Consider the following 72,089-nt stretch of genomic DNA (forward strand, 5'->3'; position numbering starts at 1 on the left):
CAGAAAACAAGTCAGCATCTGGTGTGACCACAAACAGCCTCATGCAGTGCAACACGTCTCCTTGTGGCCTGTGGAATGTTGTCCCACTCATCTTCAATGGCTGTGCGAAGTTGCTGGATATTGGCGGGGAACTTGAACACGCTGTCGTACACGTTGTTCCAGAGAGCACCCATTGAGCATCCCAAACATGCTCAATGGGTGACTTGTCTGGTGAGTATGCAGGCCATTGAAGAATTGGGAAATGTTCAGTTTCCAGGAATTGTGTACAGATCCTTGCGACATGGGGCTGTGCATTATTATGCTGAAACATGAGGTGATGGCGGCAGATGAATGACACAACAATGGGCCTCAGGATCTCATCATAGTATCTCTGTGTATTCAAATTGCTATTTCTAAAATGCATTTGTGTTTGTTGTCTGTAGCTTATGCCTACCCATACCAAAGCCCCACCACCATCATGGGGCACTGTTCACAACAATGACATCAGCAAACTGCTTGCCTACACGACGCCATACATGTGGTCTGCGGTTGTGAGGCAAAATTCTCTAAAACAAAGTTGGACACGCCTTATGGTAGAGAAATTAACATTTAACTATCTGGCAACAGCTCTCGTGGACATTCCTGCTGTCATTATGCCATTTGCACTCTCGCTCAAAACTTGAGACATCAGTGGCATTGTTGTGTGATAAAACTGAACATTTTAGAGTGGCCTTTTATTGTCCCCAGCACAAGGTGCACCTGTGTAATGATTATGCTGTTTAATCAGCTTCTTGATATGCCACACCTATCAGGTGATGGATTATCTTGGCAAAGGATAAATGCATACTAAAAAGGATTTAAACAAATGTGTGCACAAAAGTAGAAAGAAATAAGCTTTTTGTGCATATGGAAAATTTCTGGGTTCTTTTATTTCAGCTCATGAAACATGGGACCAGAACTTGACATGTTGCATTTATATTTTCGTTCAGTGTACATTTCATAAAATATGTAGGCCTACAGATGTAGGATCTTAATTTTAGCCAGTTCGCAGCAGCAGGAAAATAATTCTGCAGCAACAGGAAATTATTATGTGGATTATAATTAATGGACATTTTTTGTAGGGGTTGATACATTTCCTTTCAGGGAATATCAAGTCTGAAATTTCAAAGTGGAAATTATAAACTTCAGAATACTTTTTAAACATCAAATACGCTACTAGTTTTACATTTCCTGCACTGCAGGAAACATCTCCTGCAACAGGGTGATTAAATTACCATTAGATTCTATACACCATTCTTAAAATGCTTCAATGAAGGTCAGAACTACTGAAACCTCAACATTTTTAATTTGGTTTTCTACTGGTAATGTTTTGATTGCTGGCTTCTCCTGGACCTGTGGTGGTTAAAGCTCTTTCCACCACCTCCATGTTTCTGATGACTCTGATTGAACTCTCCACCATATTGTTGCCTATCCATGGTGAAGATCTTCCAAGGCTTGAGTTTCCCAATACTCTCTTCCATCCATGGTGAATGTATTGATGCAGATGTTCTTTCAGCAGATACTCTTTCTGGTTGAATCAAGTTTCTCAAAGTCATCTAGACTGTAACTTTAAATACAGCAAGTGAGGCTCCAGACAGATCAGCATCATGCAAGCGGCTCAGATAGCAGCAGAGGGAGCCCTGTCAGCCCCTCTCTCTGCTTTCGGAGATGCCAGCCGGATGGTCTTTAATATCAAGTGCCTTTGACACTTAAGACAAATGATGCTCTCAGCCCGATGGGGAGAATATGAGAACGATACAGAGGATGGATGAATGGATATCAGACAGAGCAGAGCAGAGCTGAAATCTGAGTAGAGCTGTTATCAACATCATCATCACCATTATTATCGTTGTCATCAAGGGCCCAATGCCATTTGAAAACTTACAAGCATTAATTATAAATCCATTAAAAGAACAGATTAATTAGAAATGTAGTCATTACCCATTATCCATTATTTTACCCTCGTAGTGCTCTGTATGCGAGGGTGGTAGCTGGCGTTTCTTTGGGCCTTATGTAAAGACAGCACGAACAGCCATCTGCTTGTGGCAGTTTATGTTTAATTTTTATCAGGCCTATCAGTGTCCTATGTAATGCCAGGGTGTCAACTCACTGCTCATAGCAATGGGTTCTGCCAGTTGGGTGCCATGTTCCGCACACAATGTCAGTCTTACACAAACAGCCAGACAACAGAGTTGTCTGCAGGCTGGTAAAATCATGAATACTGACATAATCAAATGTGTTTGCTCTTTGTATTACGCCTTAAGGATAGAATTAATATTATATAGCGGAAATGGGGTGTGTTTTATGGATCGTGTCTCATCCATGGTGATGCATGGTATGAAAAGATTAAAGTGTGGATGTAATGTTTAATGATATTGAAGTGAAATACTTGACATTCTCACCAAGGCTGACAAGGGATTATGCTATCCTCACAATACACTGAGTGCATTGATTTTCAGATATCTGTGTGGGCATAAAACTCACATTTGGGCATCGGTCAATGAAAGTTACATATCGAAAAGTGAACCCCTGACTACAGGTAGCCATTCATAGACCAATTATTTTGGATTTCAATAGGGCATATTTTTGGCTCCCCTCCAATAATGCCTCTCTGTATTATAAAGTCTGCCCTGAGCAATAGCAAGGTTGTTTTGAATGTGAAAGATAAGAGATTGGCTGCATATTGTGAACTTGTTCAGGTTTTTCTTTTGACCTAATGATTTTCTCTCAAGGTGATTGCTGGTCTGTCTATTCAATATATGAGTCTCTCCGTCTGGTAGGATCATCTTGAATGGAGGACCATTGGGACATTTACAGAAGCCATCAAGGTCTTACTGCCACTGTCCTGTTGAAGAACAAGTTAATTTGGAGTCAATATGGATACATCACCTTTGAGTCCCGGCCGTCAAAAGGTCAGAGTAATAAATAAATCAGCTGATAGGTCAAATACTAGACAGTGGTCCACAGTGGATTGTAACACATTGTTTAAAGGTAATACCAGCTCTTCTGATCCCTCCCCAGCCGCTCATTAAGAAATCAAAGAGTGGGAGAAGAAAAGCAGAGCAACAAGATTCAGCTGAAATCGGTTAAACCAGGGATCAAAATTAACCAATCTCTCTGGAATGGACCTTCAGTGTAGCCACTCTTAACACAAAACAGCAACAAATAGTTATAGTTAGGTCCCAATTCAAACAACTGTCGATAAAGGAAAACCGTACTGCGGGTTCATTCAGAAAGTTTTCTCTGGTTTGGTTTCCCGTCAATATCCAACAACAATTCCATGGAGAGGAACATATTGTTAGATGTGTTGGTTTTAACATGGTTAACTCCAATACAGCATGAAGATTATGAGTAAACCCGCAATCCAGTTAACCTTCATGTGCAATGGATTAAATCGGGGCACTACACTCAAAACCTTGTTTAATTGTAACTTATCATGTTTTCAGTTTTCACAAAAGCAGGTAAGAGAGAGATTTAGGCTTAGCTTCAATCAGTTATACCCATTAACCCCTGATACCCGACAACTGATAGCAGTATTATTGTTTTTACTTAGACGATGTGAGAGGTGTAACTGCGTTGGAGCTGTCCAATCAATGAGTGGCTGTTCTAGTCTTCATTGTCACGATAACACACATGTCCTTTAATCCCACCCACGTTAGAAGTTCAGAATGTAACAAGGCTGCATATGATTTACAATGCATTTGGAAAGTATTCAGACCCCTTGATTTTTCCACATTTTGTTACTTTACAGCCATATTCTAAAATGTATTAAAAGTATTATGTTTTCTCATCAGTCTACACACAATACCCCATAATGATGATGCAAAAGCAGAATTTTAGAAATGTTTGCAAATGTATAAAATAAACTACAGAAATATCACATTTGCATAAATATTCAGACCCTTTACTCAGTACTTTGTTGAAGCACATTTGGCAGCAATTACAGCCACAAGTCTTCTTGGGTGTGAAGCTACAAGCTTGGCACACATGTATTTGGGGAGATTCTCTGATTCTTCTTTACAGATCCTCTTAGACTCTGTCAGGATGGATGGGGAGCGTCTCTGCACAGCCATGTTCAGGTCTCTCCAGAGATGTTCGATCGGGTTCAAGTCCGGGCTCTGGCTGGGCCACTCAAGGACATTCAGAGACTTGACCCGAAGCCACTCCTGCATTGTCTTGGCTGTTAGAAGGTAAACCTTCACCCCAGTCTGAGGTCCTGAACGCTCTGGAGCAGGTTTTCATCAAGGATCTTTCTGTACTGTACCTTGCTTTGTTCATCTTTCCCTCGATCCTGATGAGTATCCCAGTCCCTGCCACTGAAAAATATCACCATGCTTCACCGTAGGGATGGTGACAGGTTTTCTCCAGTTGTGACGTTTGGCATTCAGGCTAAAGAGTTCAATCTTGATTATCATGGTCTGAGAGTCTTTAGGCACCTTTTGGCAAACTCCAAGAGGGCTGTCATTTGCCTTTTACTGAGGAGGGGCTTCTGTCTGTCCACTCTATCATAAAGGCCTGATTGGTGGAGTGCTGCAGAGATGGTTGTCCTTTTGGAAGTTTCTCCCATCTCCACAGAGGAACTCTGGAGCTCTGTCAGAGTGACCATCGGGTCCTTAGTCACATCCTTGACCAAGGCCCTTCTCCCTCGATTGCTTAGTTTGGCTGGGTGGCCAGCTCCAGTAAAAGTCTTGGCGGTTCCAAACTTCTTCCATGTATGAATGATGGAAGCCACTGTTTTCTTGGGAACCTTCAATGCTACAAAACTTCTTTGGTATCCTTCCCCAGATCTGTGCCTCGACACAATCCTGTCTCAGAGCTCTACAGACTCTTCCTTTGACCTCATGGGTTGTTTTTTTATCTGACATGCATTGTCAACTGTGGGACCTTATATAAACAGGTGTGTGCCTTTCCAAATCATGTCCAATCAATTGAATTACCACAAGGTGGACTCCAATCAAGTTGTAGAAACATCTCAAGAATGATCAATGGAAACAGGATGCACCTGAGCTCAATTTCGGGTCTCATAGCAAAGGGTCTGAATACTTATGTAAATAAGGTTTTTCTGTTTATATTTTTAATACATTTGCAAACATTTCTAAAAACATTTTTCACTTTGTCATTATGGAGTATTGTGTGTTGATTGATGACAAGTTAAAAAAATATATATATTTTAGAATAAGGCTGTAACGTAACAAAATATGGAAAAAGTCAAAGGGTCTGAACACTTTCCGAATGCACTATATACAGTGGGAAGAACAAGTATTTGATACACTGCCGATTTTGCAGGTTTTCCTACTTACAAAGCATGTAGAGGAGACGGAATCTAAAACAAAAATCCAGAAAATCACATTGTATGATTTTTAAGTCATTAATTAGCATTTTATTGCATGACATAAGTATTTGATATATCAGAAAAGCAGAACTTAATATTTGGTACAGAAACCTTTGTTTGCAATTACAGAGATCATACGTTTCATGTAGTTCTTGACCAGGTTTGCACACACTGCAGCAGGGATTTTGGCCCACTCCTCCATACAGACCTTCTCCAGATCCTTCAGGTTTCGGGGCTGTCACTGGGCAATACGGACTTTCAAAGATTTTCTATTGGGTTCAGGTCTGGAGACTGGCTAGGCCACTCCAGGACCTTGAGATGCTTCTTACGGAGCCACTCCTTAGTTGCCCTGGCTGTGTGTTTCGGGTCATTGTCATGCTGGAAGACCCAGCCATGACCCATCTTCAAAGCTCTTACTGATGGAAGGAGGTTGTTGGCCAAGATCTCGCGATACATGGCCCCATCCATCCTCCCCTCAATACAGTGCAGTCGTCCTGTCCCCTTTGCAGAAAAGAATGATGTTTCCACCTCCATGCTTCACGGTTGGGATGGTGTTCTTGGGGTTGTACTCATCCTTCTTCCTCCAAACACGGCGAGTGGAGTTTTGACCAAAAAGCTCTATTTTTGTCTCATCAGACCACATGACCTTCTCCCATTCCGCCTCTGGATCATCCAGATGGTCATTGGCAAACTTCAGACGGGCTTAGACATGCGTTGGCTTGAGCAGGGGGACCTTGCGTGCGCTGCAGGATTTTAATCCATGACGGCGTTGTGTGTTACTAATGGTTTTCTTTGAGACTGTGGTCCCAGCTCTCTTCAGGTCATTGACCAGGTCCTGCCGTGTAGTTCTGGGCTGATCCCTCACCTTCCTCATGATCATTGATGCCCCATGAGGTGAGATCTTGCATGGAGCTCCAGAACGAGGGTGATTGACCGTCATCTTGAACTTCTTCCATTTTCTAATAATTGCGCCAACAGTTGTTGCCTTCTCACCAAGCTGCTTGCCTATTGTCCTGTAGCCCATCCCAGCCTTGTGCAGGTCTACAATTGTATCCCTGATGGCCTTACACAGCTCTCTGGTCTTGGCCATTGTGGAGAGGTTGGAGTCTGTTTGATTGAGTGTGTGGACAGGTGTCTTTTATACAGGTAATGAGTTCAAACAGGTGCAGTTAATACAGGTAATGAGTGGAGAAATGAAAAACTAACAGGTCTGGGAGAGCCGGAATTCTTACTGGTTGGTAGGTGATCAAATACGTATGTCATGCAATAAAATGCAAATGAATTACTTAAAAATCATACAATGTGATTTTCTGGATTTTTGTTTTAGATTCCGCCTCTCACAGTTGAAGTGTACCTATGATAAAAAATTACAGACCTCTACATGCTTTGTAACTAGGAAAACCTGCAAAATCAGCAGTGTATCAAATACTTGTTCTCCCCACTGTATATTTTTGTTATATTTTACTCAGACTGTTGGAAGCAAATGGGAGTATAGTAGAAAGGGTGGATATGGGGATTGAACCTTGGTCTCCGGTGGGAGTTGGGCTGGATGTGATTTGCCGGGAGTGTTACTACTAGACTGCGGCTCTGCATGGGTTAAGGCAGATCTGATTGAATCTAGCTCTTAAATGACATTGGGGCTATAATTGTGAACATTCTCAAAATGCGCATCAGCCAATTAAAATTGTTGATGTAGTTGCACGTGATAGAACTCTACATTGTAGCTGGTCCTATCATATAACCAGGCACACGTTAATCGTATGCTAACCTCACCAGCTGACGGTGATTATTTCCTGTAACAAATTCCGCATCAGACTATAAAAAATCTTAGACTTTATACCCAAAAACCAATGGCATTTCTTAAAATATGTCCACCAGAGGGATATTTTAAACCTTCAAATTCAAGGTTTACTTTTGTTCCACCAGGTCTGTAAAGTGTAGTGTCCCAATAATATTACATGATGTATCCTTGACTAGGCTAGTAGCTACTAAATTCAAAAGGCATGCTTTCGCATATATGACAAAATCCCACGTTTTTGCCTGTCCATTTCACACACATTAATTTGCTTTCACAGCAAGTATGTAGGAGGATTATACTCCATGTAAGTTTATATTCGTGCATTGTAAAATAAGTAGTTGTGGTAATGTCAAATAGCTCTAATTTACCCCTTACTGCTATCACTAATTGGTGGCGTGATCCACTAAAGGCATCCGCATGCTTCCTAGCCGAAACAATTCGGAAGAGTTTGTTCATATATTATCATGACATTTTGTGACATTTCTGTTTGGGTTTTTTCAGCTGTTCGGGCAGACAAGCATTTTTCTGGAGGGAACCTGAAGTCGGTAACAGAATACTGCATCAAACATTAGTTAGATGTAAAATTGCACGACTAAGATCTCTGCAAAACGTCTAAATTAATGACAGATTTATTGAGTTATCTTAGATGATTCTGACTATTTTGAGGAAGTGTATACTGGCTATGGCGTCTCAAAATGGACAAAAACTACTATTGACACTTTTTTCTCATTTTTCAAGCCAAGGTCTTATAAGGGAGCTGTGCATATCTGGGCTTACCTAAAGGTGGTAAGCCCAGATATGGTGAGATATGACGGCTGCGAGTTCAAATCCTCATCGGGCAGGGATTTTAAATGAGGAAATAACATGACAAAGTAAATTATAATAAAAATGCATATAAAACGTTGTAGGCCTACATTTAGGTGTACACATCCATGTAATATAGCCTATGAAATATGACTATTAGCCAATATACAATAGGTGGGTCTAATCCTGAATGCTGATTGGTTAAAACCACATTTTAGCCAGTGCCTATACCACTGGTGAAATCTATGATGTTAAAATGCCTATTTACTCTGTTCCATCTGACTGTGCCATTCACTGTTTCATCAGCCCAGCCAGGCAATTTATAAACTTGATATCCACTATAAAAAACATCTTGACATTATCTCACATTTCTTTTAGACTAATGTTTAGTTTTCAACGGAGGAGATTTGTATAAACCGTGCTGTCTGTCTCCCCGACATTTGCAACATTGTTTCATTCTTCAAATTTGATCTCCAGCTGTCACTTAGCAATGCACGTGTTGGGACGAGACAGACAGGCAGCTTTTCTCAACCAGTCAAAATCATGAATCAGCTGGCATCATTTTTATGGACATATACAAAGAAATGTCAATTGAAATGTCAAGTGAAAAAAGTTTGCAGTCTTTACAGCTTCAGTTGGAAGTGATTGTGTTTGCTGTGTTGTTGGCTAGATCCTCTGAACAATAGTGTCCTGATGTGAGAGCACATTTTCTATGCCAGGCGAAATCGTGCCTCATTAGATCATTGTTATGGAGGCATCCAAATACATGTCACTCGAAAACAGCTTAAACAAACGCAATTGCAGCTACTGTTGTTATTATGGCTGTACTGTTTGACGTGACTGTAAGTTAGCCGTAGTTGCCTAGCCCTTGTGTAGTCTTAACATTCTGTATAATCCCCTTGTCCTAAGGGTAAAAAATGACCCGCCTTCACTAAACCCCTAAAATAAAGCAGCTTAATTGAATTGTATTCTATTTTGCATGAAGAAACAACCTGTCATTCATCACAAACTTTGTGAATATCTGGGTTTTCCCTCTTCACAATGCAGAACGACTGCATTTAATCAGAGGACACCACCTGTTTTTATTACAACACACTTGTCATAATTGTTTATTTGACTAAAGTAGAGGTGTATTATTATTATTATTATTGCTAAAGGTACTGCATAGGTGTAAACATACATTTTTTAGCAAGAGATAGCACTTGTATAGCATAAGAAAGTAGCAGAAATGTGCAGAAAGTAGTTTTGAATGCATTTTATTGAAGGGAAACAATAATAGTCTTGAACTTTTTTGGCAACATAGCGATATATTCTTAGATACTGTACAATGAGGAATTCAACTACAAAATACTAGTCTTCTCCCATTTTTTTAACCATTGCCCCCACCCACAAGGTGTAAATACAACAACAATAAATAAGAATAAAATAATAGATACAAAACAAATACGTGAAGAACATAAACCAATCAACTCTAATTAGCACATGTAGGACAGTATGCAAGTGTGTGTGCACGGACTTTGCAGATGTATTTCTCACATATGCAGCACATAGTATTTGTTTTACAGTCCTTCTTTGGGGCAGAATTGGCATCTCCTCCTCTTGCCTGCCCCAGCTGCAGTCAGGACAAGATTCAGCCCCCTGAACAGCTTTCACAAGCACTACAGAGGCTGCTGTGCGGGGGAGGCACTCCCTTCTTTGAATGTGTGGGGTTACAAGTGCCTTTCCCTGCTGCTTCAGGAACACCTTCCTCTTGTTCCGCTTATCAGGCATCCAGGTAGGGTTGATCTTGTTCCATATCACAAAGGCATTGCATGAGGACACGCCAATGTTGTATTGGTTGATGACCAAGGGCCAGCGGGCAGTCATCCTCCTGCAGCTGTAAGTTCCAATCACCTTGTCCAGGTTTTCCAAGCCTCCTTATTTGTGGTTGTAGTCCAGGATGATGGCTGGTTTTCTGTCCTCACGATCACTGTCTCAGCTGTTTTGTGCAGTGTGCTCAGGAGGACCACATTTTTGTTCCTTTTTGAGAGGTAGGAAACTAGAGTGGTGGTGGGGGTGATGGCAAACTTTGATGAGAAGGCCTCTCTCCCCCTTGGTGCGAGGAGTGCAGGGGGGAGCTCAGGCTTGTTCTTTCTAACTGTGCCAACCATGGTGATCTTCCTCTTCTGGAGCTGCTGAGTTCAATCAGTAGCACACATAATCTCAATGTCTCATTGTGTGTGTGTGTGTGTGTGTGTGTGTGTGTGTGTGTGTGTGTGTGTGTGTGTGTGTGTGTGTGTGTGTGTGTGTGTGTGTGTGTGTGTGTGTGTGTGTGTGTGTTTGGGTGTGTGTCTTTGTGGTTTTTGTGGTGTGTAAATGATTTTATAACTGCCGGATCAAAAACGAGCCTAAGACGATCTTTGTACCCTGGTGGTGTACAGCATTCATGGAAATATGAACAAATGCGATGTTTCACTTTTTCTAATGTTGGGGTCACTCTAGGAAAAGTAATCAAATTTCAAGTTGAAAAAACATAATTGAGGGGGTTTTCTCTGCAGTTAAACATAGTGGCGGGTCAATTTTGACCCTTAAGACAAAACAAGGGCTAGCTAGCAAGCAAGGGATAAGAACATTGCCAGTCAGTATGCTAATGGGACATTTAGAATGAACGATTGGGTCGTATCCATAGATACAGATCAAAAAGGTTGAATGACTGGGTTGCGTCTCTGGCAAACGAACCGATAGAACGAACCAGTCGGCTTGGGTAGAAACCCTAGATTTGTGTCTGGACTATATTTTGTGGAAGGATGAAATATAATGAATAAATTCATCAAAGTAAAGTTTTTAATGAAAATGTCAATCATTATCTGAATATGTTGATAACCTGTTGTATAAGAGTGATAACGTCCACGAAGCTGGTGTTTGGAGGATAAAGTATATTGGCACTGTTTGCCAGCCCTTGACTTTGTCTCGGGCCTAACAACATCCGTGCCAATATATCCTCCAAACACGTAGCTCCTTATTGAATTCATTCTTAATATTCATTTTCAAGCTGTTGGCTGCTCTTCCCTTCTCAACACAATAACACAATAGAAGTAATTCTACATTTCAAAGAGAAAAAAACAGAATGTGTTAAGTATGCATTCATGAACAAGTGTTGGATCACATTCAGCTACGTCAATGATTTTAATTGGGATGGTACTGCGAAGTTCAGCATTACAGTGTGATTGATATTTAAAGGCAATGTACCCACGTTAAATGAGACTGCATTCAGGGTAAACGCTGCATATAATTGTCTCAATCGTAAATTACCCTTACATTGCTATCGCACGCTTCAGCAATCCAGATTGAATAGAGCACTAAATCTGCCAGGTTATCTGATGGGAACAGCTAACAAAGTGTTTGATCATGTGCAACTATGTCAACTATTGTAATAGACTGATGCGCATTTTGAGATGGAGGTCCAGGTTAAAATGGAACTTTTTCTAATGTTGGCAAGTATGGCCCCATTATGTTTACGTATGACTGTAATGGCCACCAAAACAAATATGAAGTTGTCAACCGGTGAAAACAAGCTGAGCGTAAAGTCTATCTTTAATGTCACAAATGCCTGGTGCATTGTGATTGCTTTCGGAGTTATTGACCCAGACGAAAGTTAATTACTCCCCGATGTGTTATGGCCAAGCATGACAGATTGCATGGCTATTTACATCCATATTTGCAGGCCATATCACTAAAGTGTGATTGAATGCCTGGGGGTCTAATGCCAAGAGGGCTATGGGGGGGGGGGGGGGGTATTATTATTATAATAAAAGCAACTAGCAATGTCCAACAAGAGACCCCAGAGTCCCCAAAAGATATGAGTAATATCAAATAGTTCTGGCCACAGAGCAAATAATGTTCAGATCAATATGTTTGCTTTGTGCAGCTCTATACAGTACAGTGTTCTTTTGGGAACAGTAGCCAATTGTGTTCTCTTAACTCTTTCAGACATTTCATGAACATTGTTTGCCCTTGCATGGCTTAGAAAATAATTCTGTCTGTAACAATAGCCAGAATGGACTGGCTTGCCAATAAAACATAATGCTGATGTCAGGAATGCATGGAACTCACTAGCAGCTTGGATATGGAGTTAGAAAAGCAAGCATACTTACAGAGAATGAAGGAGACTAGAACTTGAACAGTCTTTTTGCATATTACATTACTAGCCTTAAGAGTACTGCATGGATCCAGAAAACATACTGGCATTTTTCTGGAAACTCTTTCCTCTAAAGCAGCTTACAAAAATGAAATACTCTATCTTATACAGTAACTGTTGTGGAAAAAAAATAGAAAACATACAAAGAGCAAAGGGATAGATGTCCCTCCTATGGAACAAGAAACAATAATGGTTCTTAGCTGGTTCTAACAGATAGCACAGAACAATGCCTTTTTATAGTTTACAATTTACATGGTCAATTTACTAACTAAATTCCCTGTACTGACACATATGGAAACATTATAGAAGCAATATTTTCTCATTTTATAGTCACAAAACATTACAAGCTTTATCAACTCAGTTAATTCCTAGGCTTACAGCCTTACTGTACCATGAATTCCCAGTATCTATCTAATGTATCGTTACATTACAAAGGCGATACAAATACACATAGACAGATACACACCAGCATCCTTGCTCAAACATCCACACATATACACACACTTGGCCTGAAAGATTTTGATTGGCAAGTTCCTTTCAGCAAAAGTGGAAAAGGAATTTTGCAGTAGAAAGAGTCTTGGAGGAATATGAAAAACATTTTTATCCTCATACTATCTCAAAAGCCCTGCTTTTAACATCCCTCTTTACACCCTTGGTGGCCAAGGACTCAAGAGAGAAGTACTATGAAAAACCAATAATGGCAGTTTGGAAATAGACAGTTATTACTAAAGGCCTCCATGTACTATCATCTTTTCAGAACAGTTCTACATACTGCATTAATGGGAGCCACAGAGGGTGCTTGGACTACAGTCAAAGTACAGAAATTGGTGACTCCATTTTATCGATTGTGCTATCATAATGAGAGAGGCCGCTTTTAGACTGACATGTTCCCTCTCCTAGGAAGCATCGGGGTGTTATACACTCTCTCTCATTCCCTCTCTCTCCTCTGCTCTCCTTCTCTGAGGAGATGAAAGTGGCATTTCCCAGGCGTCCAGACTGAATGGAAATAACACCCCATTAAAAGTATGAATCACAACTCGGCCAGAAAATGAAATAAAAATACAAGGAAAAAAAAATTACCCTCCCTGCCTTTCCCCCATGTAATGAAATCACTGTCATTGAAGATTTCGGAGAATGTCATTTTCATTACGAATTCAGGAAATAGAGCATAAAAAAGCTGCCACGGTCTGCCACTCTTAAGGTTACCAGTCTCTGCAAGTATAATTTTTCAGAAAAAAAAAAAAATAAATCCACTGGGCTCTTATTGGAATAAATGCTTCCCATCAAGGTTACACATAACATACACTGTTAAAATGATGTGCTTTTTGTAACACCCAAAAGTAGTGGCAACTGAGCTGCCACCACCTTAAAGGCTGGGCTGCTAAAGAAAAAAATATGTGAAGCACCTGTGCTGCATGATGCAGCCTGAGTTTGCCTGTGACGTTCGTTCTGGTGAAAACGCCGGTTCTACAAACAAGTAGCTAATACTCCTCAGCCTGAAGTCCTAGAATACAAATAAAATGATCTGCTTTAGGGCAGTTTTCTCTTTTATACCTGTACATGATTTTTGTTGATTGATTGATTAAATGTATTAGACAATTTTTTTAAAATACATACAGCCGGTGACGCCACCACATACAATTTAAGAAAATCCTCAAAGATAACACAATTAAGCTTAAAAGCTTATTTCCATTGCGGTCCTTTTGAAGAGGGAAGGGGGAATGCAACAAGGTTAAGCGGCAATTGTAATGACAACAGACAATGACAGACAAAATTGCTGTTTGATTCATATAACATGAGATAATTAGTACAATTCCCTTTCCTAATAAACAACTATGGACAGGTACATCTCCCTTGTCTCACATGCCCTTAATATATAAAATAATAAATCCCTAAAATATACAAGACAATCACAATATGAAAAGCAACAGGCACCAAAAGGTAGACCATGTGCCATTTTGGGCATTTTCCTTCTCAGCCACGTACTATAATCTTACGACTCACTTTTGAGACATGGGCGGCAGGTAGCCTAGTGGTTAGAGCATTGGGGCAGTAACCAAGAGGTTGCTAGATCAAATCCCTGACCTGACATGGTAAAAATCTGTAGTTCTGCCCTTGAGCAAGGCAGTTAGCCCACTGGTTGCTGAAGATGTGGATTTTGATTAAGACAGCCCCCTATATTCAGAGGGGTCAGGTTAAATGCAGGAAACACATTTCAGTTGTACAACTGACTACGTATCCCATTCCTACTATTTAGCCATTTTTTCAGTGTGAACTTGAAACTATATTTGGAGGTTATAAGTTTCAAATTCTTAGGAAGACTATTCCAAAGAATGGTAGCTGGGCATAACAACTTTTCTTTCTCCATACCACTTTTAAATCTAAAAGGGACAACGTCAGTTTCACTCCTTCTAGTGGATAGTTATGGTTGTCCCGTACCCCATTAAAGTACTTACATAGGTTCCTGGGGACCATACTGTGGACAATCTTATGTACAATATACAATTTAATCTGAGAGAATCTCTCCTCCACTTTGAGCCATCTAAGGCTTTCAAAGTGGGAATTGTCAAGATGTGTAAGTGCTGGAAGTTTAAGAATAATCATGAAAAAACATTTCTGAGATGTCGGCAATTTTGTTTTTTATTATCTTGGGGGCACTATTGTACCAGTAAGAGCACGTATAGTCAAAGTGACACTGAAAAAGAGCCCCTGCCAAAGCCCCCATTGCAATGCTACTCAGATATTTTGGAAGTTCATGCCAGAAACCTAATTTTATGGTTCACTTTGGAGATAACATTTTGTGCCATGCTCTCCCTTGTCAGATAGTTATCTAGCACACATCCAAGATAATTAACAGTCTTTTGCTGTGACGACTATGTCACCAACTAGCACCTTAAAATCTGTGGAATTCCTGAGTTTCACTTTGGACCCGAACAAGATGGACTCTGTTTTTCCAAGGTAAAGAGACAGCTTATTATCATATAGACATTTACTGACATTCAGAAGTTGAGGACTGAGGACTGAGGACTTTCTCAACCACATTTTTTGTCTTTGTGAGAAACCAACAGTGCAGAATCATCTGCATAGAAGAAAAGGTCACATGTACAGCTGTAGACCACACTACCTATTGAGAGAGTTTTCATCTGTATTCTTCATAGCTGTTTACATACCACCACAGTAAGAGGCTGGCACTAAGACAGCATTGAATGAGCAAACAAGAAAATGCTCACCCAGACGCGGCACTCCCCTAGCCGGGGACTTTAATGCAGGGAAGCGGGAAATGTGCAACCAGAGGAAATGTGCAACCAGAGGAAAAAGAACTCTGGACCACCTATACTCCACACTCAGAGACGCATACAAAGCTCTCCCTCGCCCTCCATTTGGCAAATCTGACCATAATTCTATCCTCCTGATTCCTGCTTACAACCAAAAATTACAGCAGGAAGCACCAGTGACTAGATCAATAAAAAGTGGTCAGATGAAGCAGGTGCTACAGGACTGTTTTGCTAGTACAGACTGGAATATGTTCTGGGAAACCTCCGATGGCATACACAACACCAGTCATTGGTTTTGATCAATAAGTGCATTGATGATGTCATCCCTACAGTGACCGTACGTACATACCCCAAACAGAAGCCATAGATTACAGGCAGCATACGCACTGAAATAAAGGCTAGAGCTGCCGCTTTCAAGGAGCGGGACTCTAACACAGAAGCTTATAAGAAATCCCGCTATGCCCTCCGACAAACCATCACACAGGCAATGCATCAATACAGGACTAAGATCGAATCGTACTACACCAGCTCTGACGCTCGTCGGATGTGGCAGGCCTTGCAAACGATTAGACTACAAAGGGAAGCACAGCCAAAAGCTGCCCAGTGACACGAGCCTACCAGATGAGCTAAACTACTTCTATACTCGCTTCGAGGCAAACAATACTGAAACATGCATGAGAGCACCAGCTGTTCCGGAATACTGTGTGATCACGCTCTCAGCAGCCGATGTAAGTAAGACCTTTAACAACTATACCTACATGTACATACTACCCCAACTAACCGGTGCCCCCGCACATTGACTCTGTATCGGTACACCGCTGTGTATAGTCTCGCAATTGTTATTTTACTGCTGCTCTTTAATTACTTGTTACTTTTATCTCTTATTCTTATCCATATATTTTTTTAACTGCATTGTTTGTTGTGGGCTCGTAAGTAAGCATTTCACTGTAAGGTCTACACCTGTTGTATTCGGCGCAAGTGACAAATAACATTTGATTTGATTTGAGAATTTCATGGTCCACTGTATCAAACGCCTTTTGGAGATCAAACATAACCATACCATACAATTTCCCTCTGTCTATTTCCTTCCTTATGTGGTCAGTTGGATATAGTAGGCAAGTGTCGGTGGAATGGGATTTTCTAAATCCAGATGGAGCTCATATAATAGGTTTGAAAGGAAATATAACTGTCAATCTCATCGAGCAAAGTCTTTTCCTTGACCTTTGATAAAACACACAGGATTGAGACAGGCCGATAGTTTACATGATCTAACTTATTCCCTTTTTTATATAAAGGAAGGAATGACCCTTGCAAGTTTTAGTCCACTGGGAAAACACCCTAGTTCAATAGACATATTTACAATGTTATACAGGGGGTGATAATTACTGCAGCAGCCCTTAGAAATCTGGCAGGAATGTTGTCAAGACCAGTTGCCGTGGAATGGTCAAGTTCTTTCAGCTTCTTTCGCACCGTTGACTCAGACACCTCTTCAAATGAAAAGGCATCTACTTGAATCCCCTGTTGTGAGTAAGATTGCTGGACATGACTCCCCATAGCAACCTGATTGACAAGGTAACTTGTTAACTAATGTATTAGCTATAGTGGTAACATAGCTATTCAGACTGTCTGCAACCATTCCTCCAATGTCCACGCTAAGATTTCGAGCACAGGTCTTTAATCAGTTACTGTAACCTAACAGCTTCAGACACTTCCATAATTTACTCGGATTGTTCCTATTTTCAACTATTTTGTCATTCAAATAATCTCTCCTTTTATTCATCCTATTGCCCTCATTTCTTAATTTATTAGTCTGTAAATATATAATCTGCCCTGGATTTCCTGAACTCCAGAAAGCATTCATTTCTACGCTTAATTGCCTTTAAAATGTTATCGTTTATCCATGGTTCTGTTCTTTGCTTAATTCCCCAAAAAATCTGGAGCCTGCGCTATCTACAGCATCTAAAAACAACGATTTAAAATTGTTGTTTTTAGATGCTGTAGATAGCGCAGGCTCCAGACGTTTTCCACCTCATTGCATTTCAATACAGCAGACCAGTCCAATTTGCTCAAAACATTAACAAAAATATCTGCATTATAATTCTTCATAGACCAAATTTTTATTGATTTATGACAATTAACAAATGTTTTCTGAACCTTCCTACTACAAATAATGGACTGATCACTGAGCCCATAGTTCACAACCCCACTGTTTGATATCCTTGATCGATCCGACACCAACACAAGGTCAATGATGGTTTGGGTAGAAGGACAGACCCTGGTGGGCTCATTAATCAGCTGGTATAAAGCAAACAGATTACAACAATTCTTAAGAGCTTTAAAAGTAGCATGGTCCATTTTGATCATATCTGTATTAAAATCACCAGTAACAACAACCTCTGATTTACCAAAATCTAAACAGTCTTCTCATACAATTCATAAAACTTGTACTGGTCTGGTGGTCTGAAACAGGTTCCAACTATAATGGGTTTGCATTCTGGTAATAAAATGTCCGACCATACAGCTTCAATCTTGTCATGGCTTTCATCTGATCTATAGTTGAACCCAATATCTGATCATAAATAAAAACTCCCCCGCCTTTTCATTGGCGGCCTCTTCTAATTTCAACACAATTTGCAACTTCAATCTCAGCGTTTTTTATCGAATCATCAAACCATGTTTCGGTAAAGCAAAGCACTTCCACCTTACTGTTACTGGAGAGTAGGTGAATTTCCAATCTTGGGAAGAAGACTTCTAACGTTGAGATGAAGGATGTGTAGTCCTCTCATAGAAAACACATATTCTAGAGTCAAGTTCTCAATCGAAATTGTTCACTTGAGATGAGTGTTGTCTCCCTGCAGTCCAATCCCAGCAGTGAAGCTCCATCCAGGGTTCGGGCTGGCATCAGACACAGGGTTTGCCTTTCCGATCCCCTGCCCCTGCCCTCTGTTTATTATGCATACCTGAAAGAGAGGGTTGTTGCTCGATCTCTTCTGACCATCTCTATTATAGGATGCCGCTGCTCCAATGGATTTATCGCTAGAAAACGGTCCGGGGTAATGAGTAATAGCTACTTGATTGTAGAGCATGTTTGTTCATTCTACTTTACTAGTAACTGGCAAGGCAGCTTTAGATGCGTGGTGAAAACTAATAGCTATATTTGCTAAGCTATTCATCTGAATGATAAAGTTGATAAAAATGCCATTGGGTAGCTAGGTAGATTGAAAGTGCTGGGGGAAAGTTAGCTAACGTCACCTAACTCCCACCATCAGTCTGAGTTCACCACCTTAGCTAGCTAAGTGAACTGTAGCTAGGTTTCTAGAAAATAACAACTCTATTATACAGTATATTTGCTAGCTATAATACTGACTAGTATTGTGAACACTTTCAGTCAAACTACTTTGTTCCTATGCCTATTTATTGATGCACTAATGACTGAATAATTTGGCACGAAAAATGCCGCTCTTGAATCTACTTGATTTCACTGTTTTTGTATAATTTGGCTGAATGGGCTTGTGCACATTTACATGTGTTATTAGTTAAATAAGGTACTGACTGAAAAGGCTAATTCTTATTCATGTTTTTGGTGTTGTTGCATTTCAGGTGAAGAGGGAGTTGGATCACACAAAGCAGCATGCAGACAGACCAGGGCCCATATTCACAAAGCATCTCAGAGTGGGAGTACTGATTTTAGGATCAGTTTAGCCTTTTATCTCATAATTAATTCTTAAATTGATCCTAGATCATTATTCCTACTCTTAAGATGCTTTGTGAATACGGGCCCGGGAAGAAAGCTGTTGTCCAATACCTTGAACAGCAGTCTTTCGGTCCACATGACCCTAGAGGTATTACAGTCAATGCTTATGAACTGAATATTTGTATGTGAATTTCCATATCAATGACACTAACAAAAGGGTTGAATTGTTCAGCAACATATGCAGTGAAAGGTACATAATGCATTTATTGTCATCTCCCTATCAGGACACAGCATGCTGTGACATGGGATTGGATGGTGACACACATCTTCTTCAAGCTTCCTGAATGAATACTGGTGTCTTCAGTGGTCCCACAAGCAAGGGTCTTAGCTGGGAGTACAGCAACAGTCTCTCTGTCTCGCAGCCATTCCGTCAACATGTATCGTACTGTATGTAACCACTCAAATTCAATAAAACTGTGAGGGATGCAAGAACTGACTCATATTCACTTTGTCCCATTCTTTAATTTATATATTTTAGGTGAGACACCTGTATGATATACAGTACATGAATAAAAATGTATTCACTCTGGACATGAAACTTGCCGTTATTTTAGACCTTTTTATTCATAAGCTCTAAGTGTATTTGTCTTGATTTTTAAGTTTCACAGAAGTTTGTAAAATTGTTAAGACCAACATGACAAACATGCTATGAAAAAGTTGAAAATTAGTTGAATGAGTTCTTTATACAAAACTTTATTGCATTTGGTCATCCCCAAAATGTGGCCATTGAACGTCTGCGGATAGCTGACAACAGGGTGGCAAGTTTTTTGATATGCTGCTCTTAGGCAGGGTTTGATAAACTCAGTCCTGGGGCTTTCCCTTGGTGCACGTTTTGGTTTTTGCTCTAGTACTACAAATCACATTCAACTAATCAAAGCTTGATGTTGAATATTTGAATCAGCGGTGTAGTGCTAGGGCAAAATTACATATTGCATCAAGTATACTGTTATGAGTGGAGTTTACTTCTTTGTGCTCTGGAGAGATTGCAGGTTGTTGATCAGAAGGCTTAAGAGATCCTTTGACCAGTCGGTCTCTGTAGCACCTGGAGAGAGACGGATAGAGGTAGTGAGTGTGCTTGAAAGAGAGAGCCCTCACCCCTGACCTACTTCTGGCCCAGTGCCTCCTGCCTAACCCTCTAATTGCAGTCTTTCTGACAGGGAGTTACTCCAGGAGTAGACCTTTGTATGGTGCATAGAACTTTGCCACTTCTTATATGAGTCTAGTACTAGCTCTTGAAATAGCATAATGTAATTGAAAGGAAAACATTATATAATGACTTACTGGCTGATAGCAGGCCTCAACCTAGATGCAGAGACATTTCCTGCCTTAGAGTATGGTTGCATCTATCTCCGCCAGGGTCCAATAAATCAGATTACAAACCTGCAGAGATTAACAATCAAAATTGCTACCTGTATTTAGGATTCATGTATCCGTTTGCCTACTTCATGAATCAAACCTGTAAATGACAACAGGTTGTCACTAATTACCACAGCTACAAAGTCATACATCCCACCTATTTCTACAATTTATATTCTTAAAAAAATATGAATGCATTTTTGTGATAATGGTTACGACAAATTACATGGCATCCATGTGAATTTATAGCTAATCTATTACTTGTATTAGGTCACCACGTATCATTTCACTAACAACTGCTATCTCGATTTATTCCATCATGACGTTAAAAACAACATGCTCCTTATTTGACTATAGTCATCTGCTAGCTTAGCCAGATGCAGCCTGTGCAACTCAATATTAGGAAGGTGTCCTTAATGTTTTGTACAGTGTATATATAGTGGCAAGAAAAATTATGTGAACCCTTTGGAATTGCCTGGATTTCTGCATAAATTGGTCATCAAATTTCATCTGATCTTCATCTAAGTCACAACAATAGACAAACATAGTGTGCTTAAACTAATAACACACAAATGATTGTATTTTTCTTGTCTATTGAATACATCATTTAAACATTCACAGTGTTGGTTGGAAAAAGTACAGTATGTGAACCCCTAGGCTAATAACGTCTCCAAAAGCTAATTGGAGTCAGGAGTCAGCTAACCTGGAGTCCAATCAATGAGACAAGATTGGAGATGTTGGTTAGAGCTACCTTGCCCTAGAAAAAACACTCACACAGTTTGAATTAGCTTTTCACAAGAAGGATTGGCTGATGTGAACCATGCCTCGAACAAAAGAGATCTCAGAATACCTAAGATTAAGAATTGTTGACTTGTATAAAGCTGGAAAGGGTTACAAAAGCATCTCTAAAAGCCTTGATGTTCACCAGTCCACAGTAAGACAAATTGTCTATAAATGGAGAAAGTTCAGCACTGTTGCTACTCTCCCTAGGAGTGGCCGTCCTGCAAAGATGACTGCAAGAGCACAGCGCAGAATGCTCAATGAGGTTAAGTATAACAGAAATCTCTGGAACATGCAAACATCTCTGTTGAGTCTACAGTACGTAAAACACTAAACAAGAATGGTGTTCATGGGAGGACACCACGGAAGAAGCCACTGCTGTCCCAAAAAACCATGCTGCTTGTCTGAAGTTTGCAAAAGTGCACCTGGATGTTCCACAGCGCTACTGGCAAAATATTCTGTGGACAGATGAAACTACAGTTGAATTGTTTGGAAGGAACACACACTATGTGTGGAGAAAAAAAGGCACAGCCCACCAACATCAAAACCTCATCCCAACTGTTAAGTATGGTGGCGGGAGAATCATGGTTTGGGGCTACTTTGCTGCCTCAAGGCCTGGACAGCTTGCTATCATCCATGGAAAAATGAATTGAAAGTTTATCAAGACATTTTGCAGGAGAATGTCTTGCTCAACAGAAGTTGGGTGATACAACAGAACAACGACGCAAAACACAGAAGTAAATCAACAACAGAATGGCTTCAACAGAAGAAATTATGCATTCTGGAGTGGCTTAGTCAGAGTCCTGACCTCGACCCGATTGAGATGCTGTGGCATGACCACAAGAGAGCAGTTCACATCAGACATGCCAAGAATATTGCTGAACTGAAACAGTTTTTAAAGAGGAATGGTCAAATTCCTCCTGACCGTTGTGCAGGTCTGATCCGCAAGTACAGAAAACGTTTGGTTCAGGTTATTGCTGCCAAAGGAGGGTCAACCAGTTATTAGCTCCAAGGGTTCACATACTTTTTCCACCCTGCATTGTGAATGTTTACACAGTGTGCTCAGTAATGACTTGAAAACGTATAAGTTTTGTGTGTTATTAGTTTAATAACACTCTAATGTACTTGTCCTCTTGCTCAGTTGTGCACCGGGGCCTCCCACTCCTCTTTCTACTCTGGTTAGAGCCAGTTTGCGCTGTTCTATGAAGGGAGTAGGACATAGTGTTGTACGAGATCTTCAGTTTCTTAGCAATTTCTCGCATGGAATAGCCTTCATTTCTCAGAACAAGAATAGACTGACGAGTTTCAGAAGAAAGTTCTTTGTTTCTTGCCATTTTGAGCCTGTAATAGAATCCACAAATGCTGATGCTGCAGATACTCAACTAGTCTAAAGAAGGCCAGTTTTATTGCTTCTTTAAATCAGCACAACAGTTATCAGCTGTAATAACATAATTTCAAAAGGGTTTTCTAATGATCAATTAGCCCTTTAAAATGATAAACTTGGATTAGCTAACACAACGTGCCATTGGAACACATTATAAGATGGTTTCTGATAATGGGCCTCTGTACGCCTATGTAGATATTCCATTAAAAATCAGCTGTTTCCAGCTACAATAGTCATTTACAACATTAACACTATATTTATGATCAATTTGATGTTATTTTAATGGACAGAAAATGTACTTTTCTTTCAAAAACAAGGACTTTTCTATGTGAGCCCAAACTTTTGAACAGTAGTGTATGTTTATTGAAGTTAACTATTTGGTCCCAGATTCCTTGCATGCTGTCACTTTTATTGTAAATAAGAATAATATTTTTCTGAACACTTCTACATGAATGTGGATGATACCATGATTACGGATAATCCTGAATGAATTGTGAATAATGATGAGTGAGAAAGTTACAGACACACATATCATACCCCCCTAAAAAATATATTTTGCGCTCGTAACTTTTGTCCCAATCATGGTTTTGTAAGCATCTAAAGAAATGGGCATTTGTAATTTTTTATGTATTTGAAATATATTTTCAAATGATGCAAAAGGTGCCATCTTTGTAGAAGCCATGAAGTGATTTCACATCATTGTGTCTCCATACGCCCCCAATTAACCATATACAGTGCAGAAAGTATTCAGACCCCTTTTTCCCACATTTTGTTATCTTACAGCCTTATTCAATTGTTTCCCCCCCATAAATCTACACACAATACCCCATAATGACGAAGCAAAACTGTTTTTTTTAAATGTTAGCAAATGTACACAAAATAAATACCTGAAATATCACATTTACATAGGTATTCAGACCTTTTACTCAGTACTTTATTTAAGCACCTTTGGCAGAGATTACAGCCTCGAGTCTTCTTGGGTACGACGCTACAAGCTTGGCACACCTGTATTTGGGGAGTTTCTCCCATTCTTCTCTGCAGATCCTCTCAAGCTCTGTCAGGCTGGATGGGGAGCATCACTGCACAGCTATTTTCAGGTCTCCGGAGATGTTAGATCTGGTTCAAGTCCAGGCTCTGGCTGTGTTGTCTTGGCTGTGTGCTTAGCTGTTGTCCTGTTGGAAGGTGAACCTTCCCCCCAGTCTGAGGTCCTGAGCGCTCTGGAGCAGGTTTTCAGTAAGGATCTCTCTGTACTTTCTCCGTTCATCTTTTCCTCGATCCTGACTAGTCTCCCAGTTGCTGCCACTGAAAATAATCCCCACATCAAGATGCTGCCACCACCAAGGTTCACCGTAGTAGGTGAACCTTGGTGGTATTCACCGTGGCATTCAGGCAAATAGTTCAATCTTGGTTTCATCTGACCAGAGAATGTTGTTTCTCATGGTCTGAGTCCTTTAGGTGCTTTTTGTCAAACTCCAAGCGAGCTGTCATGTGCCTTTTACTGAGGGGTGGCTTCCGTCTGGCCACTCTACCATAAAGGCCTGATTGGTGGAGTGCTGCAGAGATGGTTGTCCTTCTGGAAGGTTCTCCCATCTCCACAGAGAAATTCTGGAGCTCTGTCAGAGTGACCATTGGGTTCTTGGGCACATCTTTGACCAAGGCCCTTCTCCCCCGATTGTTAAGTTTGGCCGGTCTGGCTAGCTCTAGGAAGAGTCTTGGTGTTTCCAAAACTTCTTCCATTTAAGAATTATGGAGGCCACTGTGTTCTTGGGGACTTTCAATGCGGCAGAAAGTTTTTGGTACCCTTCCCCAGATCTGTGCCTCGACACAATCTTGTCTCGGAGCTCTACGGACAATTCCTTCGACCTCATGGCTTGGTTTTTGCTCTGACATGCACTGTCAACTGTGGGACCTTATATAGACAAGTGTGTGCCATTCCAAATCATGTCCAATCAATGGAATTTACCACAGGTGGACTCAAATCAAGTTGTAGAAACATCAAGGATGATCAACGGAAACAGGATGCACCCGAGCACAATTTCGAGTCTCATAGCAAAGGGTCATAGCAAAGGGTCTGAATAATTATGAATATAAGATATTTCTGTTCCTAAAAACATGTTTTCACTTTGTCATTATGGCGTGTTGTGTGTAGATTCATGAGGAAAATAATTATTGAATCCATAAGGCTGTGACGTACAAAATGTGGAAAAAGTCAAGGGGTGTGAATACTTTCCGAATGAACTATATGGTCAAAATCATCGTTTTTAAGGTGTGGGGAATGTACAATGTGTGCCATGAAATACAATGTTGTAACAAAAAAAAACATACAAAAAAATATGTTTACGAGACTGAAATAGAGGTGCTACTGTCAGAGATTGAGTACAACCAAAAGGTTTTAATAGGCTTGCTCAGTTGTGGCTGGACTATTAAGACAATTTGTTGCTTAAGCAATGGCAAATATACGTCAAATGAGTAGGCAAACACACCAATAAGTCATACATCCTCAACAGCCCCCTCCTGTAGGCGTACACACACTCTCAAGGAAACATTCATTGTTGATGAATGTTGATTTGTGTGGAAATTAACTTTGTGTGGAAATGATTGGAAATTATTCCATGCAGGGTTTATGCACATATTTGTGCCTATGCGTGATTGTTAAATGAGGCCACAGATCTTTCACATTTTTAAGTTGATAAATTAAGACAATTCAAAGATCTAAGGTATTAACCATATTATTATTCTTCAAAATCAACAGAAATATGTCATTAGTCAAAAGTTTGGACACACCTACTCATTCAAGGGTTTTTCTTCATTTTTACTATTTTCTATATTGTAGAATAATAGTGAAGACATCAAAACTATGAAATAAGACATATGGAATCATGTAGTAACTAAAAAAGTGTAAACAAATTAAAATATATTTTCTATCAATTTGAGATTGTTCAAAGTAGCCACCCTTTGCATTGATGACAGCTTTGCACACTCTTGGCATTCTCTAAACCAGCTTCATGAGGAATGCTTTTCCAACAGTCTTGAAGGAGTCCCCACATATGCTAAGCACTTGTTGGCTGCTTTTCCTTCACTCAGCAGTCCAACTCATCCTAAACCCTCCCAATTGGGTTGAGGTCAGGTGATTGTGGAGGCCAGGTCATCTGATGCAACACTCCATCACTTTCCTTCTTGGTCAAATAGCCCTTACACAACCTGGAGGTGTGTTGGGTCATTGTCCTGTTGAAAAACAAATGATAGTCCCACTAAGCGCAAACCAGATGGGATGGCGTATCGCTGCAGAATGCTGTGGTAGCCATGCTGGTTAAGTGTGCCATGAATTCTAAATAAATCACAGACAGTGTCTCCAGCAAAGCACCCCCACACCATCACACTTTCTCCTCCATGCTTCATGGTGAGAACCACACATGCAGAGATCATCTGTTCACCTACTCTGCGTGTAACAAAGACACTGCAGTTTGAACCAAAAGTCAAATGTACAATGCTCGTGTTTCTTGGCCCAAACAAGTCTCTTCTTCTTATTGGTGTCCTTTAGGAGTGGTTTCTTTGCAGAGATTCGACCATGAAGGCCTGATTCACGCAGTCTCATCTGAACAGATGATGTTGAGAAGTGTCTGTTACTTAAACTCTGTGAAGCATGTATTTGGGATGCAATTTATGAGGCTGGTAACTCTAATGAATGTTTTCTCTGTAGCAAAGGTAACTCTGGGTCTTCCTTCCTGTGGCGGTCCTCATGAGAGCCAGGATCATCATAGCATTTGATGCTTTTTGCAAATGCAGTTGAATAAACTTGAAAAGTTCTTGAAAGTTTCCGGATTGACTGACGTTCATGTCTAAAAGTAATGATGGACTGTCATTTCTCTTATTTGAGTTGTTCTTTACCAAATAGGGCTATCTTCTGTATACCACCCCTACCTTGTCACAACACAACTGATTTGCTCAAATGCATTAAAACTGAAAGAAATTCCATGAATTGAAATGTTAATTGAAATGTTTTCCAGGTGACTACGTTCATCTCTTCGGCTTGCAAGCCTCCCCCTTTTTCCTCCAAACATAACAATGGTCATTATGGCCAAACAGTTCTATTTTTGTTTCATCAGACGAGAGGACAATTCTCCAAAAAGTACGATCTTTGTCCCCATGTGCAGTTGCCAACTGTAGTCTGGCTTTTCTATGGTGGTTTTGAAGCATTGGCTTCTTCCTTGCTGAGCGGCCTTTCGGGTTATGTCGATATAGGACTCGTTTTACTGTGGATATAGATACTTTTGTACCTGTTTCCTCCAGCATCTTCACAAGGTCCTTTGCTGTTGTTCTGGGATTGATTTGCACTTTTCGCACCAAAGTACATTTATCTCTTGGTGACAGAACGCGTCTCCTTCCTGAGCGGTATGACGGTGTGTGATCCCATGGTGTTTATACTTGCGTACTATTGTTTGTACAGATGAACATGGTACCTTCAGGCGTTTGGAAATTGCTCCCAAGGATGAACTAGACATGTGGAGGTCTACAATTATTTTTCTGAGGTCTTGGCTGATTTCATTTGATTTTCCCATGATGTCAAGGAATGAGGCACTGGGTTTGAAGGTAGGCCTTGAAATACATCCACAGGTACACCTCCAATTGACTCAAATTATGTCAATTAGCCTATCAGCAGCTTCTAAAGTCATGACATAATTTTCTGGAATTTTCCAAGCTGTTTAAAGGCACAGTCAACTTAGTGTATGTAAACTTCTGACCCACTGGAATTGTAATACAGTGAATTATAAGTGAAATAATCTGTCTGTAAACAATTGTTGGAAAAATGACTTGTGTCATGCACAAAGTAGATGTCCTAACCGACTTGCCAAAACTATAGTTTGTTAACAAGAAATTTGTGGAGTGGTTGAAAAACGAGCTTTAATGACTCCAACCTAAGTGTATGTAAACTTCTGACTTCAACTGTATATATATATATATATATATATATATATATATATATATAGAGAGAGAGAGAGAGAGAGAGAGAGAGAGAGAGAGAGAGAGAGAGAGAGAGAGAGAGAGAGAGAGAGAGAGAGAGAGAGAGAGAGAGAGAGAGAGAGAGAGAGAGAGAGAGAGCCTTGCAAAAGTATTTATCCCCTTGGCATTTTTTCCTATTTTGTTCTATTCTGTAATTTTAATAGATTTTTATTTGGATTTCATGTAATGGACATACACAAAATAGTCCAAATTGGTGAAGTGAAATGTAAAAAATTACTTGTTTCAGAAAATTCTAAAGAAATTTAAACTGAAAGTGTTGCGTGCATATGTATTCAGCCCCTTTGCCATGATGCACCTAAATAAGATCTGGTGCAACCAATTACATTCTGAAGATACATAATTAGTTAAATAAAGTTCACCTGTGTTCAATCTAAGTGTCACATGATCTGTCACATGATCTCAGTATATATACACCCGTTCTGAAAGGCCCAGGAGTCTGCAACACCACTAAGCCAGGGGCACCACCAAGCAAGCGACACCATGAAGACCAAGGAGCTCTCCAAACAGGCCAGGAACCTGTGTGGGGGGTGAATAGTTACGCACACTCAAGTTTTGTTTTTTTGTCTTATTTCTTGTTTGTTTCACGCCAAATAATTTTGCATCTAGAAAGTGGTAATAAAATGCAAATTAATTACTTAATCATACAATGTGATTTTCTGAATTTTTGTTTTAGATTCCATCTCTCACAGTTGAAGTGTACCTATGATAAAAATTACAGACCTCTACATGCTTTGTAAGTAGGAAAACCTGCAAAATCAGCAGTGTATCAAATACTTGTTCTCCCCACTGTATATATTCCAGACTCTGACATTGCTTGTTCTGATATTTCTTAATTTCTTGTTTCTTATTATTTTTTGTCTATTAGTATTGTACTGTTTGACATTTACTGCACTGCTGGAACAAGAAACACAAGCATAACACCCCACCTGCTCTACCATCTGCTAATTTGTGTACGCGACTAATAAACTTTGATTTGAAATAGAGCCTATGACTGCTAATGTTAGCAGTAGCACTTAAACAAAATGTGTAGAAAACCAGCCCATGGCACAATGAGATCCACAAGTCATCCATTATGCTAATGTTTCTGACCTGAGTCTTTTTATTCAGATGATGGTGCATGGCATGGAAGGTTGTTCAGATTAATTGAATAACAGTATAGTTGAGTTAGATGATATGATTGAAAGTTGACAGCTGAGTTGGTATTAGTCTGTAATTCTTGTCTTGATTGGCTTTGGTCAGGATTGGTCAGCCAGTGGGTATCATAGTTTTATGTTTTTCTGCAGGGAGCCAAATAAATAGCAAATAATAACAAGCTATAAATGATAGTACATGAATACATAATTAGGTAATCAAATGCTATGATATTAATACATTTCAATATGAATATACAACTATAAAACATATTAAGAGTGATATGCAAAATACATACTTGATTAAGCTTAGCAAATATAACAACAATATAAAAATATAAATGTCCAAAGTTGGATGCAATAATTTGTGGTGTAGTAGGCCAAAGCTAGAGTAGGCTATTGTGGCTATTAAATGAAGCATATAACATATGGGGCATACGTCAAACTATATATAAAGCTCATTAAATTAGTAGGCTTTCCAGCAGTATTAAAAACCTCTTACTTAAGGATCGGACTCGTTTTTTCAATTTCTGCCTAAAATGACATACCCAAATCGAACTGCCTGTAGCTCAGGACCTGAAGCAAGGATATGCATTTCCTTGATACCATTTGAAAATTAATGTAGGAGAATAACACATTAGATCTGTTCCATTATCTTTGAAATGCAAGAGAAAGGCCAATCTTAGGAATATAGGCTCAATTTAGATTTTGGCCACTAGATGGCAGCAGTGTATGTGCAAAGTATTACACTGATCCAATGAACCATTGCATTTCTGTTCAAAATGTTGTATGAAGACTGCCCAAATGTGCCTAATTGGTTTATTAACACATTTTCAAGTTCAGAACTATGCACTCTCCTCAAACAATAGCATGGTATTTTTCTACTGTAAATTGGACAGTGCAGTTAGATTAGAATTTAAGCTTTCTCCCCATATCAGATTTGTCGATGTCCCTGGAAATGTTTTTGTTACTTACAACCTCATGCTAATCACAATAGTCTACGTTAGCTCAACCGTCCCGCGGGGGGGACACTGATCCTGTAACTAAAAAGCAGACCTGCTGAGTCTCCCGAGGGGAGAATAGCTCATAATAATGGGTCGAACGGAGCAAATGTAATGGCATCAAACACCTGGAAATCATGTTTTTGATCTATTTGATACAAAAACAAATGTTTTTATTAAGTGAATTTCTTTTCTGTTTCCTTCTTCAATGTGGTAACATTTTGTACTCATGTTTTCCTTGACATACTTTCTTGGATTGTTGGGAGAGTTTGAGCGTTTGGTGTGCTCTCACCTGTCTGAGTTCATGAAGAATCCGAATCCAACTTTCACTCCTCTGTCTCCTCCTGTTTCTAATCTGTCTAAACAAAGCATCGAAAAAATAAAATTAGAATTTCACACAAAAATGTTCTCCCTAAGCCCTATTCAGACTTCAGATAAGGTGATTTAAAAAGGACTTATTTAGCTTAAATCCATGTTTTATTAATTCCATGTTACATCTACTTATCTCAAGTCTGAATCAGACCACATGTGTTCAGTGTAACAACTGTGGTTCAGCACAGCAGTTTAGTCCTGAAGACTGGCTGAGTGGACTACAGGCAGTTCGTGAATATATTATGATGACATTTTGTGATGTTTCTGTTTATTTTGGTCTTTAGCAAGAGTTTTTTCGACTGATTGTGCACATGATATTGACATTTTTTTTGGAGGCAAGCCAAAGTAGGAATTCTTTAATGAAGTGTTTGATGTCATTCAACAAGAGACAAACAATTTTTATGCAAATGTTTTCACTTGAGTAGTACTGCACGAAACATCTTAGTTAGAAGTAAAATTGTGATACAAACATCTCGTCGACAAAAACGGCAAGATTTATGACAGATTTCTTGAGTTATCGTAGATTATTTCGGACTATTTTCTATACTGACTACGGCGTCTCAAGATGGACCATCAGTGCTATTGCAGCTTTTTTTCTAGTTATTCCAGCGAAGGTCTTTGAAAGTAGTATGAGAGCGCACTCATTCGATTCGCCTAGCCGAACAAAAGAACTGAAGCATGCGGAAGGCTTAAGGCAGTTGTTTGACAAGCAGGAGATCTGAGTTCACATCCAATTTCTCACATGAATAACAGGAATGAAGGCCCACTTTACACTTTACCTCATGTCACCTCTGCTATAACTTACATAGGCCAAAACATTTTGATTGTAAAATAATTTATAATCTCACAATGGGCCTGGCAGTTGTAGCCTTTAATTCATGCCAAAGTCTACACTAGGAAAAGTATTCAATTCCCAGTGTCTTCTTTAAAATGTTAATCAAAATATTGTGTTTTGATGCATGCATTTTACATGTACTGAAACACCAAAAAGTGTTTTCACAACACTTTCTTAAACACAATTATTCAGATTGAAGAACCACTTTGGGTGTTTCAGAGTACTTTTATTCTGTTTTAAAATACATTCAGTGTATCATTTGCATAACATTTAAACATACTCCAAATGCTAGATTTCACCTTAGGGGCACCCTTTTTCATGGTTTTACTACACAATGATGGTGTTTTGAGTCTTTCTATTTTAACAGTATATTAAACTGACAGGCTTTATAGGGATTTTTTTATTATGCTATTTAGATTTCCACGGGGGCGCAGACATCGACTCTAGGGGGTTAATTGATAGATTTGATGAGGCCTGCATTCTAAATGCCGGACCTGCTTATTAAATACTGCACAAAGAATGTTATTGGTGGCCATTCTGGGGCCTCCAGTGGAGCGGTTGCGTGTGGTTGTATTTTCTGAGTCATTAGCGGTGTGCCACTGCAGAGCGGGTCGTCCTCAGCGAATAGCAAGGTCAACAGGGAGCAGAGAGAACAGAGCTATTTTCGGCCAATAGGTGTGAATATTAACTCCAGAGGTTACCTTAATTGTATTTTTCTTTTACCTATTTCCTCTCCTCTGGTATGTCAGTACACAGATGCTATCATTAGAGCTTCTGTATTGCTTGTGGGCTTGATATCCTAAAAGTGTCATATAGAGGACTTGATGCAGTCCACAGTTTCTGTCGTTATTTGAGTAGATTCATAACAGGTGTTAGAACTTAGAAGGAAGATAATATGTTTGCCTACACTAGTGGCATCTGAATACACCCCCTTGTCAATAAATTACTATGTTCTATTCATTTCTGAAATGCTAAAGAGTAACATTGCGTAAGTGGAATGTGCTTCGTCATGGCCATCACTTTCAGAGTGCTTGTTTGCTGTACATCTACAGTATAAAGAGAATTACCTAATTGTGTGTGAGTGTGTGTGTGTGGACATATTTAACTATATTGGTAGGGACCAGAAGTCCCCACAAGAAAAGCAAACAAGCCAACATTTGACCAGCTGGGGACATTATGTTAGTCCCCACAAGATCAAATTCTATTTCTAGGGGGTTTAGGGTTATGGTTAGAATTTGTGTTAGGATTTTGAATTAGGTTTAGGGTTAATGTTAGAGTTAGGGTAAGGGTTAGGGGTTAGGGAAAAGAGGATTTTGAATGGGACTGAATTATGTGTACCCACAAGGTTAGTTGTACAGTGTGTTTGTGTGTGTGTGTGTGTGTGTGTGGTTGGGGGGGGGGGGGGGGGCAAGTTGAAATGGAGTGGTCTGCTCTCAGTTTGCATTGAGTGATGTGCTGTTTGTGACTGATGGCTCTGATGGCAGACCAGCAGTAGATACTAGAGGACGATCAGCTCTCACCCCCTCTACTAAGATATTGCGTTGACCTCTGTGGTCTGCAGCCCCAGACTACCTTGACATTTGCTGTGAAGCTTTTAAAAAGCTAATTAATCCTTTCTGACCTAAGGTTTGCCCATTCTGGTCCAAAACCAGCTCTACTTCTCAGGGTTAAAGGCTCCATAGGTCAGCCTGCAGGCTTCTCTCCGTTGTCTCTCCCTGGCTCTCATTTCTGGGAGTTTGTGAGTATAGACAGCTCTCAGAAAAACTCCTCAGATGTGTCAAATTTCTGTAAACTGTTGGGAAAAGTTGCCGGGAACTTTAGATTGGCCTGCTGTTGATACCTGATCTGGAGTCAACATTTCCGTCTGTTTAGAATGGAAGCTGGCATGCAGTTTCCTTCAAATTAGTCGGAGAGGGGTTTTATCAATGATTAATCTGCTTGGCTGTTCCAATTCACTCCATTGGAAGCTCTCAACTCCCTTCTCACATTAGCGTCTATGATATTCCTCTGTGTTATCTCATGGACTATTCCAGCCCATTTAGTATTGCAAAAAGTTCACACCATGAGGCAATATTAATATTCATGAATAATGTTATGCAGGATAAGAAAATAAATAAATAAACATCCACTAGCTACATTTGGCAATGTCACCCCCTAAAAAGTGCTAAGGGCCCTGGCGCAGCTTGTGATTTTTCTTCCATGACATTTGTTAGTCAGGAAAATAGCAGCCAATGATATTCCCACAGTCCTTGAGGGAAATGGATATGTCGCCACTGTTCTATATTTACCGCAGGGTTTGTAAACCTGAGAATACTTGAAGATATTTGCACATTTATTGTTACCGGCAGATGAGGAGTGCCGTGGACAAAATTTGTTTTATCAGATCAGTGTTTGTGAAGGATTCCGTTGGGACCAGAAAACCCTCTCTGTTTGCCATTCCACACAAAAAGGAGTGTTCAGATTCTCTACCCTGGGAAATCGATCTATGGGTGAAAGGGGAGAGAGGGGCAGAGGTATTTGTTTTGGAGGGGTGGGGTGAGTGAGTGTATGCATCCCACATCTGTTGACACAAATGTAGAATTCCTTCTGCCAGTCCTTGTTATAGGTAACAATCCTTCGTAGAAGTGCTTATATTATTATGCATATTATTAGTCAAATGTGGGAATAAATTAAGATATGCAAAATGATTTTTTTTTAATAACTAGAGTACAACCGACGCGAAGGTGTTCTAATTTATTTTTTGCTGTGGATCTGATTCTGAACTGGAGGTGGCACCATGTGCTCTTTTTAAATTATGGGCCCCTATCTCTTAAAGGCCCTAGGATTCATTTGTTCAGGGATGGTCAGCCAGACACTGGGACAACAACCCAAGTTGGGATGGGGGGAGGTTTTAGCGGGTGGAATAATGGAGAACAATTAGAGGTTTACTTAGTCACAGCAACAGTATGTTTAACAGTGCAAATATCATGGTACAGCTACATGGACATTCAATGATCATGGTACATTTACAAAAATATATTATGGTAAGTATAATCAAAACTTGTATCTCATTATGGTAAGTGGTGGAATATGGTATAGCTAGTTATAATTGTAATGGCTTAGCAGATAATAACAAAATACTCTCAGTCTTTACTCTCAGTCTTTACCTGGCTAAACAGGAAACTCATTCTACACCTTTAGACGAAGTGGTATGGGAAAAGGACTTGGGTCGCAAAATACTGTTTATATTGAACAAAAATATAAATGTAACATGCAACATTTTCAAAGATTTTACAGTTCATATAAAGAAATCAGTCAATTTAAATAAATTCATTAGGCCCTAATCTATGGATTTCACATGACTCGGAATGGGCACGGCCATGTAGGTATGCCCAACCACTTGGGAGCCAGGCCCACCAAATCAGAATTAGTTTTTCCCCCAAAAGGGCTTTATTACAGACAGAGATACTCCTCAACACCCCCTCGTGCGATCCCACAGGTGAAGAAGCCCGATGTGGAGGTCCTGGGCTGGCGTGGTCTGCAGTTGATTGGCCGGTTAGACGTACTGCCAAATTCTCTAAAATGACGTTGGAGGCGGCTTATGGTAGAGAAATTAACATTCAATTCTCTGCCAACAGCTGTGGTGGCATTGTGTTGTGTGACAAAACTGCACATTTTAGAGTGGCCTTTAATTGTCCCCAGCACAAGGTGCACCTGTGTAATGATCATGCTGTTTAATCAACTTCTTGAAATGCCACACCTGTCAGGTGGATGGATTATCTTGACAAAGGAGAAATGCTCACTAATAAGGATGTAAACATATTTGTGTAATGCATGGACGTCGTGGGTGTGGAGTCAGGCGCAGGAGGCAGAAAAATGTTTGGTACAATACTTCTTTAATAAGTACCACAAAAGAGAATATGCCCAAAACAACAGGGCGTAACAAAACCCAAAGTCCAAAACACGATCCACTACACAAACACAGTGAAACTGAACGTAACAAGCCCGCACACAGAACAGGTGGGGAGGCGGGCTTAAATAACACCACTAATTACCTAATGAACACAGGTGCAACTAATAAAGACATAACCAACAGAAAAAGGAAAAGGGGATCGGTGGCAGCAGCTAGTAGGCCGGTGACGACGACCGCCGAGCGCCACCCGAACAGGGAGAAGAGCCACCCTCGGTAGGAGTCGTGACAATACCTTTCCCCCCCTGACGCGCGGCTCCCGCAGCGCGCCAACACCAGCCTCGGGGTCGACCCGGAGGGCGAGGCGCAGGGCGATGGAAATCCTCTAACAGTGATGGATCCAGTATGTCCCCCACCGGCACCCAGCACCTCTCCTCCGGACCATACCCCTCCCAGTCCACGAGGTACTGCAGACTGCTCACCCGGCATCTCGAGTCCAGAATGGTACGTACTGTATATGACGGGGACCCCACGATGTCTAGAGTGGGCGGAGGGACCTCCGGCACCTCACCTTCTTGTAGGGGACCAGCTACCACCGGCCTGAGGAGAGACACATGAAACGAGGGGTTAATACGATAATAAGAAGGGAGTTTTAATCTATAACACACCTTGTTTATTCTCCTCAGGACTTTGAAGGGCCCTACACGCTGCGGACCCAGCTTCCGGCAGGGCAAGCGGAGGGGTAGGTTTCGGGTCGAAAGCCATACCCTGTCCCCTGGTGCGAATACGGGGGCTTCACTGCGGTGGCGGTCAGCGCTCCTCTTCTGCCGTCCTCCTGCTTGCTTCAGGGATTCCTGGATGGCCCTCCAGGTTTCCTTGGAGCGCTGTACCCAATACTCCACTGCAGGAGCCTCGGTCTGACTCTGATTCCATGGTGCCAGGACCGGCTGGTAGCCTAACACACACTAAAATGCCGACATGTTAGTGGATGAGTGGCGGAGTGAGTTTTGCGCCAACTCAGCCCATGGTATGTATCTAGACCACTCACCTGGCCGGTCCTGGCAATACGACCGCAAAAACTTACCCACGTCCTGGTTCACTCTCTCCACCTGCCCATTGCTCTCGGGGTGATAACCGGAGGTCAAGCTGACCGAGACCCCCAGACACTCCATAAACGCCCTCCATACACGGGATGTGAACTGGGGACCCCGATCAGAGACGATGTCTTCCGGCACCCCGTAATGCCAGAAGACATGGGTGAATAGGGCCTCCGCAATCTGCAGGGCCGTAGGGAGACCGGGCAGCGGGAGAAGACGGCAGGACTTAGAGAACCGATCCAACACTACCAGAACCATGGTATTCCCCTGAGACGGGGGAAGATCGGTAAGGAAGTCCACCGACAGGTGAGACCACAGCCTTTGTGGAACGGGGAGGGGTTGTAACTTTCCTCTAGGAAGGTGCCTAGGAGCCTTGCTCTGGGCGCATACCGAACAGGAAGAGACATAAAACCTCACATCCTTAGCCAAGGTGGGCCACCAGTACTTCCCCCTAAGGCATCGCACTGTCCTTGCCACCCCAGGATGACCCGACGAGGGTAGTGTATGAGCCCATCAAATCAATTGATCACGGACACCAAGCGTACTTACGGCCTGTAGGACAGTTTGAAGGTGCAGGCTCCACCTGTAACGCCTGCTCAATGTCCGCGTCCACCTCCCATACCACTGGTGCTACCAGCTTAGAGGCTGGAAGGATGGGAGTAGGATCGATGGGCCGATCCTCGGTGTCATAGAGGCGGGACAGCGCGTCGGCCTTGGTGTTCATGGAACCTGGTCTATACGAAATGCTGAACTGAAATCGGGTGAAGAACATGGCCCACCGTGCCTGACGCGTCTCCGGGCTGCCCGGATATACTCCAGGTTCCGGTGGTCAGTCCAGATGAGAAAAGGGTGTCTAGCCCCCTCAAGCCAGTGTCTCCACACTGTCAGAGCCTTAACCACAGCTAACAACTCATGGTCCCCCACATCATAGTTCCGCTCCGCCGGACTGAGCTTCCTTGAAAAGAAAGCGCAGGGGCGGAGTTTCGGTGGCGTACCCAAGTGCTGTGATAGCACCCACCCCAGCCTCGGATGCGTCCACCTCCACTATGAACGGCAAAGAGGGGTCCGGGTGCGTCAACACGGGCGCTTCAGTGAACAGCGCCTTCAACTGGTTAACCTCTCTGGCGCATGTGGGACGAACCACCTACGTATCAGCCACTGAAATCCAGTGGCACGATTTTTGAATCGTTAGAAATACTATTACTTCAATTTCTCAAACATATGACTATTTTACAGCTATTTAAAGACAAGAATCTCGTTAATCTAACCCCACTGTCCGATTTCAAAAAGGCTTTACAACGAAAGCAAAACATTAGATTATGTCAGCAGAGTGCCCAGCCAGAAATAATCAGACACCCATTTTTCAAGCTAGCATATCATGTCACATAAACCCAAACCACAGCTAAATGCAGCACTAACCTTTTATGATCTTCATCAGATGACACACCTAGGACATTGTGTTATACAATACATGCATGTCTGTTCAATCAAGTTCATATTTATATCAAAAAACAGCTTTTTACATTAGCATGTGACGTTCAGAAAAAGCATAACCCCCGCAAACTTCCGGGGAATTTACTAACAGTTTGCTAAATTACTCACGATAAACGTTCACAAAAAGCATAACAATTATTTTAAGAATTATAGATACATTACTCCTCTATGCACTCGATATGTCCGATTTTAAAATAGCTTTTCGGATGAAGCACATTTTGCAATAATCTAAGTACATAGCCCGGCATCACAGGGCTAGCTATTTAGACACACACCCAGGTCAGCCTCCACCAAAATCACATTTCCTATAAGAAAAATGTTCTTACCTTGCTTGTTCTTCGTCAGAATACACTGCCAGGACTTCTACTTCAATAACAAATGTTGGTTTGGTCCCAAATAATCCATCGTTATATCCAAACAGCGACGTTTTGTTCGTGAGTTCTAGACACTATCAGAATGCTTCATCACGGTGTCGCGCATGGCGCATTGGCGTGACAAAAAATGTCTAAATATTCCATTACCGTACTTCGAAGCATGTCAACCGCTGTTTAAAACCAATTTTTATGCCATTTACCTCGTAGAAAAGTGATAATATTCCGACCGGAATATGCATTGAGCCTAAACAGCCGAATAAAATGTATCCTCAGGAGCGAATCGTGCACGCGCCTCATTCAAAGGTCCTCTGAGCCGCCACTTGCCAAAGCCGATAATGTGTTTCAGCCTGAGCCTGCCTCGTTAACCTTCAGTTATTTCCCGGGTTCTGAGAGCCTATCGGAGGCCTGGGAATTGTCACGTTACAGCTAAGATCCTTACTTTTCAAAAAACAGATGCAAGACGCACGACTCCTTGTCAGACAGGGTACTTCCTGCTTGAAACCTTGTCAGGTTTTTGCCTGCCATAGGAGTTCTGTTATACTCACAGACACCATTCACCACCCCCTATCCCAAAAAGGTTAAAGGCTCTGTCCGCCTCTGTCAACCACCGCAAACGCACCGGCCCCCCCTTCAGTAGTGAGGTAATGGGAGCCGCCACCTGGCCAAAACCCTGGATAAACCTCCGGTAGTAATTGGCAAAACCCAAAAAACACTGCACTTCCTTCATCGTGGTTGGAGTCGGCCAATTATGCATGGCATTAACACGGTCACACTACATCACCATCCCTGAGGTGGAAATGCGATAACCCAGGAAGGAGACGGCTCGTTTCAAGAACTCACACTTCTCAGCCTTGACGTATAGATCATGCTCCAGCAGTCTACCAAGCACCTTGCGCACTAGAGACACATGCTCAGCGTGTGTAGAGGAGTAAATCAAGATATCGTCGATATACACAATCCCGCCCTGCCTGTGCAGGTCTCTGGGAATCTCATCCACAAAAGATTGAAAGACGGCTGGAGCATTCTTCAACCCATACGGCATAACGAGGTACTCATAGTGGCCCGATGTGGTACTAAATGCGGTTTTCCACTCGTCTCCCTTCCGAATACGCACCAGATTATATGCGCTCCTGAGATCCAGTTTCGTGAAAAAATGCGCTCCGTAAAATGATTCCACCACCGTAGCAATGACAGGCAGCGGTTAACTGAACTCCACTGTAATGGAATTTATACCTCTATAATCAATGCACGGACGCAGACCTCCCCCCTTTTTCTTCACGAAAAAGAAACTCGAGGAGACAGGTGAAATGGAGGGCCGAATGTACCCCTGCCCCAGAGATTCCGTGACATATGTCTCCATAGCCAACGTCTCCTCCTGGGACAATGGGTACACGTGACTCTTGGGAAGCTCAGCGTTACCCTGGAGGTCTATCGCACAATCCCCCTGTCGATGAGGTGGTAATTTAGTCACCTTCTTACAGAAGGCAAGAGCCAAATCGGCATACTCAGGGGGAATACGCACAGTGGAAACCTGGTCTGGACTCTCCACCGACGTGGCACCAATGGAAACACCCAGACACCTACCTGAACAATCCTCTGACCAACCCTGGAGAATCCCCTGTTTCCACAAAATCCTGGGATTGTTACTGGCTAGCGAGGGCACCCCCAGTACCACCGTAAACGCAGGTGAATCGATAAGAAAGAAACTAATTTGTTCCTTATGATTCCCCTGCGTTACCATGTCCAGTGGCACCGTGGCCTCCCTGACCAGCCCTGACCCTAATGGCCGGCTATCTAAGGAGTGCACTGGAAAAGGGGAATCTATCGGTACCAGCGGAATTCCTAACTTAAGGGCGAGTCCGCGATCCATAAAGTTCCCAGCTGCGCCTGAATCGACTAGCGCCTTATGCTGGGAAAAGGGAGCAAAATCAAGGAAAAAAATGAAGACAAACATGTGACCAACAGAGGATTCTGGGTGTTCCCCCTCATGTCCTTGTCGGTAATTGTTTCTTGTAGTGCTTATGCACGGTATGCTGGTATGTATCAGGTTTTGTTTGACCCATTGTTGTATTGTTCTGTTGACGGTGGTTTATGGATATTAAACGTCACTGTTGTAAATCAGTTTTCGCTCTCCTGCACCTGACTTCTCTGCCACTAGTACGCATTGCACTACAATTATTTAGTCATATCCCAGTTTACCTGTTTACTTATGGCCCTTGCTGCACCAAACAACTTTTGTTTTTTTAATTGAGAAAGAATATTCCACATTACTTGGAATGGCAAGCCAGACAAATTAAACTGCCCTAATTATATAATAGTAATATTAAATATTAAAGCATTGGACCTCTCAATAAAGGCTTCAGTCAAACAAAAACTATACTTAAAACCTGTTGGGGCTAGGGGGCAATATTTTCACGGCCGGATAAAAAAACGTACCCGATTTAAACTGGTTACTACTCTTGCCCAGAAATGAGAATATGCATATAATTAGTAGATTTGGATAGAAAACACTCTAAAGTTTCTAAAACTGTTTGAATGGTGTCTGTGAGTATAACAGAACTCATATGGCAGGCCAAAACCTGAGAAGATTCCATACAGGAAGTGCCCTGTCTGACAATTTGTTCTCCTTCTGTTGCATCTCTATCGAAAACACAGCATCTGTGCTGTAACGTGACACTTTCAAAGGCTTCCATTGGCTCTCTAAAGCTGCCAGAAAGTGGAATGGGGTGTCTGCTGTCTCTGGGCAAAGTACAGCAGCTCTGTTTCTGAGTGGTCAGCCTGGGGACAGTGAGACTGAGATGCGCGTTCACGAGACTTCTCAATTTTTTTTCTTTCAGTCTTTGAATGAATACAACGTTGCCCGGTTGGAATATTATCGCTATTTTACGAGAAAAATAGCATAAAAATTGATTTTAAACAGCGTATGACATGCTTCGAAGTACAGTAATGGAATATTTTGAAATGTTTTGTCACAAAATGCACTCGCGCATTACCCTTCGGATAGTGACCTGAGCGCACGAACAAAACGGAGGTATTTGGATATAACTATGGATTATTTGGAACCAAAACAACATTTGTTGTTGAAGTAGAAGTCCTGGGAGTGCATTCTGACAAAGAACAGCAAAGGTAATCCAATTTTTCTAATAGTAATTCTGAGTTTAGTGAGCCCCAAACTTGGTGGGTGTCAAATTAGCTAGCCTGTGATGGCCGAGCTATGTACTCAGAATATTGCAAAATGTGCTTTCGCCGAAAAGCTATTTTAAAATCTGACATAGCGTTTGCATAAAGGAGTTCTGTATCTCTAATTCTTAAAATAATTGTTATGTATTTTGTCAACATTTATCATGAGTAATTTAGTAAATTCACCGGAAGTTTGTGGTGGGTATGCTAGTTCTGAACATCACATGCTAATGTAAAAAGCTGGTTTTTGATATAAATATGAACTTGATTGAACAAAACATGCATGTATTGTATAACATAATGTCCTAGGAGTGTCATCTGATGAAGATCATCAAAGGTTAGTGCTGCATTTAGCTGTGGTTTTGGTTTTTGTGACATATATGCTTGCTTTGAAAATGGCTGTGTGATTATTTTTGGCAGGGTACTCTCCTGACATAATCTAATGTTTTGCTTTTGCTGTAAAGCCTTTTTGAAATCGGACAATGTGGTTACATTAACGAGAGTCTTGTCTTTAAAATGGTGTAAAATAGTCATATGTTTGAGAAATTGAAGTTATAGCATTTTTGAGGTATTTGTATTTCGCGCCACGCGATTCCATACATGAAGGGACGTCGCGTGCGCCATCCGTATGGTTAGTGAGAAAGTCCATGTTGCAAATGTACCCTCCCTTACTAGACGTCCGACCACGTCCGATAAATCCGCGGACGGCGTCGGGCCGCTCACGGGGGCCGGATCTTCCAGGAAGTCATCGAACGGAGTCTCTCGGACCTTCGGTTTCCGTTTAATTAAATTTTCACATTTTGGTCATTTCCTTGCAGTCCCGGATTATTCCACGAGAGGGCGTATGGAATCATATTGCAAATGTAACATATATCACCAATCGCGACACGGCTTTTTCTCCTAAACGGAAGATAATTCGAAGACGAAACTCGGTCTGCGTGGGTTTGGCATAATGGGCAGTTGGCCCCGAACAGGATGGAGTCGAGGCCTCGACGCTTTTCGAGTTAAGGCTATTTTTCTGGGATTGAAAGTCAAAGAGGAAAATAGAGTGCTGATTTGACCACTTCACATCAAACTACATGAGCCTACGGTGTCAGGAGAAAAGGAACCATGCATTTACCAATGTTCATTTCAGAGAAAATGTACAATGACACATTGGTGATATTCAACAACAAGAGGTTTTTTTTTCAAAAAAGTTACATATCCAGTTGCAGCGTGTTCAGATGAGTCCGTTAACCTGTTATGGCTACCCCCCCCCCTTGTCTTAATTTCCGCCTGAAGACATATCCAAATCTAACTGCCTGTAGCTCCGGCCCAGAAGCAAGGTTATGCATATTCTTGGTATCATTTGAAAGGAAACACTCTGACGTTTTTGGAAATGTAAAATTAATGTAGGAGAATATAACACAATAGATTTGGTAGAAGAAAAGAGAAGGAAATAAGCATACGTTTTCTGTTCTTTTGTAGTTGTGGGTTCATTGAAATGAACAAACAATCAGACAAACATTGAGATATGATGCTGGAGATAATTTGAAATTATAACAGAAGTGGGCAACAAATTATTTCCAAAGTTTTAGACGGATACCTTCAGGAATGAGCGAGGAACATGACTTTGAGCATGAGGTCACCCAGGTGTCCCTCACAAGTTTCCCGAATGTACCCAAGTGGCCGAATTGGTACAGTGATACACTGTTGCAAATGACTATATTCAAATTACCAAAAAATCAATTCTAACACACCAGAAACCTTTTTTTTTTATTTTATTGGAAAAAAAATATTTTTTTTTTTTTTTTTTTACATTTTAGAAACATTACAAATAACATGAACTATTTACAGTTTGAGTATACAGCCTTATGTTGTGCAGACCTCAATCCTCTACACAATACCCTGCTGCTGATGCCAAAGCCCATAGCAGTCTCTTTCAGGTGTGAAACACAGGGTCACCGCGCAAGTCACACAGGTCACAGGGGACTTCTTATGGCAGAGAGCACAACGAAGCCTCCCTACTGAGCCCTTCTTGCCCTGAGGCACATCCCTGCCTGCAATTATAAACTTCAGCATGTGAAGTCCACCAGTTGCAGGAGCAGGAGGTACAGAGCCAGAGGGGACAGAAGCTGCTTCAGTGGACTTGCTGTAGCTAGCAAGCTCGCTGATGAGCAGCTCTCTAAAAGCCAGCTGTGAGATGAGGGACTGCCCACAGCTCTTTGCCATTTCCCTGTGGAGTATGAATGAGTTCACTACAGCAATATCAATAAAATGGTAGAACAATGTCTTATACCACTTTTTTGTTTTATGGAGGACATTGTAGTAGCCTATCAGTGCGTCTGATAGGTCTACACCCCCCATGCTCTTGTTATAGTCTTTTATTGCTGCAGGAATGGGGACATTCTTGGTGGTCCATGCCCCAGTAGCGCCCTTCACGCGACGGACGACGTGATCACCACTGAAGGCCTTGTGGATACTGGAGCACATGACCACCTCTCTGGTGTCCATCCACTTTACAAAAAGTAGTCCATCCTGGCGAATCCATCTCATGGCACCCCGATCAGCCCGCTTAGGCATGTCATTTACCTTTGTCTTGGGGAAGCCCACTCGATTGGACCGGATGGTGCCACAGGCCCACACCTCCAGCTTCCTGAGGTCAGCAAATAGGGTAGGGCTTGTATAAAAATTGTCCACAAACAATTTGTAGCCCTTCCCCAGGAGCTGAAAATCTAGCAACTCCATGACAGAGTCGTAGCTAAGCCCCTTACCGGTCGCACAAGTGCTCTTCCCCTCATAGACAAAAAAATTGCACGTGTATGCACACGCAGAATCGGCTAAAACAAACAGCTTGTAACCCCACTTGGTCGGCTTGTTACGCATGTACTGTTTTAGTCCAATTCTGGCCTTTGAGGCTACCATCCTCTCGTCGATGGACAGGTTCTGGGCGGGCTGAAAATAGGTCTTGCAGGCCTCAACCACACTGTGGTAGAGAGGTTTGATCTTGCAGAGCCTATCAAACCCTGCTGTGCCTCGCTTCTTCTCGTTCTCCTCATCAACTTGAGGGTCACTGATGTGAAGAGCCTGTGAGATGTTCAGGAACCTTTTACAGGAAATGACAGTGGTGGGGAAAGGCAGGTTATAAAGGGGTGCAGTTTTCCAGTAGTCTTTGAGGGTCTTCAGCTTTACAATACCCATGTAAATTACTATGGAAAAATAGCTGAACATCTGTGCCACGGAAATGGGCTTCCATGCCTCTTTCTTGCCATCCTGCTTCTTAGCACCATACTTGTTAGTATTGAAGATCAGGGAATCAACAACAGAGGTGGTAAAAAAAAGCTGGAAGAGTTGCATGGGGCTGTACTTGGAGGTCATGTCTAGCTGAGGTCCTGGTGGCCTTTTTGGTCTGAACAATGGAGGAGGTGGGGCCACATCCCCCTCTTCCACAGAGTGCCAGCACCCCTCCTCCTCTCTGCCAGCAGGTTCCACACCTCCCCTCTTCCGCCTCTTTGTCCCGGACTTCACACCTCTAGATGGCCGGGCGGGTGTGGTGCCAGAGACAGCAGGGGTCCTCCTGGAAGGACCAGCTTCAGTGGGGGATGGGCATCTTGGCACCGGGGGCTCCCAGTCAGAGTCGCTATCACTGTGAAATAATAACACACACAGAACCATTCAATAAAATAGCATTTCTAAAATATTGTTTTGATAATATACAATGTACAATGTATACAATAAAATTGCTAACATATACAGACACACAGACACAGATTCTATATAGGAGCAGGGAACAACTCTCAATTGCATTTCCAATTAGAATTTTTTTTTTTTTTTATTTTTATAAAACTCAAATAAATAATATCTTATATAATAATATAACGGTACTTACGCGTCTAATATTGCGTCTTCCCCATGAATAAACATGTCCTCAGTTTTAGAATCTATAGAGTGAGAACTATCCGAATCAAAATTATACAATTCACTATCACTTTCCCGATCTATTTCTTCAATAATCTCTCTAACATCTCTATAATTCAATTTCGCCTTCGATTTCCCTGATTTGGCTGCCATAACTCCGGTAAAAGCAATACTAACAAGCGAAAGTCCTGTGCGTAAATAGCGTGGCTACTCCAGTTGAAATTTCAATGGCGAATGGTCTTGTCTTTACGCGTGAGTTTTAGACGTAGGATCATCTACCTGGTTAGAATCGTCCCACATCGCCGTTTACCTCAGCTCATTGGCTATCTCCCAAGCTAGATTTCAAGACGATCAGTGGTCATTGGGCCGAAATACAGTCAATCAATGAAGCAATGGCCATATCATTGGTGCGCAATGAGGTCGGAGGTTGGTGTGTTCAAATGAGTACCTATCGGTCAATAGGTCCCGGGAAAGAACAAGCAAGTTTGGCTGTGCTACTAACAAACATAGTATTGCTCTGAAGCCAACCATGACTACATAAACACAACGTTAGACTGAGAAGTTACCTCCAAAAGTTGAAGGACACCGAATTCATGACAGAAGCCGTTTACAAAATGTTTCGTTTTAGCTTATAAAAATAGATTTTATCGAACAAAACAACCATTTATTGTTTCGTCATGACCTTCTGTATTGCCAAAGAAGAAGATTTTCAAAGGTAATTCACGAATTTCATTGGTATTTGTGACTTTTGCGACTAATAATTCCTCGTTAGTAACTGTACTAAATGTTTGCTAACTGAGCGATAATGCATGGTTTGCTTTCGCAGAATTTTTTTTTTTAAATATGACACTGGGGATAGATTACCAAGAGGTATAGCTTTAATTTGGAGTATTGCACTTGTGATTTTATGAAAGTTAAAATAGTTGTAATAGTTCATTTTGTGCTTCAAACTCTGCATTGTTGTCCTAACGTTCCGCTAGCGGAACGTGTAGATGTAAGAAGTTAAGGCAGGTTTCGGAGCTCTGCGAGATTTCTGTGATTTTCTGTGATTTTCTGAAACAACACACACTTGTTCAACCCTCTGTAAATAAGTCAGTTCTTAACAGAAACACTTAAAACTCAATATTCTATAAGAGCCTAACGTTCAGATTCCTGTGTCAACCAGAAATGCCTTATAATGGTGTCATAGGGGCTGTTTTGAAGGGTTAAAAAGGTCAGATCTTTCCACAACTTCATATGTGTGACTAGGCAACCCTCATGAACTGTAAATCAGTCATTTATCCCATCAGATGTCAAAGAAAAGCTCTCTCAAACACACACACAGAGAGGACGGAGTGACACAGTGCGGTGCTTAAAGACACAAAGAGCCTGCAATGGCATTACCATTATCTCTAGGCTGAGACGAGTTCAATGAGACGCCCCGCTTGACCGTAGCTTGCTCGGTATGAGCACAGCGACCGTGAGAAAACTAGGCCCAAAATGAGGCCTGCACCAATATGTCAAGTGCTTATGGGTGACAGTGAGAGAACCATTAGGGTTAGAAGCACAATTCAACCTCAGGAGCGTTCCTGAGGTCCTCCCGATCTGTGCAAGCCTAACCTTGACCCTGTGGCATTAACCCTTCACAGTGAAAAGAAGGTGTTTAGATCAAACTGTGTGCAATGACTTCTCTCCCCATAGGAATACATTGACAATTCTCCTAAATTCAACCTGAAGTCTATGTGGGTTATGAATGCCTTATGAACCTGTATTCTATAACAATCCATCAGGCTACTGTGAGGTCTACCTGTGTCGATTCTAAGGTTCCTGGAGCAACCGGAAAATGTTAAAATCACCCTAGAGCTATTGTCATATAAGCAACCTGCAGATAGTGAAAATCACGCATCTCAACCATCTGTCATTCAGTCAATTCTTAAGGTAGAGACTTCATATTCAGGATTCTGTTTATGTCTACCCCAAAGACAACGTGTGTGAAGTAAGAGCTTCCTGTGACAACCGGAAGTTGTTAAAAACAGCCAAGAGCTATTGTCATATGGTCAACCTGCATATAGTGAAAATCACGCAACTCAACCATCTGTTATTCAGTCAATTCTTAAGGTAGAGACTTCATATTCAGGATTCTGTTTATGTCTAACCCAAAGACAACGTGTGTTGAGTAAGAGCTTCCTGTGACAACCGGAAGTGGTTAAAAACAGCCAAGAGCTATTGTCATATAACCTGCACATAGTGAAAATCACGCAACTCAACCCTATGTCATCCAGCCAATTCTTTAGGTAGAGACTTCATATTGAGGATTCTGTATATGCCTACCCCAAAGACAACGTGTGTCTATTCTTTTTGCAAAAAAAACAAAAACACACACACACAATTTGGCCATAGGGACATAGTGTGGGGCTTAGAGTCTTATACCGCCTTCAATAGTTACTTTCGTTCAAACGATTCAAGAACCGTCAGACCTAGAGCTCCGAAATTTTAGAAAACTGTTCTAGAGCTCAAGTCGATAGTGCACGGTGATTTATGGGGCTCTAGAAGGTTCTCTGACCGAGAAACCGCCTCGTACATTTGCAATATTTTCAATTCATTTTGAATATCACGGACATGGCGACATGTAGAAATGTCCCAGAGTCGCAAGACTAGGTGCATTGAAACCGCCTCGGCCCATAGAGACGGACCCCAATGTCTCTGTCCGATAGCTCATTCAGGGACCCTGTAGTAACGCCCTGAAAAAGTGGATTTTCAGCACCAATTAAGGCCATTGCTCGGGCACCGAATGACCTATCGAGCCGAAACTTGGGATTCGGGGTCGCCTCACATAGGCCTACACATAATGTCAGAGCTGGACCCGCAGCTATAACGTAACTATGTGTTTTAGGTTTTTTTATGGTTAAAATTGAAAGCACTGTGAATTATGGGCCTTCTCTGACATATGTGATAGTTGGCTTCTATACGAGTTGGAAACAGTGGATTTGGTGTCAGATGCTATCAGTTTGGTGTCAAAATGACATCTAATTGACTGATGGACGCTGACTGCTGGGTGACGAGCAATGGAGAGGAACCACAGTCACTGCCCGGCCATCCCGAGTTCATCGAGCCAGTCAATAATGCATTTCTGCAGTATTTTTGAGCATGCCTAAATTTGTGATGCTAAATGCCCATTGAATCATATTGCAAACGTAACGCGCAATATTGCAAATGTAACGCGCATTTGCAATATGATTCAACAGCAAAAAATATCACCAAAGTTGACATGATGAAATCAACACAACGAGCGATGGAGAGGAACCACAGTCACTGCACGGCCATCCCGAGATCATCGGGCCAGTCAATTATGCATTCTGAGCATGTCAAATTCATTAAAAATGTTAAAAGCAACAGAGTCCCACTTCTCCCTCATCATACATGACAAGTAGACCATCTGCGTTGATTGATGGCTCAACATAGGGATATATATCATTTGGGCAATATAAATGCCATTTGGACCATGGTTCACTGACTTTTGGGTTTGGAAACCGACTTCCTATGATCGTACATGGCAAACGGACAAACATACTGATTTGGCACATTCAATACTTTCATACATGTATAATTGACAAAAAAAGAATTGGACATTTCATTTGCACATTTCTAATGGCATTTGGCAAAAAATATAAATATGTCACTTTTGACTTCCTATGAAATCATATGCCAAATGCACAAATCATATGCCTTATGCACAAGCAAATATGTCACTTTTGACTTCCTATGAAATCATATTCCAAATGCACAAAACATATGCCTTATGCACAAGCAAAAACAACCCAAAAAATTATGTCAATAAAATATGTCAAAAGTATGTCCATACAGCTCTTATACATGTGTAATTGACATAAAAATCAAAAAAAAATCGAAAAACGGTCCAGAAACCACTTTTTAAGAATTGAAAATTTTTCAAAAAATATGTCATTTTTTCAAAATTTTACTCTTGGGACTTGAATTGTGTTATATTTGCAATATGAAAATTCACTGCGGAGAGCTCTAGCTATCTTTTGAATATTTGCTGTAATTTGGCACATGCAATACTTCCACAAGTGACAAAAAAAAGCATTTGATATGTCATTTTGCAAAAAAAATGAAAAAAAATGTCACTTTTTTCCTATGAAATCATATTCAAAATGCACAAAACATATGCCTTGTGCACAAGCAAAAGCAACCCAAAAAACGACATCAATAAAAAACGTCAGAAGCATGTTCATACAGCTCTTATACATGTGTAATTGACATAACAATCGAAAAAAATTCAAAAAACGGTCCAGAAACCACTTTTTTACAAGGTGCTAAGTTTTCAAAAAAAAACCCATTTTATCAAAATCTGAGACTTGGGTAAGAATTGGGTATCATTTGCTGTATGAAAATCCAAGGTGGAGCGCGCTCGCCATCTAAAGGAAATTTGGGGTGTTACAATTGGCAATTGCCATCAGAAAATTGCCATATGATTGGCCGCTTTGGGTGGTTTTTGCAATCGTGTGTATGATTCGTACTATGCCAATATGTTGCCATGTTATTTTGTCCAAATCAGGGGGGTATTCCCTTACACTGGCTGTTGACTAGGGTGGGACGCAAATGTCCCACCTAGCCCAAAGAAGTTAAATCTGAACTGGTTCTCTAGCAGATTAGTAAGAATGGCTCACCCTGTGTTCAAGAATGGCCCTTTTCCCTTCATACAGATTACAACCTCTCACTTTCGGTGATTTGAAAATCAAATCCTCTCCAAATTATCATTATTTTTAAAACAAGCCATAGAAAGCTGGTTGCAATTTTAGTTTAATCTATGAGAAAAGACAGAACAAATATTATAACAAATATTATGGTTAAACTCAAATATACTGATTGATAAAATGCATTATATTTGGAAGAAATGCATAAAAACTGTATAATCTTTGTAAATGATATTATAAATAGGACTGGTGGAATTATTTCACACCAAAATTGGCTATAGAAAACTCATAAATAAAAAGTATACCAGTTTCATTTAAGGACCAAAAATGTACAGCCGCGTCATACAGGTTACAAAAAAGTTGGGAGGAGATTTTCGATGTACCGATTCCATAGCACATGGTTTATGAACTGATACACAAAACGACCCTGGATTCAAAACTTTTTTCAATTTGAATTATTATACAAAATTCTTGCAACCAATAGAAAGTTATATATAATATATGGGGGATACAACCATCCCAGCTCTGCAGATTTTGCTGTGAGGAGACATAATCATTAGGTCACTTATTTTAGTACATCCCATATGTAGCCTGTTTTTGGTCTCAGGTTCAGGAAAGGCTGACAAATTGCAACATTTACTTGGAGCTAACTCTGAAAAATACACTGCTGGGTTATTTCAAAAGTCATAGTCAATCGATCAATAATATAATAATACTCTTAGCAAAAATGTGTATCTTTAATTTATACTCTGTAGAAACTATGAGAATAGAAATGTTCAGAACTTTTGTGAAACATCACAGCACAGTGGAAAAATATATGGCAGCTAGAAATCAAAATTGGATGGTCTTCAAAGATATATGGTAGGAGTTGAGGGTAGCTGAAGGCTGGGACTAAAAACAAAAGTGAACTAATGTAAAATATACTGTCCGTAAAATATATATTTATACTCACAGACACCATTCAAACAGTTTTAGAAACTTTGGAGTGTTTTCTATCCAAAGCTAATAATTATATGCATATTCTAGTTTCTGGGCAGGAGTAATAATCAGATTAAATCGGGTACGTTTTTTATCCGGCCGTGAAAATACCGCCCCCTAGCCATAACAGGATATATTATGAAGTGCATTCGGAAAGTATTCAGACCCCTTGACTTTTTCCAAATGTTGTTACTTTACAGCCTTATTCTAAAATGTAGTAAATTGTTTTTTTCCCTCATCAATCTACACATAATGACGAAGCAAATGCAGGTTTAGACATTTTTTCTAATTTATAAAAAAATAAACCCTGAAATATGACATTTACATAAGCATTCAGACCTTTTACTCAGTACTTTTTTGAATCACCTTTGGCAGTGATAACAGCCTTAAGTCTTCTTGGGTATGATTCTACAAGCTTGGCACACCTGTATTTGTGGAGTTTCTCCCATTCTTCTCTACAGATCCTCTCAAGCTCTGTCAGGTTGGATGGGGAGCGTTTCTGGACAACTATTTTCAGGTCTCTCCAGAGATAGTCGATCGGGTTCAAGTCCGGGCTCTGGCTGGACCACTCAGGGACATTCAGAGACTTGTACCGAAGCCACTCCTGCGTTGACTTGGCTTTGTGCTTAGTGTCGTTGTCCTGTTGGAAGGTGAACCTTGGCCCCAGTCTGACATCCTGAGCGCTGTGGAGCAGGTCAAGGATCTCTCTGTACTTTGTTCCATTCATCTTTGCCTTGATCCTGACTAGTCTCCCAGTCCTTACCGCTGAAAAACATCCCCATAGCATGATGCTGCCACCACCATGCTTCACCGTAGGTATGGTAATAGGTTTCCTCCAGACATGACGCTTGGTATTCAGGCCAAAGAGTTCAATCTTGGTTTCATCAAACCTGAGAATCTTGTTTGTCATGGTCTGAGAGTCTTTAGGTGACTTTTGGCAAACTCCAAGCGGGCTGTTATGTGCCTTTTACTGAGGAGTGGCTTCCGTCTGGCCACTCTACCATCAAGGCCTGATTGGTGGAGATCCGCATAAATGATTGTTCTCCCATCTCCGCAGAGTGACTCTTGGGCTCTTGAGTGGCGCAGCAGTCTAAGGCACTGCATCTCAGTGCTTGAGGTAGCACTACAGACACCCTGATTCTAATCCAGGCTGTATCACAACTGGCTGTGATTGGGAGTCCCATCGGGCGATACACAATTGGCCCAGCATTATCCAGGTTAGCCGGTGTAGACTGTCATTGTAAATGAGAAATTGTTCTTAACTGAATTGCTTAGTTGTTGTCGGAATACTTATGTAAATAAGGTACTTTTACATTTTTATACATTTGCAAAAATTTCTAAAAACCTTTTTTCACTTTGTCAATATGGGGTATTGTGTGTAGATTGCTGAGGAAAAACATTTATTTAATCAATTTTAGAATAAGGCTGTAACGTAACAGAATGTGGAAAAAGTCAAAGGGTCTGAATACTTTCCGAAGGCCCTCCATACAAGCTGGAATTAGAAGTGTAAATATTGTTGTCCATTAGTTTACATTTGTTAGTAGAGGGGTGGTAGGGTTAGGGTACAATAATTAAGATCTAAAATATATAAAATAACATATACAGTACCAGTCAAAGGTTTGGATGCACCTACTAATTCAAGGGTTTTTCTTTATTTTTAGTATTTTCTACACTGTAGAATAATAGGGAAGACATCAAAACTATGAAATAACACATATGGAATCATGTAGTAACCAATGTGTTAAACAAATAAAATATATATTTAACATTCGAGATTGTTCAAAGTAGCCACCCTTTGCCTTGATGACAGCTTTGCACACTCTTGGCATTCTCTCAAACAGCTTCACCTGGAATGCTTTTCCAACAGTCTTTAAGGAGATCCCACATATGCTGAGCAGTTGTTGGCTGCGTTTACTTCACTCTGCGGTCCAACTCATACCAAACCATCCAATTGGGTTGAGGTCAGGTGATTGTGGAGGCCAGGTCATCTAAGGCAGTGCTCCATCACTCTCTCTTTCCTGGTCAAGTATCCCTTACACTTGTTGGAGGTGTGTTGGGTCATAGTCCTGGTAAAAAAACAAATGACAGTCCCACTAAACACAAACTAGATGGGATGGCGTATCGCTGCAGAATGTTGAGGTAGCCATGCTGTTTAACACTGAAATGCTTCACTATTATTCTACAATGTGGAAAATACTAAAAATAAAGAAAAAACAGTGAATGACTAGGTGTGTCCAAACTTTTGACTGGTAATGTATATAAACTCAGCAAAAAAAGAAACTTCGTCTCACTGTCAACTGCGTTTATTTTCAGCAAATTTAACATGTGTAAATATTTGTATGAACATAACAAGATTCAACAACTGAGACATAAACTGAACAAGTTCCACAGACATGTGACTAACAGAAATGGAACAATGTGTCCTTGAACAAAGGGGGGGTCAAAATCAAAAGTAACAGTCAGTATCTGGCGTGGCCACCAGCTGCATTAACCTCTTACATCTAGGGGGCAGTATTTTCACGGCTGGATAAAAAACGTACCCGATTTAATCTGATTATTAGTCCTGCCCAGAAACTGGAATATGCATATAATTATTAGCTTTGGAGAGAAAACACTCCAAAGTTTCTGAAACTGTTTGAATGGTGTCTGTGAGTATAACAGAACTTCTATGGCAGGCAAAAACCTGAGATGCTTCTGTTCAGGAAGTACCCTGTCTGAACATTTCTTGCCCTTCTTGATTATCTCTATCGTTTACAAAGGATCTCTGCTCTTACGTGACACTTCGCACGTCAACAATGGAGTCTCACGGCCCGGGAAAAAGAGGAATGACGTAATTCAAAGCCCTGGCTGAAGCACAGGAGAGCAAGAGCTGAGTGGTCACTCAATGGACTAAGCCTTAGGCGCGTGACACGCCCCGCCCCCGGCTTTCGGTTTTTTCCTCAGTTTACAGACAGGCAGATTCCCGGTCGGAATATTATCGCTTCTCTACGAGATAAATTGCATAAAAATTGGTTTTAAACAGCGGTTGACATGCTTCGAAGTACGGTAATGGAATATTTAGAAATTTTTTGTCATATTTTGCGTCATGCTCGTGGCCGAGATTTAGCGTTGGGATAGTGTCTAGAACGCACGAACAAAACGTCTTGATGGAACATAACGATGGATTATTTGGGACCAAACCTACATTTGTTATTGAAGTAGAAGTCCTGGCAGTGTATTCTGATGAAGAACAAGCAAGGTAAGAACATTTTTCTTATAGGAAATGTGATTTTGGTGAAGGCTAAACTTGCAGGGTGTCTAAATAGCTAGCCCTGTAATGCCGGGCTATGTACTTAGATTATTGCAAAATGTGCTTCATCCGAAAAGCTATTTTAAAATCGGACATATCGAGTGCATAGAGGAGTTCTGTATCTATAATTCTTAAAATAATTGTTATGCTTTTTGTGAACGTTTATCGTGAGTAATTTAGTAAAATCACCGGAAGTGTTCGGTGGGAATGCTAGTTCTGAACGTCACATGCTAATGTAAAAAGCTGGTTTTTGATATAAATATGAACTTGATTGAACAGACATGCATGTATTGTATAACATAATGTCCTAGGTGTGTCATCTGATGAAGATCATCAAAGGTTAGTGCTGCATTTAGCTATGGTTTGGGTTTATGTGACATGATATGCTAGCTTGAAAAATGGGTGTCTGAATATTTCTGGCTGGGTACTCTGCTGACATATTCTAATGTTTTGCTTTCCCTGTAAAGCCTTTTTGAAATCGGACAGTTTGGTTAGATAAAGGAGAGTCTTGTCTTTAAATAGCTGTAAAATAGTCCTATGTTTGAAAAATGGAAGTTTTCGAATTTAGAGGAGTTTGAATTTCGCGCCCCGCCCATCATTGGATATTGGAGCAATCGTTCCGCTAGCGGAACGTGTAGATGTAAGAGTTAAGTACTGCAGTGCATCTCCTCCTCATGGACTGCACCAGATTTGGAAGTTCTTGCTGTGAGATGTTACACCACTCTTCCACCAAGGCACCTGCAAGTTCCCAGACATTTCTGGGGGAATGGCCCTCACCCTCACCCTCCGATCCAACAAGTCCCAGATGTGCTCAATGGGATTGAGATCTGGGCTCTTCACTGGCCATGGCAGAACACTGACATTCCTGTCTTGCAGGAAAACACGCACAGAACGAGCAGTATGGTTGGTGGCGTTGCCATGCTGGAGGGTCATGTCAGGATGAGCCTGCAGGAAGGGTACCACATGAGGGAGGAGGATGTCTTCCCTGTAACGCACAGGGTTGAGATTGCCTGCAATGACAACAAGCTCAGTCCGATGATGCTGTGACACCCCGCCCCAGACATTGACGGACCCTCCACCTCCAAATCGATCCCGCTTCAGTGTATAGGCCTCGGTATAATGCTCATTCCTTCGACAATAAACGCAAATCCGACCATCACCACTGGTGAGACAAAACCGCGACTCGTCAGTGAAGAGCTCTTTTTGCCAGTCCTGTCTGGTCCAGCGACAGTGGATTTATGCCCATAGGCGGCGTTGTTGCCAGTGAGGTCTGGTGAGGACCTGTCTTACAACAGGCCTACAAGCCCTCAGTCCAGGCTCTCTCAGCTTATTGCAGACAGTCTGAGCACTGATGGAGGGATTGTGCTTTCCTGGTGTAACTCAGACAGTTGTTGTTACCATCCTGTACCTGTCCCGCAGGTGTGATATTCAGATATACCGATCCTGTGCAGGTGTTGTTACATGTGGTGTGCCATTGCGAGGATGATCATTTGTTGACTTCTGTAATCTAAAAAGCCTTGGTTTCATGCATGTTAACATCAAAAGCCTCCTCCATAAGTTTGTTTTTCTCACTGCTTTAGCACCCTCCGCCAACCACGATGTCCTTGCCGTGTCTGAATCCTGGCTTAGGAATGCCACCAAAAATTCTGAGATTTCCATACCCAACTACAACATTTTTCCATCAAGATAGAACTGCCAAAGGGGGAGGAGTTGCAATCAACTGCAGAGATAGCTTGCAAAGTTCTGTCATACTTTCCAGATCTATGCCCAAACAGTTCGAGCTACTAATTTAAAAAAGGAATCTCTCCAGAAATAAGTCTCTCGCTGTTCCTGCCTGTTATAGACCCCCCTCAGCTCCCAGCTGTGCACTGGACACCATATGTGAATTGATTGCCCCCCATCTATCTTCAAAGTTTGTTCTGTTAGGTGACCTAAACTGGGATATGCTTAACACCCCAGCAGTCCTACAATCTAAGCTAGAGGCCCTCAATCTCACACAAATGATCAAGGAAACCACCAGGTACAACCCTAAATCTGTAGACATGGGCACCGTCATAGATATTATCCTGACCAACTTGCCCTCCAAATACACCTCTGCTGTTTTCAATCAGGATCTCAGCGATCACTGCCTCATTGCCTGCATCCGCTATGGGTCTACGGTCAAACGACCACCCCTCATCACTGTCAAACGCTCCCTAAAACACTTCTGCGAGCAGGCCTTTCTAATCGACCTGGCCCAGGTATCCTGGAAGGATATTGACCTCATCCCGTCAGTTGAGGATGCCTGGTCGTTCTTTAAAAGTAATTTCCTCACCATCTTAAATAAGCATGCCCCTTTCAAATAATGTAAAACTAAGAACAGATAGAGCCCTTTGTTCACTCCAGACCTGACTGCCCTTGACCAGCACAAAAACATCCTGTGGCGGACTGCAATTGCATCGAATAGTGCCCGCGATATGCAACTGTTCAGGGAAGTCAGGAACCAATACACACAGTCACTCAGGAAAGCAAAGGCTAGCTTTTTCAAACATAAATTTGCATCCTGTAGCTCTAACTCCAAAAAGTTTTGGGACACTGTAAAGTCCTTGGAGAACAAGAGCACCTCCTGCTAGCTGTCCACTGCACTGAGGCTAGGCGACACGGTCACCACCGATAAATCCATGTCAATCAAAAATGTCAATAAGCATTTCTCAACGGCTGGCCATGCCTTCCTCCTGGCTACTCCAACCCCGGCCAACAGCTCCGCACCCCTCGCAGCTACTTGCCCGAGCCTCCCCAGCTTCTCCTTCACCCAAATCCAGATCGCTGATGTTCTGAAAGAGCTGCAAAATCTGGACCCGTACAAATCAGCTGGGCTAGACAATCTGGACCCTCTCTTTCTAAAATTATCCGCCGCCATTGTTGCAACACCTATTACCCCTATTACCCTATTAGCAAACTCTCTTTCGTTTCATCAGAGATCCCTAAAGATTGGAAAGCTGCCACGGTCATCCCCCTCTTCAAAGGGGGTGACACTAGACCCAAACTGTTACAGACCTATATCCGTCCTGCCCTGCCTTTCTAAAGTCTTTGAAGCCAAGTTAACCTCTCTAGGGTATGTGGGACGAAATCGTCCCACCTACGTAACAGCCACTGAAATCCAGTGGCGCGATTTTTGAATCGTTAGAAATACTATTACTTCAATTTCTCAAACATATGACTATTTTACAGCTATTTAAAGACAAGAATCTCGTTAATCTAACCCCACTGTCCGATTTCAAAAAGGCTTTACAACGAAAGCAAAACATTAGATTATGTCAGCAGAGTGCCCAGCCAGAAAAAATCAGACACCCATTTTTCAAGCTAGCATATCATGTCACATAAACCCAAACCACAGCTAAATGCAGCACTAACCTTTGATGATCTTCATCAGATGACACACCTAGGACATTGTGTTATACAATACATGCATGTCTGTTCAATCAAGTTCATATTTATATCAAAAACCAGCTTTTTACATTAGCATGTGACGTTCAGAAAAAGCATAACCCCCGCAAACTTCCGGGGAATTTACTAACAGTTTGCTAAATTACTCACGATAAACGTTCACAAAAAGCATAACAATTATTTTAAGAATTATAGATACATTACTCCTCTATGCACTCGATATGTCCGATTTTAAAATAGCTTTTCGGATGAAGCACATTTTGCAATAATCTAAGTACATAGCCCGGCATTACAGGGCTAGCTATTTAGATACCCACCCAGGTCAGCCTCCACCAAAATCACATTTCCTATAAGAAAAATGTTCTTACCTTGCTTGTTCTTCATCAGAATACACTGCCAGGACTTCTACTTCAATAACAAATGTTGGTTTGGTCCCAAATAATCCATCGTTATATCCAAACAGCGACGTTTTGTTCGTGAGTTCTAGACACTATCAGAATGCTTCTTCACGGTCCCGCGCATGGCGCATTGGCGTGTCAAAAATGTCTAAATATTCCATTACCGTACTTCGAAGCATGTCAACCGCTGTTTAAAACCAATTTTTATGCCATTTATCTCGTAGATAAGTGATAATATTCCGACCGGGAGTATGCATTGAGCCTAAACAGCCGAATAAAATTTCTCCTCAGGAGCGACTCGTGCATGCGCCTCATTCAAAGGTCCTCTGAGTCGACACTTACAAAAGGTGATAATGTGTTTCAGCCTGAGGCTCCCTCGTAAACCTTCAGTTATTTCCCGGGCTCTGAGAGCCTGTTGGAGCCCTGGGAATTGTCACGTTACAGCTAAGATCCTTACTTTTCAATAAAAAGATGCAAGACGCACGACTCCTTGTCAGACAGGGTACTTCCTGCTTGAAACCTTGTCAGGTTTTTGCCTGCCATAGGAGTTCTGTTATACTCACAGACACCATTCAAACAGTTTTAGAAAATTCAGAGTGTTTTCTATCCAAACCTGAACAATAATATGCATATTCTAGCTTCTGAGTTGGTGTAGGAGGCAGTTAAAAATGGGAACATATTTTTTCCAAAATTCTCAATGCTGCCCCTAGCCCGTAGAGGTTAATAAACAGATCACTGACCATTTTGAATCCCACCGTACCTTCTCTGCTGTGCAATCCAGTTTCCGAGCTGGTCACGGGTGCACCTCAGCCACGCTCAAGGTACTAAATGATATCATAACCTCCATCGATAAAAGACAGTACTGTGCAGCCGTCTTCATCGACCTGGCCAAGGCTTTCAACTCTGTCAATCACGGTATTCTTATCGGCAGACTCAATAGCCTTGGTTTCTCAAATGACTGCCTCGCCTGGTTCACCAACTACTTCGCAGACAGAGTTCAGTGTGTAAAATCGGAGGGCCTGTTGTCCGGACTTCTGGCAGTCTCTATGGGGGTACCACAGGGTTCAATTCTCGGGCCGACTCTTTTCTCTGTATATATCAACGATGTCGCTCTTGCTGCGGGTGATTCCCTGATCCACCCTTACGCAGAAGACACCATTCTGTATACATCTGGCCCTTCTTTGGAAACTGTGTTAACTAACCTCCAAACGAGCTTCAATGCCATACAACACTCCTTCTGTGGCCTCCAACTGCTCTTAAACGCTAGCAAAACAAAATGCATGCTTTTCAACCGTTCGCTGCCCGCCACCGCCCCGCCCATCCAGCATCACTACTCTGGACGGTTCTGACCTAGAATACGTGGACAACTACAAATACCTAGGTATCTGGCTAGACTGTAAACTCTCCTTCCAGACTCATATCAAACATCTCCAATCCAAAATCAAATCTAGAATCGGCTTTCTATTTCGCAACAAAGCCTCCTTCACTCATGCTGCCAAACTTACCCTAGTAAAACTGACTATCCTACCGATCCTCGACGTCGGCGATGTCATCTACAAAATAGCTTCCAATACTCTACTCAGCAAATTGGATGCAGTCTATCTCAGTGCCATTTGTTTTGTTACCATTGCGCCTTATACCACCCACCACTGGGACCTGTATGCTCTAGCCGGCTGGCCCTCGCTACATATTCGTTGCCAGACCCACTGGCTCCAGGTCATCTATAAGTCTATGCTAGGTAAAGCTCCGCCTTATCTCGGCTCACTGGTCACGATAACAACACCCACCAGTAGCACACGCTCCAGCAGGTATATCTCACTGGTCATCCCCAAAGCCAACACCTCCTTTGGCCACCTTTCCTTCCAGTTTTCTGCTGCCAGTGACTGGAACGAATTGCAAAAATCGCTGAAGCTGAAGACTTACATTTCCCTCACTAGCTTTAAACATCAGCTATCTGAGCAGCTAACCGATCACTGCAGCTGTACATAGTCCATCTGTAAATAGCCCACCCAATCTACCTACCTCATCCCCATATTGTTTTTATTTACTTTGCTGCTCTTTTGCACACCAGTATCACTACTTACACACCATCATCTGCTCATCATCATCTGCTCATCTATCACTTCAGTGTTAATCTGCTAAATTTTAATTACTTTGCTACTATGGCCTATTTATTGCCATACCTCCTCATGCCATTTGCACACACTGTATATAGACTTTCTTTTTTTCATTTTTTTTATTGACTGCACACTTGTTTATTCCATGTGTAAGTGTGTGTTGTTGTTTCTGTTGCACTGCTTTGCTTTATCTTGGCCAGGTCGCAATTTTAATGAGAACTTGTTCTCAACTAGCTTACCTGGTTAAATAAAGCTGAAATATTTTAATTTTAAATCAGCTGTCCGTCCTGTCTCCCTGTAGCGTTGTCTGAGGCGTCTCACATTACGGACAATACTATTTATTGCCCTGGCCACATCTGCAGTCCTCATGCCTCCTTGCAGCATGCCTAAGGCACGATCACGCAGATGAGCAGGGAACCTGGGCATCTTTCTTTTGGTGTTTTTCAGAGTCAGTATAAAGGCCTCTTTAGTGTCATAAGTTTTCATAACTGTGACCTTAATTGCCTACCGTCTGTAAGCTGTTAGTGTTTTCACGACCGTTCCACGGGTGCATGTTCATTAATTGTTTATGGTTCATTGAACAAGCATGGGAAACAGTGTTTAAACCCTTTACAATGAAGATCTGTGAAGATATTTGGATTCATACAAATTATCTTTGAAAGACAGGGTCCTGAAAAAGGGACGTTTCTTTTTTTGCTGAGATTATATTTACAACAACAAAAAATATATGGGGGATTGGAAATGATGCAGAAATGTACATTAACAGAAGCCACATTCTAAACTCAGCAAAAAAAGAAATGTCCTCTCACTGTCAACTGCATTTATTTTCAGCAAACTTAACGTGTAAATATTTGTATGAACATAACATTCAACAACTGAGACATAAACTGAACAAGTTCCACAGACATATGACTAATAGAAATGTAATAATGTGTCCCTGAGCAAAGGGGGGGGGGTCAAAAGTAACAGTCAGTACTAGTTCTTGCTGTGAGATGTTACCCCACTCTTCCACCAAGGCACCTGCAAGTTCACGGAAATTTCTGGGGGGAATGGCCCTAGCCCTCACCCTCCGATCCAACAGGTCCCAGACGTGCTCAATGGGATTGAGGTCCGGGCTCTTCGCTGGCCAAGGCAGGACACTGACTTTCCTGACGTTTCTTTTTTTGTTGAGTTTATCTGCAATATTAAAGCTAATCTACCCCCTAAATACCTAGAAATTAAAGAAGTACAACAATACTTTTTCGCCACTTACACATTTTGTCGTTGCAGTTTATAACAAATTATGTGGTATAGCATATTCTCAAGGTCCTTACTCCCAGCTCATATCACAATCACAAAGCTAGAATAAATCATGAAATAAAGTCTCAAATTCAACCCTGTTTGTTCCCCAGTGTAATAAACTCACAGTGAAGCTGTGGTACAGTAGAGTGCAGTAGTGTAGACCATATCATCCTTGTCAGGGCACCTCCATAAAAAATTGCCAACATGTTCTCTTTTCTCATCTGCTCCAGCGCTGCTCAGCCCCAAATGATCCCTGTGCCTCCTGGGTACACATTACAGAAAGGTCGACCTCTCCGCTTCCAATCTCCCACATGACCTCCCACCTCCCTCCTGATCCTCTTACCTCTCCATCTCCTTGGGCTCCAGGCCTCCTGTCCTCCTTCTCAATCCCTTGGCTGTAGCATTAGGGGTCCCCAGCCTCTGATCTCTTCATCTCCCTCCAGTCTGGTCCACCACTCACTTCATCAACACATGTCCTGGGCTGACACTCATGTGCACTCTGTCTGACTCTACAATTGGCCCTCTCTCAATTGGTTGGGGTGAGGTAACAAATCTTTGACCATGTATGTTTCCTTTTTAATCCCTTTCAATGGCAATTGAGCAGACCTGCCTATCCAGAGACAGAACAGATAGAGCATGAAAAGGTGTTGAATAGAGCTCTGATTTTGTCCTGGGAGTCCTTCACCAAGCCCTGCTCCCCTCTCCCTCCACTGTTTGCTGCTGTTATTTTTGTGCTGATCATACCATCACCATTTGCAATAAATATGTGCAGGGTTAATGTATTTTATAAAATATTTGATTCAGTGTTTCTTATAATCCTTGATCTGATTTTATGGATGAACAGATTCATTTACATGACATTACAAAATGAGGAAAGATTTTTTTTCCTCAACCATGAGAGAATTTAATAACAATAAATGTAGCATGGTGATTTCTCCTGCTTTCACCAGACTGACTGCACCAGGCGGTCTAATTATGTCACAACAGTCATTGGAGTGAAAACTACAAATTGTTTGTTTCATTTGAATGTTTTACATTTCAGGGAACTCAATAGTATTTGCTACACCTTACCTGAATACATTTGTTAGCCTATTGGCAATCTTCAGGGACAAGAAATTAGGTATGAATCTTCATTGGCAATTTAAAGCACGCATGACAAAGCTAGCCCATAAAATTAGCTCTCGTAATGTACACAATTATCCTAAATTACTGAATGTAGTGAATCATAAAGTGGAAGGGAATATAACCTAGCTCATTCATCTCAGTAACACAAACAATTGCAATTACATGCATGCATGGTCACACACTTTTAATACAACATTTTAATGATAATGATGGTGGAAACTAAGTTACTCTTTGTGCAGCATGTCTAATTATATCAGGTCCTTGTTCAATAGAATACTAATAATGTAAAATTCACACAAAACAGAAAAATATCCGAAAAGGCAGATTTATGGAAAGTCATATTTCAACCAACCTTCACAGATTTTCCAAATTAAAATTTTCACTCAAAACAAGGTTATCATCACGCTTACAAACCTCTCAATAAACAAAAACAAGTCCAAATGAGATTCCATCAATTAGTTTGAGATGTGGCTGGTGGATTAAAATGTAGATTATCCCCTTCACACAGATTGCTTGGCTCCCCTCAGGTTATCTTGATGAGGGTGTGGTGTCACAACACACAACAAGGATAATTTCCCTGGCCCTGCTTGTACACTGCATGGTCTGATGCACAAATAGAGCACTGTGCACCTCTTAGAAGGCACCAGGCATCGGAGTGTGTAATGACACCAGAGGCTTGCTGCTTTTTACAACCAAGCCATATCTTCACAATAGAGATGAATTGAACTTGATTATTTAAATGTGGTGACTTTATAAATCCCTCTCTGGATCAGGCTCTTATTGGAGGAGCCCAGCAAATCAAATCAAATTGTATTTGTCACAAGCTTCGTAAACAACAGGTGTGGACTAAGAGTGAAATGATTACTTCACAGCAATGCAGAGAGAAATAAAATGAAAGTTAAACACTTAATAAGTGAAGTAATAAATGATACACAATTAGTAACAATAGCTTTATACAACAGGTCGGTCTAATCCAGAATGATGATTGGTTAAAACCGCATTCCAGCCTGTGTCTATTATCACTGGCTAAATCTATGACGTTGAAATCCATATTTATTGTTCCATCTCACTGTGCAATCCACTGTCTCATCAACCCTGCCAGGAAATGTATCAACTTGATCTCCACTATAAAAAGCATCTAGATAATATCTCTAATTTCTGTTAGACTAGCATTTGGTTTTCAACAGCAGAGATTTGTATAAACTTTGTTGTCTGTCTCGCCGACATTTTTAATATTGTTTCAATATTCAATTGCGATCTCCATCGTCCCATGTAAAGTAAATGTGTCCGAATGAGACAGACAGCAATTTGAGTGTGTTGTCATGGCAACATACAACACTTTTTTCAGTTGACTGGCTAAATCGATACTTTGCTGTGAAAACTAAAATGGATGAGTGGAAAATTTATTTTGATATTTTCGGTGGCATGACTATGGATGAATGGGAAAAATATATGGCAATAATACCCAGGCATGCAGATTTGGGGGATACTGCATTGAATGGCCGAAAGAAAAGCCGCAACGAAGAAAACACAGTTAAGAATACAAACTGGGCTGTGCGTTGCTTCGAGGGCTGGCTAGCAGAGAAGAAAAAAAGTTATTGACTTCAAATCTGCCACTATGGAAGAGTTAAACATCCTTCTCCGACAGTTTTATGGAAATGAACGAAATGGGAAAGGGGAGAAGTACAGCATAAGTAGCTACCTGGCACTCTGGAGTGGGTTCAACCGGTTTCTAAATGACCCACCCATCGGTCGCAGCTGGTGCCTTATGAAGGACACTGAATTTACCACCTACAATCATGTATTTGAGGGAGTCTTATATCTCCCTCTCTAACTTTAAGCATCAGCTGTCAGAGCAGCTTACCGATCACTGTACCTGTACACGGCCAATCTGTAAATAGCACACCCAACTACTTCATCCCCATATTATTACTTACCCTCTTGCTCTTTTGCACCCCAGCATCTCTACTTGCACATCATCATCTGCACATCACTCCAGTATTAATGCTAAATTGTAATTATTTTCGCCTCTATGACCTATTTATTGCCTACCTCCCTACTCTTCTACATTTGCACACACTGTACATAGATTTTTTATTTTATTTTTTATTTTGTGTTATTGACTGTACGTTTGTTTCTGTGATGTTGTTTTTGTCACACTGCATTGCTTTATCTTGGCCAGGTTGTACAGTTGTAAATGAGAACTTGTTCTCAACTGGCCTACCTGGTTAAATAAAGGCAAAAAAATATATATATATAATATTCTGGGCAACTTCAAAAAGCTAAGGCGGCAAGGAAAAGATATAACAAACAGCCACCCTCCCATCACCTATAAGGGCATGGCCCAGCTCTAAAATTCCCAGGCTCTGAATCCCGGTCCAGAAAGTGTGGTTCGACCTCCAGCTACATCTGGGTCAAAGAGGAAAAGAGGGGAAACAGACAACTAAAGCCCAACTCATACCTCGTAAAAACAGATGAGAATGGTCTAAGGTATGTTGTTCATAGCCTGTTTGTGTAATTTCTAAGTTGCACTCGTAATTGGGCTACAAGAAAGCAATATTATAACAATGCAGTCGCTCTCTCAGATACGCCACTCTCGCATATAGCAAGGCCACAAAGAATAATCTGGACCCAAGGGAGAGGGGGATGGAGTTCAAGAGAGGATTCATGTTTGAGCAGCCAGGGAACCCTCTATTTACATTTACATTTTAGTCATTTAGCAGACGCTCTTATCCAGAGCGACTTACAGTAGTGAATGCATACATTTCATACAATTTCATACATATCATACATTTTTTTCCTATTCTTTATCTGAAGAACCCCTTCACATTTTTTCTCTAACATGAGATGCCTTGATTTTGTTGATGACAAGTGATGTTTGATCAATGGAAATGCAGTAGAGCCTTCAGCAAATGAGTGAGATGACCCTGCCAAGTTTCTCTGAAGTGACTTCCAAATGTGTCATTCTCAGGAATCAATTACACGCATCAACGGCTACTGAAAGCTTTTGCTATAGCGTTAATTAGATTAAAGTGCTTTACATACAGTCCATGAGCATATTATTTTACTTAATGTAATCAAGTGGAGTCAAGCTATGTACTATGTCTTTTGAGCTAATTTTAAACTTATCCTGTGCATACATATACACTGTACAGGAGTATTTACTGTGGATATTGATATTTTCTAAACAGCAGTTTCCCGTATCTCAATCCCCATAGCTGGGATCATGTCACTGATCCCTCCTCTACCACACTTTTCTGTCACCACTAATAACACTCTTCACTTTTTATTTTCTTCTCCTCTGCTCGTAACATCATTTCACATCTCCTCCTCACCTCCATTCTTAACACTCTGTCACCTCATCTTGTTCTACTTCTCCACCTACCCTCCTCTCCTAACAGTCTTTAACATATTTTCCTCTTTCCCATATAGTCTAGTAAAAAGCATGAGGTGACACACAGCCAAACATGTTTGTAGAGGTGCCTACTGATGGATACTAAACTGAATGAAAAGAAAGAAAAGAAAGACACACTTTATATATGCTCCTAACAATTGAATGGGTAAACCTAATAACCAATGTTTTAGCAACGCAGTGCCTTCTTCAGGGTTACATAATGATGCTTGAACCAGGTTAGGTTGACAAACAGTACAACCAACGAACAAATTCCTGACAGGCTGACTACACCGCTCACGTCGCGTGAGCTTGCATTGCAAAATAAATTTAGAAATCTATATTATTAAATTATTGCACCCACACTTCTCGCGAGCGCCAACGAGCGTCTGCGTTGCTAAGGGCTAAAATAGAAGTCAGTTCTATATGTGACACAGATCGCGCTGCAAGTCCTGCCTCTCCCATCTCCTCATTGGTTTATAGAAGTAGGTACCCATGTGCCATCTCCTCATTGGTTATACCCACGTGAGTGACTGAAAGACAAACGAGGTCGGTGGCGGTAACGTACCTAATTTATGAAAGTTGCCAATCGCAATATAAAGTCAAGAGAAGAAAAAGCCTGGAAGGAGGAGAGATGACTAGAAACGATTCGGTTGACCGTTTTATGTGTGGATTAATTGGCGGAGTAGAGGACCTTGTGCATTTCAGGTAAAATAACAACTCAATGTTTATATCCCAGGACAAATTAGCTAGCAACAGCAAGCTAGCTAAATAGGACAAATTAGCTAGCAAGTGCAAGCTAGCTAGCTAAATTGCCATAAATGTTTAATGCTTTTCGACCTGTCCCCAAATTAATATAATTGATATTTTAACCTGCGTATCGTGATCGCGTTTGGTGTGTTGGGACAAAATACATTTATGCACGATGGCGCACAATGGCGCACGTGCACAGCCGGTTTGGGTTCCATTTTATAGTCAGTCTTCACCTCTTCTTATAATACTTATTAACCTCTCCTCTTCCTCTCCACCACTCTTTCTCTACCTTTGACTTCTGATTGACAGTCCACTGTGGCCCCTAACCTCTCTCCATGTGGCAGGAGACAGCTGAACTGACCAGGTCGGCCTCGGCATAGACCTATGATACAGAAAAAACAATCACACAGAGAGAGAGGGAGAGCATATCAGTCTTTCAGATCCTTACGACACACAGCAGTGAGGAAGAGACTCTTACCTCTAACACAGCAATGGAAATCTGATATCATAGCAAGTGATTGCCCAGTGAAGCGAAAGAATAGAATCACACACAGGTGGTCTTCATTGCTTGAGCTTCGCCCCCTGCCGCTGTCAAAGGCCTTAATCAATGAAAACCTGTAAGTTCAAATGAAAGTCTGAGAAGTGTCAGAAAGGAACCAGACAAGTGTAGTGTCCCTGCTGCTGAGGATCAGCATGTGATAGGCTACAGTACATGGACTAATAATATTACAACCACAGGTGAATCGCAGAAGAATCAAAACATCAAAACCTGTTTGAATTCAACTCAACAAGATGCAACACCTCCAATTGTTAGCAGCTGGCATAATTGTCCAAACACCATCCTGTCATGTATTTGTACGTACATACACTCCCCTACGTAGTAGCTTGTGAAAGTATTCATCCCCTTTGGCATTTGTCCTATATTGTTGCCTTACAACCTGGAATTAAAATGTAATTTTGGGGGGGTTTGTATCATTTGATGTACACAACATGCCTACCACTTTGAAGATGCAAAATATTTTTTATTGTGAAACAAACAAGAAATAACGGAAAACTTGAGCGTGCATAACTATTCACCACCCCAAAGTCAATACTATGTAGAGACACCTTTTGCAGCAACCTGTAATCTAATTTAATTTACTGCAGACCTAAAACCCATGGGTTTAACCTTCTGAATTAATCATTATATTGAAGATAGAAGCCGCCTTTTAATGAGCTCCGAAAGTCGATCCGTTACCAAACAAAATAATATACATTTATTTAGCCTAATTGTTTTTTATGACTACAGACAGTAGGCTATTATTCCTATTTTCCTCCCTGCATTAATTTACTTGTCTGCATGTCTATTCAACATTATGCTAAAAATAAACCACACGATGAATTATGAACAGATATACACTACCGTTCAAAAGTTTGGGGTCACTTGGAAATGTCCTTGTTTTTGAAAGAAAAGCAAAAATAATTGTCCATTAAAATAACATCAAATTGATCAGAAATACAGTGTAGACATTGTTAATGTTGTAAATGACTATTGTAGCTGGAAATGGCAGATTTTTTTATGGAATATCTACATAGGTGTACAGAGGCCCATTATCAGCAACCATCACTCCTGTGTACCTATGGCACGTTGTGTTAGCTAATCTAAGTTTATCATTTTAAAAGGCTAATTGATCATTAGAAAACCCTTTTGCAATTATGTTAGCACAGCTGAAAACTGTTGTCCTGATTAAAGAAGTAATTAAACTGGCCTTCTTTAGACTAGTTGAGTATCTGGAGCATCAGCATTTGTGGGTTCGATTACAGGCTCAAAACAGCCAGAAACAAATAACTTTCTTCTCAAACTCGTCAGTCTATTTTTGTTCTGAGAAATTAAGGCTATTCCATGTGAGAAGTTGCCAAGAAACTGTGTACTACTCCTTTCACAGAACAGCGTAAACTGGCTCTAACCAGAATAGAAAGAGGAGTGAGAGGCCCCAGTGCACAACTGAGCAAGAGGACAAGTACATTAGAGTGTCTAGTTTGAGAAACAGACCCATCACAAGTCCTCAACTGGCAGCTTCATTAAATAGTACCTGCAAAACACCAGTCTCAACGTCAACAGTGAAGTGGCGACTCCGGGATGCTGGCCTTCTAAGCAGAGTTGCAAAGAAAAAGCCATATCTCAGACTGGCCAATAAAAATAAAAGATGGGCAAAAGAACACAGACACTGGACAGAGGAAGATCGGAAAAAAGTGTTATGGACAAACAAATCTAAGTTCGAGATGTTCGGATCACAAAGAGGAACATTCGCGAGACGCAGAAAAAATAAAAAGATGCTGGAGGAGTGCTTGACGCCATCTGTCAAGCATGGTGGAGGCAATGTGATGGTCTGGGGGTGCTTTGGTGGTGGTAAAGTGGGATATTTGTACAGGGTAAAAGGGATCTTGAAGAAGGAAGGTTATTACTCTATTTTGCAATGCCATGCCATACCCTGTGGACTGAGATTAATTGGAGCAAATGTCCTCCTACAACAAGACAATGACCCGAAGCACAGCTCCAAACTATGCAATAACTATTTAAGGAAGAAGCAGTCAGCTGGTATTCTGTTTATAATTGAGTAGCCAGCACAGTCACCGGAACTCAACCTTGTTGAGCTGTTGTGGGAGCATCTTGACCGTATGGTACGTAAGAAGTGCCCATCAAGCCGATTAAACTTGTTGGGGGTGCTTCAGGAAGCATGGGATGAAGTCTCTTCAGATTACCTGAACAAATTGACAACTAGAATGCCAAAGGTCTGCAAGGCTTTAATTGCTGCAAATGGAGGATTCTTTGATGAAAGCAAAGTTTGAAGCACACAATTATTATTTCGAACCTTGTCAACGTCTTGACTATATTTCCTATTCATTTTTGCAAATAATTTCATGTAAACTCAGCAAAAAAAGTAACTTCCTCTCACTGTCAACTGCAGTTATTTTCAGCAGACTTAACATGTGTAAATATTTGTATGAACATAACAAGATTCAACAACTGAGACATGAACTGAACAGTTCCACAGACATGTGACTAACATAAATGGAATAATGTGTCCCTGAACAAAGGGGGGGGGGGGGGGGGGGGTCAAAATCAAAAGTAACAGTCAGTATCTGGAGTGGTCCCCAGCTGCATTAAGTACTGCAGTGCATCTCCTCCTCATCTACTGTACCAGATGTGCCAGTTCTTGCTGTGAGATATTACACCACTTTTCCACCAAGACACCTGCAAACATTTCTGGGGGGAATGGCCCTAGCCCTCACCCTCTGATCCAACAGGTCCCAGACATGCTCAATGGTATTGGGATCCGGGCTCTTCACTGGCCATGGCAGAACACTGACATTCCTGTATTACAGGAAATCACGCACAAAACGAGCAGTATGGCTGGTGGCATTGTCATGCTGGAGGGTCATTTCAGGATGAGCCTGCAGGAAGGGTACCACATGAGGGAGGAGGATGTCTTCTTTGTAATGCACAGGGTTGAGATGGCCTGCAATGACAACAAATTCAGTCCGATGAAGCTGTGACACACCGCCCCAGACATTGATGGACCCTCCACCTCCAAATCGATCCCGCTCCAGAGTACAGGCCTCGGCGTAACGCTCATTCCTTCGACGATAAACGCAAATCCGACCATCACCCCTGGTGAGACAAAACCGCGACTCGTCAGTGAAGAGCACTTTTTGCCAGTCCTGTCTGGTCCAGCGACGGTGGGTTTGTGCCCATAGGCAACGTTGTTACCGGTGATGTCTGGTGAGGATTTGCCTTACAACAGGCCTACAAGCCCTCAGTCCAGCCTCTCTCAGCCTATTGCAGACAGTCTGAGCACTGATGGAGGGATTGCGTGTTCCTGGTGTAACTCGGGAAGTTGTAGTTGCCATCCTGTACCTGTCCCGCTGGTGGGATGTTCGGATGTACCGATCCTGTGCAGGTGTTGTTACACGTGGTCTGCCACTGCGAGGACCATCAGCTGTCCGTCCTGTCTCCCTGTAGCGCTGTTTTAGGTGTCTCACAGTACGGACATTGCAATTTATTTCCCTGGCCACATCTGCAGTCCTCATGCCTCCTTGCAGCATGCCTAAGGCACATTCACGCAGATGAGCAGGGAAACTGAGCATCTTTCTTTTGGTGTTTTTCAGAGTCAGTAGAAAGGCCTCTTTAGTGTCCTACATTTTCATAATTGTGATCTTAATTACCTACTGTCTGTAAACTGTTAGTGTCCGTTCCACAGGTGCATGTTCATTAATTATTTATGGTTCTGTATCAACTGCCGTGAGAGAGAGTGGACCAAAATGCAGCGGAGTTAGTGTTCATCATATTTAATTAAGAAAGAACACTATACAAACAAAACAAGAAAAAACCGACAGCCAAACAGTCCTGTCAGGTGAAACACAATGACAGAAACAATTACCCACAAAACCCCAACGGAAAAACATGCACTTATGTGTGACTCCAAATCAACAACAACGAACTTCAGCTGTGCCTGATTGGGAGCCACACACTGCCCAAAACAAAGAAATACAAAAACATAGAAACAGAACATAGAACGCCCACCCAATGTAACACCCTGGCCTAACCAAAATAAAGAACAAAAACCCCTCTATGGCCAGGGCATTACAGGTTCATTGAACAAGCATGGGAAACAGTGTTTAAACCATCTAAAATGAAGATCTGTGAAGTTATTTAGATTTTTACGAATTATCTTTGAAAGACAGAGTCCTGAAAAAGGGACATTCCTTTTTTGCTGAGTTTATGTTTTCATAGAAATCAAGGACTTTTCTAAGTGACCCACAACTTAAATGGTAGTGTATATATTTTTTCACATTAGCTGGCAGCTGTTTTTTTTGCCTGTTGCAGGAATCTAGTGCAATAAGAGAGAGACTGACAAACATTCACACCTCCATTAATTTACAAAAGGATAGCCTAATAGCTCGTCTACGTGTGAAAAATCCCAAATTTGTGTAACAGGTTAGACTACTGATAGATGCTGCGGTCAGTCAGAGTTGAGTCCTATTGTAAAGTGTAGCCTAAATGGCAAAAATGGGCAAACTTGAAATATATTCGATGCTTAAGTACTCTTAAGGTTTTATATTTCTAACTCAATATCACAGACCAGATTTGCCCTAACCAAAAATGCATCAACCCTTACAAATATATCAATGTATTTTTAACCCTGCATTACTGTTGTATAAAAGCCCCTTATATATTACTTTCGAATCCTCTAAATTTAATTACATCTACAAGGACATTTTATTGATCTGCCAGTATTTTCATTTGGAGATTCTGGTAAACTCTTTGATGTTTCCTTGTATGTGTCTTACCAATTAATATTGGATTATTCACCATGGCAACCACGTGTTAATATAAAAACAAAACTTATTTCTCAGTTCAGTTGGCTTTCTTGGAGAACAGACCATTTTCATTTCCAGGGATATTTGTCCGTTTTGACCAAATGTAAGTCAAAACAAAGACTTATGTCAATTTTATGATATTCCTGTTGCTATTGTTACATGTAAATACAAGTAATGTGTATGTAGAGGGGTAACTTTCTTCACCAGTTCTCTTACCATTTTGTGCAATTGTCTGATATGCCTACCAGTTGGTGTACCCTAATGTTAATTCTCTTGAGAGGAATTATGGTGTGTTATGTTTCTCTTA

At 41.3% G+C, this 72,089-nt stretch overlaps 1 protein-coding gene across 1 annotated transcript; it reads right to left on the bottom strand.

Moving 5' to 3' along the window:
* Nucleotides 1–42,947: 42,947 nt before the first annotated feature.
* On the bottom strand, nucleotides 42,948–44,429 carry LOC115193022 (piggyBac transposable element-derived protein 4-like). The gene has a single exon (XM_029752019.1). The coding sequence runs from the start codon at nucleotides 44,427–44,429 to the stop codon at nucleotides 42,948–42,950; it is 1,482 nt and encodes a 493-aa protein (XP_029607879.1).
* Between the last annotated feature and the right edge of the window lie 27,660 nt (nucleotides 44,430–72,089).

This window comes from Salmo trutta, chromosome 4 (assembly GCF_901001165.1).
Source record: "Salmo trutta chromosome 4, fSalTru1.1, whole genome shotgun sequence".
In the NCBI taxonomy this organism is placed as follows: domain Eukaryota; kingdom Metazoa; phylum Chordata; class Actinopteri; order Salmoniformes; family Salmonidae; genus Salmo; species Salmo trutta.

Excerpts from the sequence above, each read along its gene's own strand:
- LOC115193022 (XM_029752019.1), bottom strand. The coding sequence starts at position 44,429 with ATGACCTCCAAGTACAGCCCCATGCAACTCTTCCAGCTTTTTTTTACC.